Raw genomic sequence first — 72,089 nt, 5'->3', positions numbered from 1 at the left:
GCGATCGCGTAGCAATGTCAATATGTGAACTCATCATGTAGACATTTGATGAATGATCCCCTTCCTAATTTTCCCCTACGGGGGTAACATTATTAGAGTTCATGCCAGCAAGTAATTGTTTCCCTAGGGAAAAGGGTTAGTGATGACATCCTGGGAGTTAGAGGACCCCTGCTACACTAATAAGCGTTGATCGTCTTGGATCTTAGGGCAGAGATGAGTCAAATGATCTCCATTGAATAACTTGCAAGGAAATTTTACTTTTTTCTTGGATTCTTTCCTACCCCTCTAGCATCATTTCAGGGTTTGTTTTCATTACCCTTCCCATCCTGGCTCTTTTTACTACCTCGTCCTTTCTTATTCCCATCAGATTGTTAGTTTCCTTTGGGGTTAGAAGTTTGGATGGCGTTTATAGATGTAGGTTGGGAAGGTGTAGATATAGACGGTGCTACTTGCATAGAAGTAATTTGTAAAGACAATTGCTGCAATTGATTCAACGGTTAGCTGTGTTAGCATCAATAAATCCAACTAGACCGTCAGAATGGGGACCTAGCTTTAGTTTGGCTATATCCACCTTGGATCTAGTAGTGCTAGGTAGAATTTTTTTGAAGAACCCTAGACTGAGAATATATAAGTTCCAACTGATGGGCTCTGAAAATAGCCTGCTCTTCGGTGAAAACACCGAAGCGAGACACGTCGTTAGAGATCTTAGGTTGTAATGATTTAAGAAACCATTCAAGAAGGAATTCTTGTGGAATATCGGTTTTAATGAGCTTCTTCCTTATCCTCCATTCTTGGATATGATCCAAAATGTGAGTTGCTTGATCCTGATGGAAATTAGCCAGAAGCTTAGTTCCAGCATCATATCAGACAGGAAATTGAAAATGGTTCAAAAATATAGTATCCAAATCACCGAAAGAAGTGAGGGTGCCTCTTGGAAGTTCTATGTACCACTTAGCCACATTCCCAGTTAGGGTACATTGAAATAATCTCAACTTGATTGAATCGTCTATCAGGGAGTTTGTCGAACACCATAAGTGAAAAGTGGTTACGTAGTCACCTATATCTTCACTAGTTTTCCCTTCAAATTTAGGTATATATGAGGGAAGTTTAGTTGGGACTAGAATCCAAATCAGGTTATACCTAATCAGATCATTATTCAATTTAGAAAGATCTGACAAGTTTAACGTTGCCAGAAAAGGTAGTCGCGGAGGACCTTGAGGATTCCACTTGGTGTGGGCAGAACTCCCAATGTTTTGAAAAGAATGGCATGGATTTGTAAAGGCACCAAGTTTCCTAAAGTAACTCATCAACCCAACTAAACCATAAGGAGCTCCTTGTGGTCCAGAAAAAAATGGAATTTGACCAATTCCTGCTGAAAAACTTTCGTAACTAGTAAAGTTTCCCCCTAGAGAAGTGTTAAAAGGAGAAGAAATCCCTTGGTAAGGGTTCCATGCATTAGCATAGGGAGAAAAGTTATGTAATGAACTGAGAAAAGAATAAGCATATTCCCTTTTTGGCCAAAATAAGATTGATTCCCGGCTCCTAACCTACTAACCGCAGGGCTTGTCCAAAATTGAAATAGATTATAACTTTGACCCGTAGAGGAAAAAGGTATTGATCCCAAATATGGGTTGGAGTTTGGTATATGACCACCCCTAAACGGGAAACCCTGAAAAGAAGTTGATCCACTTGCAATGGATGTGGAGGCTGTTGATGGAATACTTAATGGAACTGAAGGAATCACACTGGTCAGCATTCTAAAAGGGAAAAAGCCAATGGCAGAGGTAATAGCTTGAGAACTTACACTCGAATATGGAATGGAAGTAGAACCAAATATAGCAGTGCTAGGAGTAATGGAAAGTATATAAATTGTTCCTCCTCCTTGTACGGATACCGGAGTTTGCATACGCGTAGCACTTGTCGTGGATGCCATGCTTCCAGTAGTGGTCATCAAAGGAAAAGATCGATATAAACATGGGCTCTAAGGCTTGTTGGTCGGAGTCTTGACGTATAATAAAACGTCTGAATGATCAGGAGGAAGAGGAGAATTAGGAGTCAAAATAGACTTAGGGAGCTCCTCGACTTTAATAACGTCTTCCGACTAGAAGAGGACTCAAGAAAGAATTGGAGTGTTTCTCTCCAACTCTCTACTTGTACCAGGTCTATCCTATGAATTAATAACTCCAACTGGAGGATCAATCTCTGATGTGCTTGCTGGCATTGATTGAAAACCACTGGCAGAATTGCTCCTACGCCTCCGAGGAGAAGGCTCAGGACTCGTAGGTGAAAGCCCACGAAGTCTCCTAGACCGACGAGTTGGTCGATCAAACACTTTGGATTATTTCTAAGAAATCTACTTAAAGACTCAAAAAAAGTTTTAAAGTTAGGCCAACTAGGAGCAAGGAACACTCTCTAAAATTCGCTAAAGATACAGACAATCAAACTACTTTCAAGTATTTCCACTCTGGGTGATTAGGACCAGACACCAAAATATAATAAAGCCAAAATCAAGGGCCTTCTGAAAATAGTCTGGGGTAATTACGCCCCAGACGTACTAGCCAAGATATAAGAAGCAGTTACGCGCACCTCCAGACAACAGCCTTTGCCGGTGCAAGCATGCAAGCTTCACAAGGGTACCCTATAGAAGTATTGCTAAGCGTGATGCAGATTTAGCCTTAGGTGCCACGAGATTCCCCTCCACAGTCACCTATGCAATCCCTAGGAAAGGAAACTATAGATACCAAATCGTATCAAAAGTCAGGCATAACAGTCATGAGGCGGGATCCAACAAGTAGGAGAGGTGGTATCTCTCTTCCTTGTCTTCACTCTCCCTCATGATTAACTCCCAGTCACAGAGCTTTTCCAGTCTTTCTAATGATATTGGATTTTGTTCATTATTCAACTTTTAAGTTTTATAATTTGAGCAGCGTTGGAGAGTTAACTTTCCACTTACCTATTCCAAGGCCCTAATGAACATAAAATTGTTGGTGTTTGTTAATGACAAAAATAAACTTTCTAGTTTATTTCATTAAATCGCTTGATTATATATAGTTTTTCTTTAAGTCAGGGGGAATTATGAGAGTGAAACTGATGATATTTTATGACACAAAAGAAACCAATAGAAAACTAACTATATGCATGCGGTTATTTCATCGATGAAGAGTTATTTCTACTTGGGTTCTACGAAAACCTATATGTAAGAAAAATATTTTTCTTTTCTTTTCTGAAACAATCCACACACACCCAAAATCTAAAAAGACTAAGAATTCTTAAGATGCAAACTAACCTAATGCAAGTTAAAATGACGATGCAAGATCCTAAACAACACTCGTAAGAAAATGTGGTTCTTTATAGAGTCAATTAAGTCAATATTGGTAATGAAGAGGGAAAAAATTAAAAACAAATCTCTCTCCAAAGCAAGCAAAACAAATTGCAAAAGAAACCAATTGCTTCACAACAACAAAACAAAAGAAACCGTAAACCAAAAGCTTGGAAAAAGAAAAACAAAAGCAATGTTTTTGTGTTTTTTCTTTTAAGGAAACAAAAGCAACTTTTTGAGGTCTCAAAAGCACTACTAAAATTCGAAAGATCAAGAAATAAGCACAAGGAGTCTTTAAATCTTGCAAGTTATAAAACTCATTAATAAATGAAACTTGAAACAAGAGAGACTACAAACTTGCACAAATTGATCCTGAATAGAAAAAGACTTCGGCAAACCGACAAAATGTCTAGAAAGAAAAACTTTCAAAATTACCAAAAACGACTCTAAAAAAAGCACAAAAAGCAACTAGGCCACTCAAACAAGGGAAAACGAAGCATGACAACTTGAAATCTGAGCTACAAACGAAATTGAAATCAATTTCTTGTTCTGGAAAACCAGAACATCCAAGAAATTCAAACAAAAGTCTTGAACCCAAGACACAAACCACAAACTTTCTTAAGAAGAAATCCTAGGCCAACTAAGCTTTTCAGTGAGAAGGAAATTTTGAAGGACACCTAACTGGGCAAAGAGATTTGAAAAAACAATTGAAAAAAATGTATACGCGACTGTGTAAAGACACAAAAGCGTGCACACACGTTTCTAATACAAGAAACTCGTGTATACGCGAGTCTACTTGAGGAAACTTGCATGTATACGTGACTGTATTCCAAGAAAACAACATATACAAAGCTCAATTAGGAAAAAGCAAAAATCAAGGTCTGATAAAAAATATCAAACTTGATTCCTGGGACACTATTGAATCAAACAACACTGTAAAAGAAAGCAATCAAGAAAATTAACCCTGATTGAGAATAAAAAACCCAAACCAAGAATAACAAGAATGTTATCCCTAGTAGAGTTTCCAATTCTGTTGTGGGGGAGATCACCCTAGGGTCTTGGGTTGAAAACCCAAACAGAGTGGATTTCAAACAACATTAAGAAATTCTCAAGAAATCAACCTAAATTCTTATTCTACTGAACTGTGCAAGAGTGTCCTTACCCAGAGGTCCGACATTTGAGTAGATCCTGCAGGGTGCAAACCCTCAACTTCTCTTGATGTCTTTGAAACCTGAAAATTATTCAAATGAAACATATACAACAATAGAAACATAAAGCATGTTCATGATATTAACTTTAGATCATATAAATGAATGAACAGTTACACATCAATATAAGATTCATAAACGAATTACAACATAAATCAATGCATAAACATGTTTAATATTGGGAACTGCACATCATTTCTTTATTGAAGTAAGATACAAGTAAGGTCAAGAAAAACAACCTGAGTCCTTCGCTGGCTCCAAGCGGAACCATCCTCTGGATCTATCCTTTCCCAGCCTCAACAATCTTCCTCCATCACCAACACAAGGATATCTCAAAAAATATGAAGGATATCTCCAACAAGGAAACAAGGGTTTCCTGGAACTTTGGGGAGTACAAGAGGCAGAGGGATTTTGTTAGACTCGATCAGGGATAATCTCACTATAGTATCAATATCTCCTATCTCCTCCCTTAAGGCCTTCCCATGGAGGTTTATTTATACTTCTCCAAATTAGTTTTTTCAGTTGAGAAAGAGTTGGGCCACAGGCTAGGAGGTGAGTAACAGGTAAAACCCGTGAACTTCGCCCGAAATTAAGGATTTTTTTAAGTGTTTTAACACATGTATGTGGGTTGGGTATATGCTGACCCGCTTGTACACACTTTTATCAGAGGGAAAAGTAGCATATAGAGAATAAAACATTGTTTTTAAAAATTTGGACCAAGTCTAGAAGGAAGGGTTGCCCTAGGCCATAATTAGAGCATCAGATCTATCAAGAGTGGTAAATGGTGCTATAACACTTGCTAATTAAGTCATTATCTTTCAATTTCATATATAAGTTGAAATTGGTATCTTATGATCTCTTAGGTTCTTCACTAATCTCATCTCATTTCCATATTGGTTTCAAGCAATTCCATGCATGAATTTAGCAAGTAAATGGTGACAACTCTTTTTTTTCCTCTATTTGAATAAATCCTTCTTTTCTTTGATGAGTTTATGTATGAATGTCAAGAATGATGTTTGTTGTTGCAAGAGTTTCTAAATTGTAGGGAGACCTCATCTCATCAGCCTCAACCAAGCCATATCCACCCATGATTGCCAAAAGTCACTAAGGTCTACATTCAAATTCTTGTCTTATAAGGAAAACTTGCCATCTCCATTGAGCAAATCCAACCATCTCAAAGCTTAGTTTGAGTTCTAAGTAAGTGCCTACCACTCCCATGCCTTATTCCCTCCTTATTCAACTTTTCCAAGCTCCATCCCACCTTCTAGACCACTCCCTAAGCCTTCAGCCTGTTCCTGTAGTAAAAGAGGGGATCTTGTAGGTGAATTATTACTTCCTATAGACATCCTATAGGAAAACCTGTAGTAGCCTGTTTTGAGCCCAAGCTGAGAAAAAGCATCACTAAAAGCCTAGATTAGATCCTGCTTTCCCTCCAAACCATATGAACCAGTGTACTCATTTTCCTCCACACTTCTCTCCCCTACCAAAGAACCAAGCAAGATTAGCATTTACATTTTTCAAGCAAAAAGATAAAAAGAAAAAGTTCTTTTATATTTATTCTTGCACACAAAAGTTAGCACTCTTCAGATCACATTTCATGCTTAGATTAGTTAAAACCTCACATGTGTTAAAATAGGGTCCTTTTGCAAGCAACGTATGTTAGCAAGTAGACATAGGACTTCATGTTGTTTTGCAAGAATTTCTTTTAGCCTTTCCTTCATACAATAGACAACATTTATTTTCTTCCAATTAGGGTAAATATCCCTTCTCAAAATCGGTAATCAAACTTCTTCTAGTAAATAGAAGGCTGGTTTGAGAAACCTTAGTGGTCTATCACCCCAGTTCAGCAGTGACAAAAAGTATACCAATTACATATATTTGTGTATACATCACTGTCACCTCCAAGTTTGTATGAACCCAAGGTTGATGAATTAAAGTCAGTAGTCGCAGGAGTTGTAGCATTCTTGCTGCTTTCTTTCTTCCTTTTCTTATCTCTTTCATTCTACAATTAGTTCCATCTAGTAAATAGTTGCAATTCAGTTTTGGTTTTATTTTAATTCTGCAAGTAGTTTAAAACTAAAAAAGAAAAAAAAAACTCCTTTCATGCCTTGTAGGAATAGGGATAACTTAGGAAAATTTCTACCAAATACCCCCACCACTTCAAACAACCAACCTTCCCTCTTCTTTGGTGGCTATGAGTTAGAGGACTCCTTAGGTGAACAACCAGAGATTTTTGAAGACCCTATAGTAGAAGAAGAAGAAACCATTCCAACTCACACAATGGATGGAAATAGAAATGAAAGCGGACATAGGGAAAGAATTGAGGGTGCTTTTCCCATCATAAAAACTAATGGGGATGCGAAGATGAAAAACATAAGCCCCTCTGATCTCCCTCACTTCCATGGCCTGACCTCAGAAGATCCAAATACCTTTTTGTTTGAATTTGTGGTCATATGTAGAACTTATGATTACACCTTTGATGACCAGAAGTTGAAATTATTCACATCCACTCTCAAGGATGCAACCATGCACTGGTTCATGGGTTTACCTGGGGGTACTATCACCACTTGGGCTCAAAGGCAACAAGATTTCAACAACAAGTATATGGACTACTACAGGTCTAAAGATAGCAAAGAGGAAATCTTTAGAATGACCTTGGGACATGATGAGTCCTTAGAGGATTATGAGGAAAGATTCCAGCTCAGCTATAAAAGGGCCAAGTTCACACTTGATCCTGAGTCACTTAAGTTATTCCCTCTCAAGGGGATCAGGGAAGAGCTTCTAGAAACTCTAAACCTGCTTCCAGGAAGGGACATTTACCAATTACCCTATGATGATGTCAAGACAGTTTTCAAGAACCATTCTAGGGAAGCTAAAAGAAAGGTAGGGCTAGTCAAACAGTGGCCAGTTCATCCTCTTTCAATACATCCATAAAAAGTGAAATTGGGAACACGTTGGAACAATTTAAGAGTGAAATTATTCAAACCCTTTCTCTGCAAATAGACACTATGAAAATCAAATGGAAGCAGGAGGAAGCAAAGAGAGAATTAGCCATATTTTGCCCCAAATGTAGAAGGAGGAACCCTAAGAATGAATGTCCATTGAACCTTATAGAAATATGCTTGATCTGTGAGGAAAACCACTCCACAAACAAGTGCCCTTATCTGCCTAGATTAAAAGTTGTGTATCAAGTAACTGAAGGGGTGACTTAACAACTCTGCTACATTAATCAAAGGAGGCCTCAAGGACCTTGACCATACTAGCAGGGCATGCAAGGGTCATCCTATTCATATTACAACCCTAATCAAAACACATCCATTCCCCCTTGGTTCCCCCCAACTCATATTTTCTGGTCTACACCTTCTCCCTAGTCTTTTGCACCTCAATACCATTCCCAATTGGCCAACCAACCATTTCAGCCATATAATCCTCCACAAATTCAGTCGAATACACCACCCTAGGGGTGGAGGTGCCCATACAACTAAGTTCCAGCTTTATGGCCTTCACCTTCATCCCAACCATAGCCCCTACACCCTACTCCACCTAAACAACCTCAGATGTCTGCCCAAACAAACCCAAACCTGAACAATAGACATGCACAACAGGTTTACAGTGGAGAAGCATCCTACCCTACCTATGTTGTGCAAATTCATGAAATTAACCTTAGGTATGGGAGATTTCTCCTGGATAACCAACTTCCATCTCCACCTAGGGAGAGTGAGGAGGAAATAAAGGAAAGTGTGTCTAGAATGAATCCACCCCCCTTTCCTGAAAGGTTAACCCATCTAGTCTAGCACACCCCAAAAGAAACTAAACTACTGGGTGAGTTGAAAAATCTGTGTTAAAATACCGCTTCTCCAAGCTATCAAATATGTCCTCATTTACAACAAAAAGAGCCACCCCTACCATTAATGTCATTGGATAGCTATCTGACTTAATGCTTGGGTGGGTAACTTTCCCAAAGTATTTAGATCCCGGGATCCCTGTCACAGATGTACACATCGATGGCACCATTGTCCCCCATACCTTGATTGATCTTGGGGCTGCCATTAATGTAATGACTAAGGACACTATGCTCAAGTTGAATCTTCGGGGATCATTAAGGAAGACCATGACAGTCTTGTAGCTTATATACTGGTCCATAGTAGCCCTTAAGGGGATTGTTGAGGATGTGATGGTCTCCATTGATTCTTGGGAATACCCTGTGGACTTCTTAGTTCTCTAGCCTAAGACCAAATTCAATGGTTATCCTCTCATCCTTGGGAGGCCTTGGTTAGCCACTGTTGATGCCTACATAAGTTGCAGGGCGGAAATGTGAATATAAAAAATGGGCATCTATCCAAACAGTTGGTTTTGTACCCTCCTCCTCATCCATCCCTAGAACATGACTTACCTTTATGGCTAGAAGAGGAGGAAGAAGTTGAATTCTACTCCTCCCAAATCTAGACCCTAGAAACTACCATAGGAGGAGGACAACCTGATGAAGATGATTTGATTAAACACATCCTCCAAAATCAAACTCTCAACACCATGTCTCTGGAGGAAGTAGTGAAGGAAACCAAGGACAACCATCGGATTGATCTATTCTTAGCTGACTCAAACCCTACTCATGTCAAGAAAATAGAATTCGGCTCTTAAAGAGCATTGAAAATCAACCCCTCTCTCTATGTACACCAAGAAGAGGAGTTATGTAACATGCTAAGAGAGCATTTGGATGCCTTTGCTTGGAGTTACAAGGAAATGAATGGAATTCACCCCTTGGTGTGTACTCGCCACATTTACATCAAGGAAGGGTGCAAGCCAGTCCCCCAACCCCAAAGGAGAATGAATCCAGCTCTTAAGGATATAGTCAAAGAAGAACTACGAAAGTTGTTGGATGCGGGATTCATTTACCCTATCTCTGACAGTGAGTGGGTGTCTCCTCTGGTGCTGGTTAAGTGGAGGATTTTTTTGCATTACTGAGAGCTAAAAAAAGCCACAAATAAGGACCATTTTCCTCTGCCTTTCATTGACCAAGTGTTAGATGGTTTGGTAGGAAAGAAGTTCTTCTCTTTCCTGGATGGATTCATCGAGTAAAATCAAATCCAGATCAGCCCAGAGGATGAGGATGAAACCACCTTCACCTATCCTTGGGGTACTTTCACTTATAGGGCCTTCCTTTTGGTCTATGCAATGTCCCTACCACTTTCCAGAGAGCAGTCCCGAGTATCTTTGCAGAGCTAGTCTATGATGCGGTAGAAAATTATATGGATGATTTCACACCTTATGGGTGTGATTTCCAGGAGGCTCTCTCTAACCTGGGAAAGATGTTTAACAAATGCATTGAAATGAACTTATCCCTTAGTCCCAAAAAATGTGAGTTCTTGATGACTGCAGGGACTATTCTAGGTCACTCAATATCCTAGGAAGGACTGCAAGTAGACTGAAATAAGATAGCCATCATCAAAATGGTCCCAACTCCACAGAAGTAGAGGGATGTCAGAATTTTCTTAGGGTTAGCCAGATACTATAGGAGATTTATAAAAGATTTCGGCAAGTTATCTTCTCCCTTATTCTTATGGTCAGAAAGCTGCCAAGAAGCCTTGGACACCCTGAAGGACAAGTTGACTATTGCACCTATTGTTCAAAGCCCAAATTGGGCTCTTCCTTTTCATATTCATGTCGATGCCTCTCATAAAGCTATAAGAGCAACTCTAGGCCAGATAGATGACAAGCTACCTTATGCCATTTACTTCATCAGTACGAATCTGTCGAAAGCTGAGTTAAATGACACATTAACTGAAAAAGAGCTCCTAGATGTTGTACATTCATTGAATAAATTTAGAAATTACATTATTGGTTACCAGACATTTGTACATACTGAACATGCTACAATTAAGTACTTGATGAAAAAACCTGATGAAAATTCCTGTATTAGTAGATGGTTACTTTTATTGCAACAATTTGATTTAACTATTATTGATAAGCCTGGAAAAGAGAATGTAGTTGCAGATTTTTTATCCATATTGACTTTACCTGTAGGGGAGGAAGGAGTGGTTGATGATCAGCTACCAGATGAACATTTATTCGCCATTTCAGTTCTCTCTCCATGGTTTTCGAACATATAAAACTACTTGGTATTTCCCTTCAAATTTGTCCTCCAAGGAAAAGAGAAGAATCATAAGAAAAAGTGCCCCATTCACTTGGATTGGGGGAAATCTCTTCAAGCTAGGTCCAAATCAAAATTTGAGAAGATGTGTCAGGGAGGAGGAAGTATTTGACATCCTTATGGCTTGTCATGATGGGCCTTGTGGAGGTCACTTTGCAGGCAAAAGAACAACATTCAAGGTACTAGAAGCTGGCTATTACTAGCCCACTCTCCACCAAGATGCAAAAAGGTATACCAACCAGTGTGATTGGTGCCAAAGGATGGGGAAGCCTACCCACAGTGATGAAATGCCTCTACAACCTCAAGTGAACTTCGAGCCATTTGACAAGTGGGGCATGGATTTCATCGGGCCCATTGACCCTCCATCCAGACAGAAGAAGTACATCATTGTGCACACCGACTAATTAACAAAATGGGTTGAAGCCAAAGCTATCAAGGTAGAAACAGGAGAAAATTTGGTTGAATTATTGAGGAAGAATGTATTCTATAAGTTTGGATACCCTAGAGAGATGGTCACTGATCAAGGTAGTCAATTAACATCTCACATGATTGAAAATCTGTTAAGCCATCAGAAGATCAAGCATAGAAAATCCACCCCTTACCACCCACAGGCTAATGGGCAAGTGGAAGTCACCAACCGAGCATTGGAAACCATTCTGACCAAGGTGATTAGCAACAACAAAAAGGATTTGGCAGACAAATTAGTTGAGGCCACCTAGGCTTACAATACTAATTGGAAAATTACCACTGGCTTCAATCCTTATGAGCTGACCTATGGGAAGAAAGCCATGTTGTCCATTGAATTGAATACAACACCTTAAGGATGGAAGCACAACTAGATCTAGATATCACAAGGGCACAATAGGAAAGATTGATCTAGCTAAATGGGTTAGATTAATTTAGTATGCAGGCCCTCCTGCACATAGAAGTGACTCAAGTACAAAGGAAACTCTGGCATGACAGAAATATCAAGGAAAAAGTGTTTCAAGAAGGCGATTGGGCCTTGTTGTATGACTCCCCATACAAATATTTCAAAGGCAGGTTAATGACCAGATGGTTGGCTTCATATGTGATATAAAAGTGCCATGACAATGGTGTTGTTTAGATAAGAACCATCGATGCAGAAGGTATCCCTTTTCTTGACAATGAGTATATGTTAAAGGTTTACAAGAAGCCCATATCAAAGCAAGAATTCATGAGTAGCATCAAAAAGGCAGTGATTTTGATTGGGGAAGTCTCATCTTCCACCTCACCAAGTTCTTAGAAAAGAGAAAGAAAAAATAAAGGGACTCAGGTGAAAACCTCCATGAGGCACCTGAGAACAACTTTTGGGTTGAAAACTTCTTGAGGCAGCCCAAGAGTATTAAAAAAAAAGAGAGAAAAAATAAAAATATCTGGGTGAAAACCTCTTGTGAGGTGCCTAGGGCAAGAAACAAGGATGAAAACCTCCTTTAAGGCAGCATAGTTGTCTTTTCAAAAAATAAAGGAAGAAAAAGAAAAAGTGAAAAAAAGAGAAAACCATACAAAAAATAAAAATTCTATTTTTGCAGGTTTGTAAGAAGATGGTGTGCACAGGCTATAGAGGACAACATGCCCTACCACAAACCATGTTTTCCTTCATACATCTCATCTCCTCCATACTCCCCATGTTCTTCCATTCATACTCCACTCCATATGCCAATTCCAAGAAATTTTGTGTTTTCTAAAGGATTCCCTGTAATACTACATGAGTTTCATGTAGGTTTTACAGGAGGCCTTGAAAAAGTTCAGGAAGGGAAGTTTAGTGGAAAAGTGGTGACATAAGCCTATTTTGAGTTATGAAAAGAGCCATTGACCTCATCATACCTCAACCAACACCCTCCATGACCATGTCACCACTGTATCCATCAAAGAAATCAAATTCAAAAAAAAAAAAAAAAAACATAAAAAAGATACATGCCACAACAACATACCTCATCTTCCACTCCATAACCACATCATCCACTCATTCCAATACCCATTCAACTTCAGAAGCAAAGAAGAGATTCAAAAGTCTAAGAAAAATGCAGTTACAGGACATCCTGTATGAATTTCTGCAGCAGCCTATTCCATAAAAATGACCACAACAACTCTAATCCACCTTCAGAACAAGGATCACAATGATGAGGAATCTCCTCTAGAACTTAGCAGAAAGAAAAGATAGTACCTGTACATCATCAAGGGAGAAACTCATCAACAAAATAAGAAAAACAACACAGTTGAAGAATATGCAACAAGCTCAAAGAACAACGAATTAGCACCACTCTCCAGCATGCATCGGCGAAGAAAAGGACCAATAGGTATGTCATCACACCAATACTCCCTCATATGTGCGAGTATGATTAAAATGCAGGAATGAGATAGGAAGTTGATTTTATAAGATAAGGTGGCCAGTTAACTTGTCCACCCTCGGTTAGATAACGAGAAGAAAGAGGGTTAGTCAACTCCACATGTGGCAAAGTCACATCAAAAAAAGGGGGAATGAATCAAAAAATGGTTAAGTTATGGACAATGAAAGTGAGAGATGATTATTAGGAAAGGTGATGTGATGAATTGGTAGTGGGACCAATAGTCCGAAAGTAGGTATTTGTACTCAGCCAGCCAGCACATCACCCAACGAAATCATCCACAAATAGAAATAATCACTAACTCCCGTGCGAACTATTAGTATTTCGAAAAGCTGAAGGCAGAGGAAAATTCGAGGAGTCATTGAAAGAAAATTTACTCTTGGCATCCCTACATGTTGGAAATAATACTGGGGGGGGGGGGGGTGAATCAATATTTACAAATCAATAACTTTTTCTTTTCATACTCAAATTTATATACGCTACTTCAATGAAGGCAACTCATGTGTACACACAACTGTCTTTAAAGCAATCAACATATATCCAACAAAATTATGATTCAGTTAATTCATCATATGTTTATCTTTAATCAGTGCATCAGTACTTCATTAACCATATAGACAGTAACCATGTGCAGTAATAACATAATAAACCATCACACATAAGCAACACACATTAACACCAAGATTTAAGGTGGAAACCCAATGCGGGACAAAAGCCACCTGTTGCTGTCTTCTTTTAATATAAGGAAAACCTGTTTACAATCTTGTACTGGTACATACTCATACAAGTATGCAGGCACCCACCGATAGAATGGAGATCCAACACCCTAGCTATTATACTAGCCGATCCATTAGTAGTACATAGGCGTCGGCCTACAGAAGGCTCAAACCTTCACTTGTTCTCCAGCTGCTACTGGAAGGGAGCTCCAACCGCCTCGCTGTTGTACTATCAGATCCATTTACTAGTACATAGGTGTGCACCTATAGAAGGCTCCAACCTTCACTCGTTTTCCAGCTACTACTAGAAGGGAGCTCCAATCCCTTGGCTCTTTTACTAGCCGATATGTTTACCAGTACATAGGCGTTGGCCTACAGAAGGCTACAAATTTCTCTCTTCCTCCAGGGACCATGTTTCATAAAATTTTAGACTTGATACTCCTAGAACAAAACACCACAATCTGAAGGCCTTCTTTCATCAAATTTTCATACTGGACCCATTAGCAACATTGAAGCTCATACTGCAATACAACCAATCACTAAAAACCCATCATCACTGAAGCAAATCACAATCAATCAATCTGAACATTCAAAACACTGTCACCAGAACATGGCCACTAGAATCCAGAACTCTTCAACAACAACTAGAACCAATTGCAACTTCAAACATCATATTTCATAATGTATATGCTACTTCAATGTGTTGAACCAGAATGTATACGCGCTTTTATCAAATCTAACCAGCATACAGATCTGCAAATACTAACTCAAAACATCACAACTATTCCAGACTTCAGTCATGCCTAGATCCAAACATTTACAGTGTAAATCATGCGTTAGCTTTCAGATCTAGACTATCCATGATCAGACCACATAATGATAATTCATTTCAGGTCTTATGATCTTGATCCATCATTAGATCTCATCCCTCATTAACCACTAAGGTTCATCCATAGTTCAGATCAAGCAAAGCACCAGAAACCCATAACACGCATATTTTCTCTTCATCTCACTGTTCACAAGATATTCATTGCTTGAACACCTATCCCTTTGATCCTCTCCTCCTTATATAGTTTTTAGGACTTTCTCAATACCTTGGACCAAAACCACTTAGGACCAATACCTCAAACCAAAACCACTAAGGACTAATAGCTTAGACCAAATACCTCAGAACAAAACTTTGATTTTCCATCCCATACGTGCTTTTCCTTCTGTGAAAGTGTGTGCATACGTATATGCTCCTTTTGTTTTGTTAACCCGCATGTATACGCTACTTGGACAAAGTGAAACATCGTATACTTCTTAAACCACTCTCTTTCTTCAATCTCTGGAGTCTGATCTATAATCCTTTGTTGTTAACATGTTGCACTGTGAACTGTCATCTATGTTAGTTGCCATCAAGGACAACACCTATATCATAATGCCAACAATCTCCCCCTTTGGACTTGATGGAAACCACAACACCAAGATACTATCCCCTTTTGACATAAAGGACAAAGGGCGGACCAAGATATTCTCCCTCTTTGATATTCATTATGTTGTCCATGCTCCCTTGAGTACATGCAAAGTTCAAAAGAGTAAAATGACTCTATAACTCAACTAAGTGAGTATAACATCCCTAAGACCAATGACTCATACATACATCAACCACCCAACCAAGTGGGGATACACTAAATTTGACTCATCCACCCAACCAAGTGGGGATATACCAAATGTTTATACATGACTTAAATAGAAATTATTACATCATCCTTCCCATGCATAGTGGGGTTACAAATTAGGCATTTTCATGACCTTTACATCAAATGATATACATGACATTTATAACAAGGACCAAAAATCTAAACAAGACCATGATAGTCATCAACAACTATCATACACCATATATGATCTACACCATCATCATCTATCAGCAGCATCAATATCAACAACCTGTATATTTCCATCATCAAAAGAGTCACCTAAATCAAACAACTATGTAGATCAAGCAATATAATTATTGTCATGTACCAAGGTCTTCTAATATAATGCCAACAATGCATTATTAGAAACATATGCTCCCCCTGAACCTGTGCCAACTGTTCACTATCAGATCTGATCATTGCATTTCAAGGCATCATCAAACAGTTATTCATCAACTTATTAACAACATATGAGGGACAAAAACACTTCCACATATCATCAACAAACTGTAATTTTTGGGTGCAGGAATTGCACTTGGGCAAACTCCTCAACAATTAATTGTCAACCCGAGGGTTTCATAAACTTAGTGATGAAGCACAGGCAATGCCAGAAATGGTACAAAATTTTCCTATCTCTAATCCTACTTCTTAAAGGAAATGTTTTGAAGAATCAGACAGAAAACAATTGGAAAGGTAATTAACACCAAAGCAACTCTAGTGCTGGAATGTAAAATACATTTTTCATGTAAATCAAGTAAAGAAATTTCACACAATGAAAACAATCTTAAATGCTGAAATGAAATGCTATGTTCATCTTTAGATGGATGGTTAATAGTCTGACAAGTGGGCCCTTGTAGATTTTTGTCTTCCTTCTGATCTTCCTTCCACACAAAAAACTTGTCCTTACACTGTTACAATATGCTTTCACTAGTGCAAGTACAGTATCTCTGTGTAAAAGTATATGTGACCTCCCTTACTGAAGACTTATGTCTTAGTGAAGGTGCTCTAAGCCTAAGGGCTTAGAGCACTCTATTTTTGTGACAAGAGACTAGCTCTTGCACCAAAGCAGAGCTTCCTTCACCTAGTTTCCAAATTACTTTCGAAAATACTGAAAGATGTGCTGGAAATGAATTGCAACTATAAATGAAATTCAGAAGTAAATTATTTGTGAAAAAGGAAATGCATCAATTCATTAAACCTTGTAAAGGAAATAAACGTCATGAAATAAAAGCATTTCAAAAGAATCAAATAGTAGTCTAAGTGTTTTGCATGTGTTATCTGACTTTATTAATCCATTCAAAGATGCTTATGTTCTTTTCAAGTATAATATGTTTATGATGATTTTTATGCAATTGCTTCTAGATCCTCTTAAATATGTACTTTTAATACCGAAGACAGTTACTAAATTAATGATTCATTCACTTGTGTAATAATTGGAAACAATATGTAGAGAAGTGATTCACTATTCGCTGCAAAAGAATGATTAAACCAAAGTGCAGGCAATAGCATGGAATGGTGCAGGAAAGAATCGTTTGCACGATCCGATCAAAAACAAGTTAAAATAGAGATTAAGAATAAAAGAAATGCAAGAAAGATATCTCATAAACAAAGTAAACACAACTAACTTTCAAACCATGGATCCATTTCACATGTTAGCTACAAAAGATATTTTAAATCAGAACTTGAAAGATAAAGATTAAAACTATAACATCACACAGTTGCAAACGAAATATCCACACCTTCTTTCTGAATAATGAAAGCAAGAGGGGTAAATGAGCTGGGTTGGTTGGGACCTAGCCAACCAACTCATTCCCCTTCTAAGGAATGGAAAATCTCAGCACTTCGAAAGATACATCAAAGATAAACTAGATGCTGTGTATGCAAATCATGACAATTCCTCTTGTAATATTACTTGATTTGACAAATGTACATGATAGAGCAGTCCAGCCCCAGAGCTGAGGCGATAACTGGAATACATAAACAAAATTACAATCGATGGTTCTCTACTAGCCTCCTCTTAAATATATCTATATTATATATATCCTTTCGGCTTTAGCCGTTTTCACTAATTACAGACATTTCTTGTTCAGGCCTTTCGGCCGAATAGACTTAGAAACCAAAATTACAAACTTGGCCAGCGGTTATAATACACATGAATCTCGCTTGGCCGTAACTTAACTTTGGAAAATATTCCCTGATTGTGCACCACATATTATCCTGCTTCAGTTCATCAACAGCTAAACTCGGGGTCAAGTATCGAGACCCATCCTCGTGGAATATTTGGCTTCTCGGAAATCTTGGATAGTCCTCGTGGCGGTGCAGGAATCTACCTGCACTAGTCATACTCTTTCATAATTAATACTGAGTTCCATGATTACTCTAAGAAATTAATATGAGTTACAAGAGATATGTAAATATGCATGAAATCCATAAAAAATGATTAATAAAGTGTTGAAATAAATATTAATATAAAATATGAGCATGTGCAGGAATGGGTAACTATCTTGTACTAGTGTAGGAAGGAAGGGTCTTTTATTGAGATAAAACAAAGGTTGATTTTGATGGAAATAGGGTAGAAAATAGGGAAATTTAGGATACCAACATCCTCCCATCCCTAATATGTTGTGTGTCCTCACACAACGTTTTACCTCTGCAAGAAACCTTCAAAAATGAATTCCCATCTCCTCAGTCCTAAACTTCAATGTTTATTCCTGTCGTTATTATCTTTGGCTTCTTGTCTCGGGCTTTTCACAGCTGCTTAGTCACCTTGTTGAGGAATCTATAGAATTTGGAATCCTGATACTTCCATACCTTTGCTTGTTGCTGGTGCCTCTTTACTTCTACAAATAACTCCACCTCGCTCTGTTTTTGCCAACTTTTCTCTTTCATGACCTATTTCAAAGCCTCCAGGTCATGGACTTGTTGCTCCAGATCTACCATTCTACTATTGAGGAAAAGAGTGGAGGGTGTTGTGCTAAGATCTTCGGGTGTGAACGTCTTTTCTGCCATGGACTCGAAACAAGTGCCATCATCATCAAGGTCAAGGTTTTCGAAAGCATGCTTTATAACATCGTCGAGGGTTTCTATACTGGGGGTTTTCTCATTATTGAGGGTTTTGATGCCCTCACCAATCTTTGTGCCTTATGCACTCAATTCCCTGGGGCTCTTAACACCTTGTTCTCCCAGCTTCTCAGGGGATTCAACACGCTGTCTTTCCAAATTAGTAGGAGTATTGGTTCCTTTCTCCTCTACAACTGCAGGGACTTCAATACTTGGTCCTTCGAACACTGTAGGGTCTTCAATACCCTGACCTTCAAAAATCATAGGGTCTTTAGTACCCTGACCTTCTAAAATTGTAGGGTTTTCAATACCTTGACCCTCAAAATAATTAAGGGTTTCTACGTCTGGTTCACTGAAATTACAAGACCCTCTACATGTTGTTGCTCCTCGTTCTCTTTTGCTTGCACTTCACCAGTAAAGTATTTCTACTGTTTAGCTTGCTGACAAATGTTGACAATAGGACTTTGTCTTCTGCATTCTCCTCATCTTCCAGAGTGTATGCCACTGCGTCTGCAAGCACCAAGAGATTATGAACTATGGGGGAACTTTGGGGTGTTTCATCGATTACGATTCAAGAACTCGATTGGTTCATCCCTTGGGTGACATTTTTCCTCCTCATCGAGGCTCTAGTCTTCCTCTTCTTTGCCGCGGCTGGAGTGTTCTCAATGGTCCTCTTCTCTACTTACACTGGTGAATTTTTTCCTTCCTGCTTGGCAGGAGATAATGCCCCCACCTTTCTCTTCCTACCTATACTGGTGCTATCAGAATCTTCTGCACCCCTTGCTTGGAATTCTTTCAAAAACACTCCCCACGTTATCCCCTTTTCTTCTAACTTTTTCTTGACCAGAATTGTAATAAGCCCGTGATGGCAGAGCTTGTTTGCAACCTGGCTTGCACTGCTACTCTGCACGTTTTTCACCATCTTCTCAAGGCTTTTGAGCAAGAAGTGAGGAAAATTAATCAATTTTCCTGCCTTGAAATGTAAAAGCAATTACAGATGGTATAAAAATGCCAAGGTATAGTGTCCTTCTCTGGTTACAAACTTCTGCAATAGAAACAGTAAATCTCACCACTTCCTGACCATGGCAATCTGTCGAAGTCCCTTTCTCTAATCGACCTTAATTTTCTTATCGACCAGAAAGCAGTGCCAACGCTTCTTCACGAGCCGCTCTTTTTTAAACCAGCACTCCCCTGTAAGTACAAAGCCTGTGGCTTGTCCGATGAAATCCTCTATAATTTTTAATTTTAAGGACCCAACCATGACTCGGCCTTCTTTGAACGTCCTTGCAAACTCTAATGCCACCACCATGTTGAACCCATCAAACTTATGCAAAAATGGCAGGAACCCAGATTCTTGCAATAGTGCAAGACTATTCCTGTACTCAGTGGTTTGTGCAATTTCTAGAAAAGAAAGTTGTTCATTCCTCATAGGCACCATTACGAACCACACTCCACTTCACTCTATTCACACCTGTGAAGGTATTTTTGAGTGACTCCAACGTTCACTGAGATTTTTATGCTGGAGGTCCATCGTCGTCCATATTTTCAGACCCACTCACCCAGCTATGATGGAACAGCCCCCCCACATCACGTATTGATTCGTGTCATCCCGCTATGGGCGAATCGTGATGATTGGATGCAATGGCAGTATAGGCGGTAGTGTCGCAACGGCTAGGATGATCAGAGTGCAGGTAAGCTAATAATGGTTAGGCAATGCGGAATAATTTCAAGGAGGGTGTACAGGTTATTAGATAGTAGTACCATCCTGCAGTCGATGTCATAATTCAATCAGACATACTTTAGCATTTATTAAGAAGATTAGATTCCAAACCTTACACACCTTGCACTTTAAAGATTTGTTCCTAGATTAGTAAATAATGAAACAAATCATCAATTAGAACATGGAATGAGATAAAATATTAACACATGTGTAGGGAAGTATAGGCCCATAAATATCCCTGATAAACCACTCCAGGACTATGTAAATTTTTTTCACAGTCAACTGTGTTTCTGCACCAAACCTGCGTGTACTGTTGTGTTTGCACTGCGTTGTGTGTTGAAAATAATACTGAGAGGGGGGGTGAATCAGTATTATCAGAACTATAAAACTTTTTCAATGCTCAGAAACATATACGCTACTTTCGTTAAGTGAACCAGCGTGTACACGCAACTGTGTCTAAAGAAAACAACGTATAACCAGAAATCTTATAATTCAGTTAGTTTATCTTCAGTTAAGTGCATAAGGACATTATTCACCATATTAAGAGTAAACAGATGCAGTAGAACAGATCACACAAAAACCACACACATGAACACCATGATATAAGGTGGAAACCCAATGTGGGTGAAAACCACCTGCTGCAAGTCGTCTCTATCTTTCTTTAATATGAAACTTCAGTTTACAATCTTTTTGTACTGGTGCAGCCTTATACCAGTACGCAGGCTACAACCTGCAGAAGGCTACAACCTTCTCTCGTTCTCCAAACTTCCTTGGAAGGGAGCTCCAACCCCCTTTGCTCTTGTACTAGCCAAGATACTAGTACGTAGGTGCTGGCCTACAATCTTCTTTCTTTCAGGTACCACCTTTCATACATTTTCAGACTGGATATTCCTGAAGCACAACATTACAATCTGAAGACCACAATTCATTCAACTTTCACAACAGATCATTGAAGCACAAAACAACCAATACTAGCATCATCAATCTTTGAATCACTGAACCACTGAAACCCTGTCAATCACCAATTACCAGAACACAGAGCAGACAACAGAACTCTGCAATAACAGTCAGACCCAACTGCAAACCCAAAAATCAAGCTTCAAAAGATATACGCTACTTCAATGAGAGCAACCCGCGTATACACGCGCTTTTACCGAAGACCACCTGCGTACAGATCTAAAAATAAATTCTCTCAACTTGCAGCTGTATCAGACATCAGTTAGACCCAGAACATAACATTGCGTCAGTATGCAGATCTAGAAATACGCATAATCAACCATATCATAATAGTGCATTTCAAATCATTAGATCTCGATCTATCCTTAGATCTAGTCTTCCATCAACCGAAGTGATCTCTCCTTAGCTTAGATCAAGCAACCCAGAACCTGCATACCAGATCTCTTTTTTTTTTCAGATATTCAAGCCTTTTCAAAAAAGATGATTTTCCCTAATGATCTTCTTCTCCTTATATAGCCTTAGGCCTTGCTCAATACCAAGAGCCAAAACCATAGAGATCCAATACCATCAACTTAAAAACTAGGGATCAACACGTCTGTCGAGATACTTTGGTCCAAAGACATAGGCTCAAGTACCGAGGACTAACTACCACGGACCAAAAGGAAGCTTCCCGACATATACGCCCTTTTCTGTTCATGCATCTGCGTGTATACGCGCCTTCGTATATAGATCTCCTGCGTATACGCGACTTAGTATGCAGATTACCAGCGTGTATACGCAACTTGGACTTAATTAACCTGCGTATATGAGATTTCTCTTCATTCTGTAGTCTGAACGGAGATTTGTCATCAAAGAGAGTTGCCATCAAGGACAACACCTGTATCATAGCGCCACCCCTGTGCCAAAATGCCAACAATCTCCCCCTTTGGACTTGATGGCAACCTCAAGCTCCTTAGAATCATTCTCCCCCTTTGTCATCAAGGGCAAAGGGTTGTGCTCCCCCTGAGAACATGCTGATACCTCTGCTTGGCTGTGCTGAATCATGCTCCCCCTGACTGTAGGCAAGATCTGCAAACGATGTTCTTCAAAGAGAACCAAGACTTATATACCATAAGGGACCTTCCTATCACCAAAAGACTCAATACATACATCCATACTCCCTACCAAGAGGGGACACATCAGAAACAACCAATTATATTACATCATTCATCCCAGGCATAGTGGGGAAACCAACATAGGCCGTTACATGACCTTGACACCATAAAAGAGATATCACAAAAGAGACATAGAGACAACAGATCTAGACCAAGACTTATGAAAGTCACCAGTAGCATCTGATAAACATCTTTTAGATCAGCAACCAGGATTTCTTTCTGAGCTCCTTCTCCTGAAACCAACAACCTAAAACATCTAAATGCCAACAATGCTTTATGAGAATTTTAAGCTGCTCCCCCTGAACCTGTGCCTGCTGCACCCCCTGAAACTGTGCCTGAAGAATTCTGACATACCCATCTCAGACCTTTTCAAACCAGAGTTTGCCCTTGCTGTTCAGAACTCCATATACGCGATTTCTCCTGCATAAACCAGCGTATGTACGCGGATATACTTTCTGCAACAAGCATACAACATGCACGCGAATTACCCCACATAAATCAGCGTATATACGCGGATATCCCTTACGTGACTTGCGTATACCAACTTTTCTGTAGAACAGACAAGCTTTAATAGCAGGATGAAGCATCAACTACTCCCAGCTTTTGTCTGAGATATTCAAAAGTTTCCCTGGGCAATGGTTTTGTGAGAATATCAGCAACTTGTTCCTTAGAAGGAACATACTCCAACTTGACCTTCTGCTCAAGCACTTGTTCCCGAAGAAAATGGTACTTGATTGGTATGTGCTTGGTCTTTGAGTGCATGACTGGATTCTTTGAAATGCTGATTGCACTTGTATTATCACATAAGATAGAGACTGGTGGAGGGCAAGTGATTTGAAAGTCCTGCAAGGTCTGCATCATCCAAAGAAGTTGTGTGCAACAAGATGCCGCAGCCACATATTCTGCTTCAGCTGTAGATAAGGCAATCAAACTCTGTTTCTTGTTGAACCAAGATACTAATCTGGAACCCATGAAGAAAGCACCACCACTTGTGCTTTTCCTATCATCCACACTTCCAGCCCAATCTGCATCTGTGTAAGCATGAAGTGAGATCTGTATTTCTAGGATACCATAAGCCATAGTTTTGGGTCCCTTGAAGATACTTGAAGATTCTTTTGACTGCCTGAAGATGAGTTTCCTTTGGGTTGGCTTGAAATCTTCCAACAATTCCTACTGCATGTGTAATATCTGGTCGGGTAGCTGTCAAATAAAGCAAACTCCCAATCATGGATCTATAAGTGGGTTGGTGAACTGCTGCTGATTCATCACTTGCACTGAGGCTGCATCCTATAACCATGGGTGTACATACTGGCTTTGACTCTTCCATGCCATACTTCTTCAAGATCTGCTTGAGGTATTTGGTTTGAGACAAGAAGATACCTCCTTCATTTTGTTGGATTTGCAATCCAAGAAAATATGTCAATTCTCCAAGTAGTGACATTTCGAATTCTTTCTGCATAACCAAGGCAAAGTTTTGACTCATAGTCTCTTCATTGCTGCCAAAGATAATATCATCTACATAAACAACAAGAATTAGCAATTTGTTATTTTCAACTTTTATATAGAGATTGCTATCTGCTGATCCTTTTGAAAAGCCTTGTTGGTGAAGATATTTGTCCAACCGATAGTACCAAGCCCTTGGAGCTTGTTTGAGTCCATAGAGAGCCTTTTTCAATCTGCATACAAGGTTTGGATCATTCCCAAGAATAAAACCATCTGGCTGCTCAATATATACTTCTTCTTCTAAGTCTCCATTCAGAAAGGCTGATTTCACGTCCATTTGAAATACCTTGAAGTTTTGAAAGCTTGAGAGAGCAAGGAACATTCGGATGGCCTCAAGTCTTGCCACAAGAGCAAAGGTCTCTTCAAAATCTATTCCTTCTTGCTGCGCATACCCTTTACAAACAAGTCTGGCCTTGTTTCTAATTACTTCTCCATTTTCATTCAATTTATTCTTGAAGACCCATTTTGTTCCTATTACATTCTTATCTTTTGGTCTAGGAACTAATTCCCAAGTGTTGTTCTTTTCGATCTGCTCAAGTTCTTCATCCATTGCTTTGACCCAACATTCATCTTTGCATGCCTCTTTCACGTTTTGTGGTTCCGTGGAGGAGAGTAATGCCAAATAGCTTGAAGCTTCTGCAAGTGTCCTTCTTGTTTGTACTCCTGCTTCTTTTTGCCCCACAATCTGAGATTCTGGATGATTCTTTTGAACATATATGGATGGAGTCTTCTCTTCTATTCTTGTCTGCTCCTCTGGTTCTTCTTGAGGTTCTTCTTCTTCATCATTCCGCCTTTGAGGGTAGCCTTCTTCTTCTTCAACGTCTTCATGATGAACTTGCCTAGGAATATATCCCTTCTCATCAACCACTACATCAATGCTGTCAACAATTCTGCCAAGTCTTTTATTGTAGCACTTGTATGCTTTGCTATGTGGAGAATAACCAAGAAGAATGCCCTCATCTGCTCTTGGTTCAAGTTTGCCAAGTTTCTCATCAGTATTCTTAATATAACATTTGCTCCCAAAGATTTTGAAGTGCTTCACCGAAGGAGTCTCACCACTCCAGAGCTCATGAGGTGTTTGAGTGCTGTTTACTTGGACATTTGTTTTGTTAAGAATAATAACCGCAGCATGTGCAGCTTCACCCCAGAAGGTTGCGGGAGTACCTGATTCATCAAGCATAGCACGAGCCATTTGTTGGATTGTTCTGTTCATTCTTTCCACAACCCCATTTTGCTGAGGAGTTCTAGCTGTAGAGAATTCTCTTCTTATCCCATGTTCTTCACAGAAATCGAAAAATTCGTTTGAGGTAAACTCCCCACCTCTGTCAGATCTGAGGCACTTAATTTTGTGTCCTGATTCATTTTCAACCAAGGCTTTGAAGGATTTGAATTTTTCGAATGCTTCATCTTTGTGCTTCATGAGCCCTAACCAAACAAATCTGGAGAAATCATCAATGAATAATATCAGATATTCTTCTCCTCGAGGTGTCCTCTTCCTAAATGGACCACATACATCTGTATGGACTAGCTCGAGAGGCATGCTAGTTGATCCTTCCTTCTCTGGAAAGTTAGTTCTGGTTTGCTTTCCAAACTGACAAGATTTGCATATGGTATTGTCTAGAATTTTGATATCTGGAAGACCACGAACTGCCTGATATTTGCATGCTTTCCTTATTTGTGAAAAGCTTAGATGCCCCAACCTCCGATGCCATAGCCAATGTTCATCATCCTTGCTTAAGTAGCATTGTTGTCTTTCCTCAAAGATATATAGATTATTTGGAGTCCTTCTTCCTTTGATCATTGTTTTACCTGTATCAAGATCGCGAACACAGCATCCATTTGATCTAAATATTACCTCGGTTCCTTGATCACACATCTGACTGACACTCAGAAGATTATGCTTCAATCCATCAACATATAAAACATTTCCTGCTTTGACCTTCTCTTTTAACGGAGCAACACCTTTTCCTTTTATGGCTGCAGAGATATTGTTCCCAAAAGAAACTTTCTTCCCCTTTTCTAATGCGGTATATGACTCAAGCTTTTCTTTGTCCCCTGTCATATGCTTCGAACATCCGCTGTCAATGTACCATAGACTTTCTTGACCTTCTGCATAAAAGGCTATCCCACATCTTTCTGGTTGTGATTCTTTTATTCTCCATGTTCTAACATTTGAGGTTTGTTCCTTCTGAGTTGTCTTCCGGAACCTGCTCCTGCATTCAGAGTCTTCATGACCAAAGTTATTACAAATAGAGCATTCAACTTCATTTTCAAGAACCGAAAAATTGTTATAAGTCCTTTTCATGGTTCCAGTCATTCTCCCTTGCTTTTGAGCTTCTCTAGTCATGATTGTTTTGTAGGCAACACATTGAGCTGCTTTGTGACCGAAGTTATGGCAAGAAAAGCATTGGCCATTAAAGAAACTTCTGCGATAATCAGATCTATCATCCAACCGATTGTAACTTCCATTCATTCTTGGAGCAAATTGGGAAGATTTTACCTGTGGCTGATTGTAGCTTCTGTTTGTCCTTAAGGCAGTTTGTCCCCGAATTTCTTGATGGTCTTTATTTGTTCTTGAGATAAACTGTCCCTGATTCACCTGATGACTTTTATTTGGCCTTTGCTCGCTTCTCCTTGCTGCATCAAGATAACTTTTAGAGGTAGAGGCTTGAGATGTTTCTCCATTATATCCAAGACCTATCTTGATCAGAGGAGATCGCTGCACATTGATAATCTGATCCAAGGTTTCAGATCCTTTAACAAACTTAAGATTAATTGCTTTGGTTTTCTCAATCTCCTTTCTAAGACAAACAATCTCACATTCCAATTTTTCAAGATGTTTTTCCTTTTCAGCTAGTTGACATTGTAGAGAATCAATAATAGCACTCTTCTCTTCTAAACAAACTTTGAGATCTTTCATTTCTTCATAAAAGCCTTCTACATCTATAGCATCCATGTAGTCATCATCTTCAAAAGCCATTAAAAATTTATATCTATTACCTTGTTCATCTTCATCACTATTTGAAAGTCCATCACTATCTTCATGAGTGTAATAGCTTTTCTTCTTTTCATATTGTTTCTTGTTCCATTTAACAGGTTCCTTTCCCTTGTCATTCTTATCTTTGTGAGGACATTTGGCAGCATAATGACCTACTCTTCCACAAGCAAAGCATTTAAAAGGTAACTTACCTCTGAACCTTCCAGAACCCCTTTGAAGATTTCTGACAAAATTTGATTCCTCTTCTTCATCTTCTGGCAGGTGACTTGCTTCATAGTAATCTTCTTTGCCTGAAGCCTTGAAGGCAGCTTCTCTTCTGTCTGATGGACCTCCCTTTCTCATTTCATAAGCGGTTAGAATTCCGTGAAGCTGAGACATAGTAAGAATTTGCAAATTTTCCTTTTCTTCTATGGCAGACACTTTAGATTCAAACTTGGGGGACAAAGATCTTAGAACCTTTTCAACCACAATAGCCTCTTTTATTTCTTCACCCAAGTTTTGCATGCAATTGACAATCTCATCTACCCTAAGGAAGTAGTTAGCCACACTTTCATCATTATACATTCTGAGAGTCTCATACTTAATCCTGAGAGTTTGAAGTTTAGCACGCTTTACCTGATCGTCTCCTTCATAGCTCGTGACCATTTTATCCCATATTTCTTTTGCAGATTTATAGTGCATTACCTTCATGAATTCTGATTGAGAGATGCATCCCAATAGAGTATTGACTGCTTTCGCATTTGTTTCATATTTCTTTTTCTCGGCTGCATCTGTAGGAGTAGCTGAAGGAAAAGTGTAGCCTGTCTCTACGATGTTCCAAACTTCTGTACCAAGAGATTGAAGATAGGCAGTAACTCTTACCTTCCAATAATTGAAGTTTGTCCCATCAAAAACCGGTGGCCTGATTGATGCTTCTTTCTCGTAGTTGCTCATGATGAACGATCTACCTTCAAGCCGTCAAGCTTCTCTGAAGGACCTGCTCCGATACCAATTGTTGAAAATAATACTGAGAGGGGGGGTGAATCAGTATTATCAGAACTATAAAAAATTTTCAATTCTCAGAAACATATACGCTACTTTCGTTAAGTGAACCAACGTGTACACGCAACTGTGTCTAAAGAAAACAGCGTATAACCAGAAATCTTATAATTCAGTTAGTTTATCTTCAGTTAAGTGCATAAGGACATTATTCACCATATTAAGAGTAAACAGATGCAGTAGAACAGATCACACAAAAACCACACACATGAACACCATGATATAAGGTGGAAACCCAATGTGGGTGAAAACCACCTGCTGCAAGTCGTCTCTATCTTTCTTTAATATGAAACTTCAGTTTACAATCTTTTTGTACTGGTGCAGCCTTATACCAGTACGCAGGCTACAACCTGCAGAAGGCTACAACCTTCTCTCGTTCTCCAAACTTCCTTGGAAGGGAGCTCCAACCCCCTTTGCTCTTGTACTAGCCAAGATACTAGTACGTAGGTGCTAGCCTACAATCTTCTTTCTTTCAGGTACCACCTTTCATACATTTTCAGACTGGATATTCCTGAAGCACAACATTACAATCTGAAGACCACAATTCATTCAACTTTCACAACAGATCATTGAAGCACAAAACAACCAATACTAGCATCATCAATCTTTGAATCACTGAACCACTGAAACCCTGTCAATCACCAATTACTAGAACACAAAGCAGACAACAGAACTCTGCAATAACAGTTAGACCCAACTGCAAACCCAAAAATCAAGCTTCAAAAGATATACGCTACTTCAATGAGAGCAACCCGCGTATACACGCGCTTTTACCGAAGACAACCTGCGTACAGATCTAAAAATAAATTCTCTCAACTTGCAGCTGTACCAGACATCAGTTAGACCCAGAACATAACATTGCGTCAGTATGCAGATCTAGAAATACGCATAATCAACCATATCATAATAGTGCATTTCAAATCATTAGATCCCGATCTATCCTTAGATCTAGTCTTCCATCAACCGAAGTGATCTCTCCTTAGCTTAGATCAAGCAACCCAGAACCTGCATACCAGATCTCCTTTTTTTTTCAAATATTCAAGCCTTTTCAAAAAGATGATTTTCCCTAATGATCTTCTTCTCCTTATATAGCCTTAGGCCTTGCTCAATACCAAGAGCCAAAACCATAGAGATCCAATACCATCAACTTAAAAACTAGGGATCAATACGTCTGTCGAGATACTTTGGTCCAAAGACATAGGCTCAAGTACCGAGGACTAACTACCACGGACCAAAAGGAAGCTTCCCGACATATACGCCCTTTTCTGTTCATGTATCTGCGTGTATACGCGCCTTCGTATATAGATCTCCTGCGTATACGCGACTTAGTATGCAGATTACCAGCGTGTATACGCAACTTGGACTTAATTAACCTGCATATATGAGATTTCTCTTCATTCTGTAGTCTGAACGGAGATCTGTCATCAAAGAGAGTTGCCATCAAGGACAACACCTGTATCATAGCGCCACCCCTATGCCAAAATGCCAACATTGTGCTTGCACCAGATATTTTTACCAAACAGAGAATCTGATAGGACATACTTCTGTAGCTGGACGTAAAACATTTACCTCATTATACAAGAAAAAATTATTCGCCATCCTTTGGTGTTTCTTGAACATGCCGTCTGGATTGACTGCATCAAATTCTGCAATCAATTTATGAGGAAATAAAGAAGAGGGAAAGGGGTAAAAATTTTAGAATGGGAAGGAATATTACAATAGGGATTTCAAAAACAATATCACCAAGAGGGATAAACGAAATGGTATGTGGGAACAAATTTAAGGGAAAAGAGGGACTTTACAAAATCGGTTAAGGGTAATTTATTAGAAGAAAGAGGAAGGTAATTCATTGGGGAATTTAGAAAATAAATAGTGGGAAATTTCGAAATGGGAAATAGAAGAAAGACAATCTTTTTACCTTGAAATCTTCCTGCACTGGTGCAGGAAAAATAACTGCAGTGGGAAGTAAGCGTTTACTTGGATAAAAATGTCCATGCTAGTTACCCCAAACTTGGGTAAGTGTTCGGTTTCATGAACCTGCTTCTTCTTGGTGGTAGCCAACATATCTAAAAATCAAGTAACATTTCCTTTTTATTAGAATTTTGATCTTCTTGCCAACATGCTATTTTTCCGGTCGATCCTTCTGCAATCATGTCAGTCAACTGATTTTCATAATTACAATAATTTTTTTCTTTTTATAATTTTATTTTTGTCATTTTTTTCTTTTTTTTTCTTTGATTATTTTTTTTTAATAAGGACAAGAAGGAATCAATTCTTTAACAGATTGGTGTTACCACCTACAAATTCCTTTTCAAATGGTTGTTGGACTTGCTGCATAAAATCTCCTTTAGTAAGGGGCTGAAAATATACCTTCAGTCTATGCCCATTTACCAGGAACACAAAATTCCATCCATCAATATTTTTGATTTCTACCGCTCCATTTTCGAACACTTTGACCACCTCATAGGGTCCCATCCAGCGTGTATGGAATTTTCCTTTAAAATGTTTGAATCTTGAATCATAAAGGAGTACCCTATCACTTGGTTGCAACTGCTTCTTCTGACTGGACTTGTCATGCCACTTCTTGTGCTACTTTTGAACCAAGATGTTTTGCTGAACAACATCCCTTAGGATTTCATCTAACTCGTTTAATTGTAGAAGGTGATGCTACTGTGCTTCAGAGAGATCTAGTCCCAATTGGACTGTAGTCCTGAAAGTCTTGATCTGGAATTCTATCGGCAAAAGGACTTGTTTCCCATACACCAGCTCATATGGTGTGTGTCCTGTGCTATTTCTCCAAGTGGTTCAGTAGGCCCATAATACTTTTGGTAATTTGTCAGCCCATTTCTTTCTATGCATGTTTACCATCTTTGTGAGGATGGACTTGATCACCTTATTCGTGGACTCCACCAGACCATTTTCTTGCGGATGATACGGTGTAGATTTTCTGTGCCGTATTTTGTACTGCTCCATCACACCCTGTACCAGATTAGAAACAAACTACAATCCATTGTTAGAAACAATTTTTCTAGGCACACCAAATCTAGTAAAGATTTCAGTAAAAAGAAAATCAACAACAACTATTTCGGTAGCAAAAGAAATAGCTTTAGTTTCTACCCATTTTGTAACAAAATCTGTACAAACCAAAATATGCTTTTTATTTGATGATGCAAGATTTATTGGTCCTATGATATTAATGGCCCATTTTTCAAAAGGCTCAATCATAACCTGAGGACATAAAGGCATTTCATTGATTTGATTAGGCTGGCCAATTCGCTGACAGCTATCACACCGCTTGACATACTGTTTGAGATCCTTGAACAAGGAAGACCAAAAATAGCCAGCTCGTAATACTTTGTATGCAGTCCGCTTATCAGCGAAGTGACCTCCACAAGGTTCATCATGGGAAGATTTTAAGATATCAAACACCTCTTCCTCTCTTACACATCTACGAATAATGAGATATGCTCTGGTGTAAAAGAGGTCTCCTTGGATCTAGGAATATGAAACACTTTTTTGAATGATATTCTGCTTTTCACGAGTGGATAAGTGAGGTGGTAATTTTCTAGTGACTAAATAGTTAGCTATGTCAGCAAACCATGGATATTTTGTTGACACAGCGAAAAGGTGTTCGTCAGGAAAATCATCATCAACATGAATTTCTTCACTAGGATTATTTAATCTTCAAATATAATCTGCAACTACATTTGACTTTCCCGGTCTATCAACAATGGTAATATTAAATTCTTATAATAATAGCAAACACCTAGTCACTCTACTGCTAGTTAATGGTTTATTCATTACATATATTATAACGGAATGGTCAGTATGTACAAAAACTTCATATCCTGTAATATAATGTCTCAATTTATTAATGGAAAAAATCATAGCTAAAAACTCTTTCTCAGTAACTGTATAATTGACTTCAACGGTTGACAAGTTTTTACTATTGAAATAAATAACATAAGATTGTTTGTCTTCTTCCTGTGCTAAAGCTGCGCCTATAGCAGTATCTGAGGCATTAGAGGAAATATGAAATGGCAGCGACCAATTTGGCCCTCTCAACGTTGGTCCCTGAACTAATTTTTCCTTTAATGTCTCAAAGCACTGTTGGCAAGCTGTAGACCAAGAAAACTCACTATCTTTAGCCAAAAGTCAGAAAAGGGGGGTAGCTATCCTTGAGAAATTATCAATGAATCTCCTATAGTAGCCTGCATGTCCTAGAAAACCTCTCACTTCCCTTTGAGTTTTGGGTATAGGAGGCCTCGAAATGACTTCTATTTTTGCAGGGTCAACCTGGATACCTTTGTCGGAAATAAGATGGCCAAGAACCACTCCTGCCTTGTACATCAATCTTCATTTCTTGTCACTCAAGGAAAGATGAGCTTCTTGGAAGTGAAGAAGAACTTTTTCTAGATTCTTGAGGGCTTCCTGAAATGAATCACCAAACACAGAGAAATCATCCATATAGATTTTTACGCATTCAAGGTCAACAAAATTAGCCAAGACTTCCCTTTGAAAGGCAGCTGGGGCATTACATAGCCCAAAGGGAAGCACTCGATAAGCAAATTTACCCCATGGACATGTAAAAGTGGTTTTGTCTTGATCCTCGGGTGCTATCTATATTTGGTTATATCCGCTAAAGCTGTTTAGAAAAGAAAAGTACTCCTTACCAGCGAGGGTATCTAGTACCTGATCAATGAAAGGAAGGGGGAAATAATCTTTGAGAGTGGCTTTATTCAATTCTCTGTAGTCAATACAAATGCACCACCTCCCACCTTTCTTTGGGATTAATACTAATGGAGAGACCCACTGGCTGTCAGAAATGGGATAGATAAAATCGCCATCTAAGAGTTTTTACAATTATTCTCTTACAATGTCTCTTAGAGTTGGGTTCATTCACCTTTAGGGTTTTCGGACAGGTCGGGCTCCATCTTGAACATAGATATGGTGTGTACATGTTTCTGGAGGGATGCCTTTCATATCTTCATAACCCCATGCAAAGGCATCAAGATGGTTTTGCAACAAATTCACAAGCTGCTCTCGCTGAGAAGTATCCAAGTCTGAACTGAAATACAAGGATTTACCTGGACTAATCTCAACAAGAGTAGTATTAGGCTCCAGAGTACATAAGGGTGTTGCTAGAGATGGTGACGATGGGGGTAGAGAGTCATATCCTTCCTAAAAATCTAGACTAAAAATTTGACTCAATGACTCAAAATTAGGCATGGTGTCTAGATTGTTTAGGAAGTCTTGAATCTCTCCCTCCTGCGAGGACTCAACATTCTGATGTATCAAGGAAATAGGCTAAGTCTCCTCATCACTACTGTAGTCTAACCATAAAGTGTCTTGGAGCTCCTAAATAGATCTAGCGGGTGGATATAGGGTGACTTTCTTTCTGGAATCTCCATGGGAAATATACATATCACTAGAACGAAATCCGATATAAGAATCTGCCGTAGCAAGCCATGGTCATCCCAAGATCAAGAGATGCCCTCCCATAGTGTTCTTTGGCTGAACCGCAATGAAATCTATGGGATATTATCAAGAATCTAAGGAGATGACTACATCATCCAATACTCCTTCTGGCTTGATTTTAGATCTATCTGCCAGTTCAAGCATAGTGGGAGTAGGACGAATATGGACCAATTCAAGTTGATCCATGGTTTCCTTGGTCATAACATTAATGGCTTCCCCTAGGTCTATAAGTACATTGGAGACAAGAACATCACCTATCTAAATGGAGACAATAGGGTTTCCAGGGTTGGTATATTTTTCCATGTGCATACATCCAGTCATTAACTCTTCTACTCTACCAACAAATTGAATGGTTTGGGGTTCCAATCTTCTCCTTCCTGTCTTCTTGAGACAGAGTTCCCTAATGATTTTTGTACAAATGGGGATCTATTTGATAGTTTGGAGCAAAGGTACCCTTATGAAAAGGTTCCTAAGCTTGGAAGCCAGGCTAGCCTCAGGAATGGGGCCTTTATTCTCAACCACTAACCTCTCTGGATAGGGAGGTTGGTTGGAAGAAGATGACAAGGGATTAGAATGTACAAGGATAGGCTAAATTGTGTCAACTTTTTTGGACTTGTTAGAAGTTTCCTACTCTCCTTTCTCATCGATAATAACCATGGGCTGCTTTTGATTCTTTGAGGTTACTACCTTCCCTGATCTCAATTGGAGATCATTGACTCAAACTGGCATAGTCTGAAATCCGGATGAAGAAAGCGGGGTCATAGAATGTATCATTTGTACCACTTTATTATTGGGGTTGGGTAAAGGTTGAGTAGGAAGCTAAGAACATCAAAATAGTGGAGGTAATGGTAACGGTGGCATAGGTTGACTCAGTTGAGGAAATGATGGTTGAGGAATTGGTTAAGGTGCATATGTAGGAGGTTATGATTGCATAGGTGCACGATAGGAATTATGTGAATGATGTGAATGGTTTGGCCCTCTCCATTCTTGTTGCCAAGATTAGGGGGGTTGTCCATATTTGTTAGGTGTGGAATCCCCCCCAAGGCATGTTTTGGAGCTTAAAGCCCAATTTTTGACCAAGTCGATTGTAAGGACTTCGCAATTTGTGGGCGCGGAGTGGGAAGTCATAATAGAGTCATTGGGTTGTCCACCCTTGTTTTTGTAATGTAATGTCGGCTTGATAGATCTACCCATGGTTCGCGAACTATGGGATTGTATAAATAGAGAGAGGCTCCAAGTGTAGAAAATATAAGAAAAGCGAATAAGATAAAAGCATGAAGAATCTAAGGGATTGAGTCAAAGTGTAAAGTGTGTCTTTGGGTCATAGAGTAGGGGAAGGCTCTGCAGCTGAGTGTGAAGAGGCCTAGTAGTTCGCAGCTGAGTGCACAGACCCTTGCAGCTGAGTCCGCAGGGTAGGTCGAGTCTATAACCATGGGAAGAATTAATAAAGAGAAGTTTTACCATATTTCTATGTATCTTTTTCTATTTTGTGTATTATTGGGTATGAATTGCAAGGTCACTATTTATTTATTGCGTGAACTCATATAAAGGTCCTGTATAAATAAATATAACATAAGGCATCCATTTACGTGCAGATAAATAACTGGTGTAAGAAGATAAGTAAGATCTCTGGGGTGACTTAGGGAAATAGTGTAGAGTGCTTCTCCAATAGCGTGGAAGCCCCACAGCCCCAGTTAGGGTTTTGCGAAGGCGAATATATTAGGGCACGAAGGCCAGGGAAGTGCATGAAGTAACTTGCACACAAGGATAGCAGTTGGACCAAATCAAACCTCTCAGATATCTCAAGGGTGCGGAAACCTGGTTCCAGCACCCCCCCATACTACCTCGGGTGAGACTTCAGTCTGCACTCCACGGACTGTTGCCAAAAGGGCTAGTAGTATAGGGATTTGTTTGGCTAATTAACTCTGAACCTGGGTCAGGCCCCAACAAACCAACAAATGGTTCCGTTGTCGAGACTGGGATCTGCATAGAGATGTCTAATTTTGTATCACTGGAATCCAACTAAGAAAGGAATTGAAGATTAGTTGGACAGGAATATTCACGAGTTCACGGCGTAGGAGAACAGGAATCTACAACTATCAAAAGAAGAGTGGTTAGACTGCTACCTGTACACAGATATCCATGAAATTTTCTTCACATCTTTCCGTACTGAGCTATACGAGTGGATCGCGAAGCTAGTAGATAGCCAAGGAAGGTGCAAGCTTGACAGACCTATTATGTGGACTCCATAATTGGTGCGCATATTGGAAGCATCAGAGGATAAGATCGTGCACACTGTGGATCACTGGCTCGATCGAATTATAGGAGGATTCATCACTGGGTTCGCGGTAGATACTTTAGTTAGCTATAGCGAGGCAGAATGGTGCTTCCTCAAAGGACGAGAGGTAATTACGTTAAGTATTTGAAGACTTGGATTAAGATGCTACTGTGTGAAAAGCAGGTTATGCAAATAAATTAATGTTTGGGGCTATGCAAAGTGGGAGAATCTAAAGAAATGAAGGTAGTGCAGAACTAGAAACTAGCCACTTGATTTCACCTCCGCGAGGGGACAAGGAAGAGCTCACGAAGGTCTCACCAAGAAGTGTGATCAATTTGATAAGGAGAAGGATTCCGCGCATACCACCCCCACCCAACCATCACCAGTTTCACCGTCTTCACCCCCATCTTCGCCCATACCACCTCTGCCACCACCGTGAGTCAATATTGCAAGCACGATAAAGTTTCCAGTGCTCAAGGGAGTAGGAAATGAAGATCTAGACTAGTTTTGGTTCATGATAAAGGCTGTATGGGAAGAGTAGGGAGTCACGGATGAAAATATAAAGAAGGAAACATTGGTTAGCGCTCTGCAGGACTGCACGCTGACCTGGTACATTAAGCATTCCAATGAAAATCTGAATGCGAGGATTGCGGATATCCAAACTACGCTAAAGAAAGAATTTAGCAGGCTAAAGTCATAGGTGAAGTCGATCATTGGGTTCAAGGAAATCACAATGCTACCAGGTGAGATCCCTTGGGAGTTGGATCAGAGGCTAAAGTGCATAATTCGCAAAGCTAACATGACAGTGATGGATGGCCAACACCGCGAATGGTTTGTAGCATCGTTAATGTCTCATTTAAGAAACGCGTTGTCACAACAGAGGATAACAACTCAGTCCGATGCCTTGGAGATTGTGATGACACTGCATGAGACTCTGATATAGGATCCCAACCTGGGAGTTTAGTAGATTCACGCACAGTTGAAAAAATTGTGCCTTGAGATGAAAAGTTTGAAACAAGATAGGACAACTTGCCCAGAAGTGCGCGACGAGGTATGGTGCATAGAGTGCAACGGTCATGGACATGATAAGGACCACTGCCCGGTGTTCGAAAATTAACTTGCAGGAGGAGGACCAATGGCATTGAGACCAGAGGCACAAGTAGGACCTAGCGCAACTCCTACATTGTTGTGTGCGATTTATCAAATAGGGGGAAAGCATGCTACGAAAAACTGCCATCTATTGCAGGAGTACACACAGAATTCACAACAGTTGTTCTGTAATTTTTGTAGATCAGTGGGACATGATGAGTGCACCTGTAGAAGTTATGAGCCGATGATGGATAGGACTCCTACCTATAGAGTTTAGGTCAAAATGTGGCCCCTTGACCAAAACACCGGGATGGCACGAACCGGATTTCAAGGGTGCGGGTGAGGCCGAGGTGGAGGAGGACCTGGAAGAGGTCTCGGATAGCTGATATATTACAATTGCGAAGGGCCGGGAAATTATGCCCATGATTGTATGAATCTAATGCGTCAATCATGCTTGTATTGTACATTGTTTGATCATGAAACCAAGGATTTCCCCCCACACTGATAGCAAGGTTGCACGACAAGGGAGCACTCCAACCTCCCCCAACTTAGAACCTACAAATGATGAGGTCTGAGCTGCGCGAGGAAGACCCTAATGTGAATATTGTGCTCCGAAGTGGAATTACGGCAGGGGATGACAAAGGAAAGTAGCCTAAAGAGAGTACTTGGGTTCGCAAGGCTCCAATGAAATAACTAGAGTTTGATTTGGAGCGCGCTAAGGAAACCTTCATGGAAGCCAGGAAGATCTTCACTGATGCCTCCACTTCAGGAAGCAAAGACAGACTAGAGCTAGAAATGGACCCATCAACGCTCATGACGTTCCTAGAAACATGCATGAAGCTGTTGTGTGACAGCAAGGTTGTAAAGGGATTGCAGGAACATATAAATAGATGCGTTGGGACCGCGCTAGGACAACAACGCGTAGTCCAGAAGATCAGAAAGCACGTGATGAGGATAGTAAGGGAGATGATATTGACTGCGTACATTGGAGAATATGAGATGGAACAAGTGATTCTGGACCTAGGATCAGACAAGAATGTTCTACTGAAGCAAAAATGGGAGTGCATGGGAAGGCCTACGCTACAATGGTCTCCTATCCAACTATGAATGGCAAACTAGCAAAAGATCCTACCTATGGGAAGATTGCAAGGAATCACAGTGGATATTGAAGGAGTAATCGTGCTAGTAGATTTTGAAGTGGTAGAGATTTTTTATGACAACAATCCCTACCTTGCGCTATTAGGGATAGATTGGGCCACTGACATGAATGGGGTGATAAATATGAAGAAGCGTAAGATGATTTTTTAGAAAATGTCTTTGCGCATAGTAGTACCTTTGGACCCTGCAGAAGGATCGCACTACACAGAGCTAGTGCGCGACTCTGAAAGTGACGACAACTTGGACTGCATCTACAAGATAACTACATGAGAGAAAGGCTGGGTAAATCCAACCGTGGATGGATGAATTTCATGGAAGTGAGAAAGCTCTTTCACATCAGATTCCGACGAAGAGATAGAACGATGGCAGAACCAGTTACACGAGGTAACCACACTGAACTGTAACATGTTGATGAGATCACTGCACTGCATATCAACGGAGGTAAAGGATCTACCTATGTATGATGAGTTAAGTGAGGTAGATGACTTCCTGAACAGATTTTAAAAAGAGGTGTTGGAACAACAACGTTTCAAAGCTTTGAAATGGGTACTGTGTGCTACGCCCGTGAGGTGGTGGGATGCACACCAAGGAAGCATTGAGGACTGGGGTGAATGCAGGAGGATGATGTGCATAAAGTTTGGGAAGCCTCAGATGTGATTAACGAACAAGTATGACGGATGGGATGATCTGTGCACGCACCTCGCCAAATGGACAAAGGTTTATGGGGAAAAGCCACAACCTAAGTGGGTGCACCTGTTCTGTCATACCTTGGATATTATACCCATGAACTGGTATATAGAGATGGAGCTCCGTCATGCAACGAGTGAATGGGATATCTTACACAAAGGATTCCTATTAACCTTCATGTTTGAGGATCATTGGTGGGATACTGTTGATGATGCACTACAAGCAGTAAAAGAAGTTATCTTTAAAATACCCTAGGAGCCAATAGAAGTGATTCAGCCTGAATGGGCGACCCAGCTGAGCTGCGCGTTGGAGTGTTACAATGTGAATACTAAAGAAGATGGCGAAGATTTGTGAAAACTTAACATTCCAGAAACTGAAGGCTATCGTGAGGTTCAAGGGTCATTGATTGAAGATCCTGACATAACCACGCCAGTAAAGACAAAGCAGGTGAACATTGGTACAGAAGTCGAACCTAAGTATGTAATGCTCGACGACTACTGGGATGACACGATGATGGATAAGGTCGTTGAGTTACTCCATGAGTACCAGGAATTATTCCCAACCAAGGTCACGGACTTAAAGGGAACCATTGGTGATTTAGGGATGATGAATATTACCTTAAAACCCGATGCGAAGCCAATTAAGCAAAGGCCTTATTGCTTGAATATGAAGTACAAGGAAAAGGCCCACGTAGAACTAGACAAAATTCTCACAGCTGGAATCATTGAGCCAGTGGAAGAATCTGATTGGGTAAGCACTATGGTAGTACAAGAAAATAAGCAAAAGGGTAAGATAAGAATATGCGTGGACCTCAGGAAATTGAATGAAACATGTGTGCATGACCCATTCCCAACCTCATTTGCAAATGAAGTATTGGAAAATGTCGGCGGGCAAGAAGCATATTCTTTTACTGATGGGTTCTCAAGGTACCACCGGATCAAAATCACGCTAGAAGACAGGAAAAAGACCACCTTCATGAATGAGTGGGGCTTCCTTCAATACACCGTTATGTCGTTTGGGTTGAAGAATGAGCCGACCATATTTTCACGCGTAGTTGTTGCAGCAATCAAAGAATATATCCACAAATTTCTGGAGGTCTATCTGGATGATTGGACTATATTTGGATTGGTTAAGCACCATGTAGCAAGCTTATGCTTGATGTTGGATACTTGCCGATGACACCAAATTGCGTTGAACCTCAAGAAGTGTACGTTTCTCGTTCCCTTTTGGAACCTGTTGGGACATGTTGTCTACAAACAGGGACTGATGGTATACCCCACGAAGATTGCAGTAATTCTGAATTTGGAAGCATCGTGAAGTGTCAAATAGCTGTGCGCTACCCTGGGACATACGGGGTACTACAGGAAGTTCATCAAAAGCTATGCTCAGATCACCATGCCAATGGAGAAATTGTTGAAAAAGGAGGTCACGTTCTACTGGAATGATGATTGCATGAAGAGCCTGGATGTACTAAAATATAAATTTCCCTCCGCGCCAATATTGGTCTTCCCAAAATGGGATGTGGAGTTTCATATCCATGTTGACGCGTCATGTATAGCGCTGGGAGCGGTACTAACATAGGAGGGTGGAGAGGGCTTGGGTCACCCTATCGCATTCATGAGTCGCAAGTTGTCTAAAATTAAAAAGAACTATTCCACAACTGAACACGAGGGATTGGATATGGTGTACATGCTCCAAAAATATTGGCACTATTTGCTAGGGGGACACTTCAAGATGTATACAAACCATTTTGCGCTAAAATACTTTGTCAATAAGCCTGTGTTGGGGGGGCACATATGCAGGTGGCTCTTATATTTCCAAGAGTATGATTTTGAGATCGTTGTGAAGCTTGGACACCTGAATGTGGGACCGGATCACTTGTCACGAATTGAGATGGGAGAGGAACCTACTAGTTTGGAGGAAGGATTACGTAACGCACAACTCTTTTCTGTGGGTGTAGCGGATGGAAAATTTGAAGACATAATCCACTTTCTCATGACTGGAACTGCGCTGAAAGAATACTCCATCAAGCAGAAGAAGGAACTATTGGTGCGCATGGTAGATTTTTCTGTCATCGTAGGGCACCTATATAAGATGGGCAATGATGAGATAATGCGCAGGTATGTACCTAAATTTGAACGTAGTCATATCCTTGTGGACGCGCATGGGGGTGCTATAGGAGGACACTATGTAGGAATAGCAACCGCGCAAAAGATCCTCTGCACAGGGTTGTGGTGGCCAACCCTTCATCAGGATTCAAAAGCACACTGCAAGGCCTATGATGTATGTCAAAGAATGGGTAAACCATCACGGAGGGACGAGATGCCTTTGAATCTGCAAATGACACTGCAACCCTTTGAAAAGTGGGCAATCAACTTTGTATGTCCTATCAAACCTCAAGGAAAGACGAGCACGAGATAAATTATCACTGCGACAGAGTACTTGACATGGTGGGCAGAAGCGCAGCCAATAAAAGATTGCATGGACGCCACAGCTATGAAGTTTCTGTTCGAACACGTATTAGCTCTATTTGGATGTCCAAAGATCTTGATGAGTGATTGTGGTACACATTTCCTGAATGAAACAATCAGTGCGCTAATAGAAGAATTTCAGGTGTATTATTAGAAAAGCACACCATATCACCCACAAGCCAATGGGACAATAGAATAATTCAACAAAATACTAGAGACTGAGCTGACCAAAGTCTGCAACGTGGAGTGGAGTGATTGGGACCTGCATGTTCCTACAATATTATGGGTTTATAGGACAACGTGCAAGAAACTGACAAGATAGACACCTTTCTGGTTGGTCTATGGTGTGGAAGTCGTCATGCCAATGGAGTATATTGTGCCTAGTATATGCATCGTAGCGCTCACAGGTATGACAAACCGTGGAGCCCTGGAAGAGAGGCTCGTGCATTTGGAACAACGGGAAGAGGAATAGTTTCTAGCTGGCTTCCATCAGCAGGTACAAAAGCAACGCGAAAAGGCCTAGCACGATCGACATATTAGGTTGTGCACCTTCAAAGTAAATGATTTAGTGTTATTATATGATAGTAAGTTTGATAAATTCCCAGCGAAATTCCAGATGCATTGGATGGGTCCGTAGATTGTTAAGGAAGTCACAGACGGAGGCGTGGTTCAGCTGGTTAAGCTAAATGGAGAACGTTTCCTAGGCAAAGTGAATGGAAGTCGATTGAGGGCATACACGGGTGGCCCGGTTATCTGACTAACCGACAGAAGCATAGTATCCGTGCTCTAAGTATCCGGAAGAAGGCGTGAGATTATAAGCAAATGTAGGGGACGTCGGAATAGATCCAAGGAAGCAGTTTCGACACCGTGGTCTCGGAAAAACGGGTATAGGAGATTCAACAGGTAACTGCTCAGTGCACTGTCGACCTTGTAGCGGTTCGAGCAAAGTTGGAGGGAATCTGCGTGAAAATTTTTGTGCCGATAGAGTGAATCGAGGGTGAGTCACGATGTTTGTGTTGGGGGCCTATTGGGTGTGGAATCCTCCCCAAGGCATGTTTTGGGGCTTAAAGCCCAAGTTTTGACCAAGTCCATTGTAAAGACTTCACGATTTGTGGGCGTGGAGCGCGATGCCATAATAGAATCATAGGGTTGTCTGCCCTTCTTTTTGTAATGTAATGTGGCCTTGATAGATCTACCCATGGTCCTCGGACCATGGGATTGTATAAATAGAGTGAGGCTCTAAGTGTAGAAAATATAAGAAAAGTGAATAAGATAGAAGCATAATGAATCTAAGGGATTGAGTTGAAGTGTAAAGTGTGTCTTCGGGTCGTAGAGTAGGAGAAGGCTCTACAGCTGAGTGTGCAGAGGCCTAGTAGTCCACAGCTGAGTGCGTAGACCCCTGTAGCTAAGTGCGCAGGGCAGGTCGAGTCTGTAAGTATGGGAAGAATTAATAAAGAGAAGTTTTACCATATTTCTGTCTATCTTTTCCTATTTTATGTATTATTGGGTATGAATTGCAAGGTTATTGTTTATTTACTGTGCGAACTCATACGAATGTGATGTATAAATAAATATAACATAAGGCATCCATTTACGCGAAGATAAGTAAGATCTCGGGTGTGACTTAGGGAAATAGTGCAGAGCGCTACTCCAGGAAGCCCCACAACACCGGTTAGGGCTGCGCGAAGGCGAATATATCAGGGCGTGAAGGCCAGGGAAGTGCGCAAAGTAACCTGCATACAAGGACTAGCAGTTGGACCAAATCAAACCTCTCAGACATCTCAAGGGTGTGGAAACTTGGTTCCAGCACCCCCCCTACTAATTCAGGTGAGACCGCAGTCCGCGCTCCACGGATTGTTGCCAAAAAGGCCAGTAGTACAGGGATTTGTTTGGCTAATTAACTCCGAACCAGGGTCAGGCCCCAACAAGCCAACAATATTGATATTGATTCCCCTGCTGCCAATGCTGAGAGTGACCAGTGTTAGGATAGGAATATGAATGTGCATTATAACCAAAAAAATGTGGTGGAGATTCAAGAACCATACTCGCACTTACGTGAGGCCAATTCCTTCTTGATCCCATAGCATGCAATGATTCAACTTCAGGTTGTACCCCTTCCAATATAGCTTTCAGCCCAGGTATAGAGGGACATTTATCCATAGCATGGTTATCTTCACAAATTGCACATTTATTAGTTTCTTTAATATTGATCTAGGTCCGAGTGTGACGAAGGACCCTTCCAAGACCTTTTACTTACGTGATGTATTAAATTGAATTTTTTAAAAGAAAATTAATGAATACATCTGCATGCTGTAAAGAAGAGGAACATGACAATCTTTAGCACATGAAATAACAAGACATTGATAACGAAGTTTGTCCAAGAGGGACTGTCTCCGAGCCCCGATGTCAAGATGGTGTAGGCTGCTGCACTAAGTGCTGTCAATAGTGATGATGTACATAGAGGTGATGTCACTATCATATAAGGAAAAATCCCTCACGGAGGAGTGGCACCAAGTGATGTTCCGCTACAGGAACTCTCAATCAAAAGACTCCTATCAATATGACACAACTCATGCTTGATGAGCATCTTGCCAACATGGCATAAAATGGATCTCAATGCAAACATCCATGACGACAACATGAGTATCCCATCAACATACAATGAAGGGATCTCAAAACATAACATGACGAGTCATGACAACAAGTACATCACAAAGACGATTCCGCATCTCATCAAGCAGGAATCATGAAAACAAGTAATAAACAAGATCCCACATCAAACATCAAACAAGGATCTGTGCAGCACAATGCATAGCAAAATAAGTACATGAATACATTACATATACCTCACAACCAGGGCCATCTGAAGAAGCGGATGTCAAACTGTTGAAGCTGCTCAGACCATCGATCTCACGGTATCACTCGCATGGAAATGGTTGCTCACACATGAATGTTGACACCTGCATTCCACTTAGAAAAGTGGCTGAAGAATAAAATGATCAAATGAAAAATTTGAATGCACCATCAGATTTGTGACATCGAATAGTGCAAAATCGACTGTCTGATTTTTGAATTCTGAGAAGTTGAGAATCTGGGGCTCAAGGAATCTTTTAGATTCCCCTTAGATTCCTCAAAGATTTTGCTCCATGGGTGGACAGGAAATCTGCAACTCCAAAGGCAAATCTGACCTCGCCATTGCGATCCTTGTGGAAAACCATGAAAAATGACTGTAAACTTAACTGTATTCTGACATGGAGAAAAATTACCTCCTCAGGAAAATTTCAAGGATCATGGTTTTTCTCCCTGTTTTTGTAGCAATCATGGTTCCGCCCTCATACTGAAAATGGATCAAAAATGTAGAACTCTGATGGAGACATGGACAATGCCATTGCGTTCGTGGCGTTGAGAAGTGCTGAAACCATATAAAATTTGCCAAAATCTGACAAAGTGAAATTTCACCCCTCCTATAAAATGTTACCTCGAATTGCGTGCTAAGATTCTGCCTCCTCTGTCTCGAAATCCGTACCTGCTCCTGGTTCCTCCATCTGCCTGGGCACACTGAAGAAAACTAAGTTTATGTAAATTTTTGGGCAGAGGTATCAATAAGGACCCTCATGGGTCATTGGTATGGTTGGCGGATTATGTGGAGGTGGGTCGAGTTCAAACCCCGCCCAGTCCAAAATAACACGCAACATTTTTGTTTGCTTTTAACATAAAATGACTTTTGAATGGGGGTCAAGTGGGCATTGGGCAGCCCCCATAACTCCACAGCATCTATGTTGTTGACCGTGGCAGATATATTAATGGGTGATACGGTTTGGTGTTAGTGACATGCATTAATGGTGGTTGTATCATATGGGGCTGCCTATTTGGGGGCTGGGTGGGTTCGACCCTCACCGGCACCTTTACCCAATCTTCCCATGTCAGTTTGGAGTGTTAATTCTTTTGGGGGTGTGGGCCGAGTCCACCGGAGGTGGCCCGTGCCCACCCCATATTACATTTGGTTAATATATATGTGGTGTGTGGTTGGAGGGTCCGACGGGGTCATGGCCGTCGGCCCATAATTAAATATTGATTTGGTTTTATGGTTGGGGTTTGGTTGACAGGGTTCATGGCCTGTCGGCCTTTTAATAAAAAAATTTGTTATGTAATTTTTGGGGTGCGACGGCAGTGGGGGGGGGATCATGGCCCAACACCAACTTTTTTGTATTTTTCATATTTAAAAAAAAATTAGTCAATTTTTAATTCTTTTCAAAAATAAGGGATATTGGGCATTTTAACGAGGCCACAATTTTGACCAATTTCGGGAGCTAGGTTTCATGCCTTGGGGTCAGTCAAATTGTAGGACACTTAAACCTAGCCCGCAGCGTAACTTTGACTAAAACCTTGACTTGCTCGTTCTCCCTCATACGAGCTCGGATTGACGAACCGTTTACACCTCCGTGATTAGGACGATGAGATCTACGCTTTGGTCCTAGGTCGAAGTCATTCTGAACACTTTGATTTTTGAGCGTTCATAAGCCCTCTTTTTCCTGTGTGTCTTTGGAGTCACCTGGATCAATCCTCCCCACTGAGGAGCTTTTGATCCTCCAAAAGCATGAAAAAATAATCTACAACTTCTCTGTACCTTGTTTGCATCACAAGCATCCTAAAAAGGTCTCACTTCCATCTCCTTGACCTTTGTTCTTTGGAGCCTTAAGAGATGAGCTGACACCTGCAACCTTTGCAATCTGTAGTACATTGTTTTTCCAAATTACGAGCTTGACTTCCATGACTAACTAATGACCCAAACGTCCCACACTTGCCATGAGTTTATAACTCATACTCAGTGGTCAAGTTTACATCAAGATGGACGCAAGACCCCAGCTACGAAAACAATGCCAACATATCATTGTTGCTTCAACAAGTGATGGAAAACACATCATCACTGCAACACATGATTTACAAAAATAAGGCAAAACACTATTTGCTTTGACAAGTGATGGAAACATGACATCGCTTTAAGAGTTTAAAATGCAACTCAAAATAAGACCAGACATCATTGTTGTTGAACAAGTGATGGAAAACATATCATCACTTTTACATTTTAAAATGCAACAAATGATTTACAAAAGCACGACCATGAAATGACAACATGTCTAGAAACCATTTTTCACTTATCAAGGTGAATGGTGGCCTCCTTGTGGTGTATTTTCTTGTAGAACAACTGCTTCACCTAGTTCACGCACCGATGCTTTGTCTTTAAGGCGTTTCTCTTGATGGAGCCTCCAACAAGTGGCTCTTTGATGGCCATTTCTATCACAATGACTGCAATAGGTCTTCTTCCTCCATATCTGTTTAACATGTTTCTTTATCTGTTGTCAGGAGGGTCTTTCACGCCTCATCCTTTTGTGTGCTGCCATTCTTTTCCAACACTTAGAAAATGTATGGTTATGTAATCCACAAAAGGTACATGTTTTTCAATGCCATGTTTTACATTCATCTCTAACAACATGAGTATAATTGAAATGAACATTTGCATGTCGAAAGTGGTTATACCTTTCCTTGTTGTCTCTAGTGTAACTATGGCGATGAGAGCTTGCCTCAGCTTTCTCCCTGCACTGGGCACTGCAATGGGATGATGGGGATGTGTTCCCATCATTATCTTTCCTTGACAATTTCGATGTTGTCTCGGAAGAACCTGAAACCTTTGAGCATTCTCCTTTGGTGTATCTTGAGCCTGCAAATGGAGGTCTCTCCACAACCTCCAATGGTTGAGTTATGTATTGGTTATTAACACCAAGTTCTTTTTCCTCCTCGTGCCTCGTCCTAGTAAGAAGCCTCATGTTTGTCCCTGTAATTGGGATCTCCACATCTCCAACAGAAATCATACTATGTGACAACGAAACCAAAAGGAAATCAACATCTTTTACCTCCTCCGTTGATTTGGAAAGAATTGATGAGGGCTTCTCATCATCTGTTGTTGGTGTTTCGCTAGCTATCTTGGTGCATTCCCCAACTTCCCTTTTGACATACCCAAGTCCTGCCTGACGGGGTAATTCTTCTACTTTGATGAGGTTGAAACTGCCTTGGCCATTAACGCCCAAGCCTTTTCCTTCATACCCCATTTTCTTCAATAGTTTGGAGCCAATTCCTATGGTATGATTTTCAAAAACAGTGAAATCATCATCAGGAAACATACATGAATATGGAGAACTACTTTTTACCTCACAAGGGTCACACTGCAGTTTTTTCAAGGCCTCGTCCTTAGCTTGCAGCTGTCGTAGCAAACTTTGTTTCTCTAGGCCAGGTTTAAGTGGGCCAAGTTTAAGTGTCCTACAATTTGACCAACCCTGAGGTATGAAACCTAGCTCCCGAAATCGGTCGAAATTGTGGCCTCGTTAAAATGTCCAATATCCCTTATTTTTGAAAAATTTTAAAAATGACTATTTTTTTTAAATAAAATAAATATAAAAAAATTGGTGGAGGGCCATGACCCCGATCACCGCCGTCGCACCCCAAAAATTACATAGCAAATTTTTTTATTAAAAGGTTGACAGGTCATGAACCCTACCAGCCTAACCCCAACCATAAAACCAAATCAATATTTAATTATGGGTCGGCGGCCATGACCCCGCCGGACCCTCCAACCACACACCACATATATATTAACCAAATGTAATATGGGGTGGGCACGAGCCACCTCCGGTGGACTCGGCCCACACCCCCAAAATAATTAAAACTCCAAATTGACACGGGAAGATTGGGTAAGGGTGCCGGCAGGGGTCGAACCCACCCGGTCCACGTGGCTGGCCCCATACAACCACTATTAATGCATGTCACTAACACCAAACCGTATCACCCATTAATATATCTGCCACGGTCAACATCATAGATGGATGCATAGTTATGGGGGTGGGCTGCCCAATGCAGACCCGACCCCCATTCAAAAGTCATTTTATGTTAAATCAAAAAAAAATGTTGCGTGTTATTTTGGAGTGGGTGTGGTTTGAACCTGACCCACCTCCACACAATTCGCCAACCATACCAACGACCCATGAGGGTCCTCATTGGTACCTCCGCCCGAAAATTTACATAAACTCAGTTTTCTTCAGTGTGTTTGGGAAGGTGGAGGAACCAGGAGCGGCCACGAATTTCGAGACAGAGGAGGCATAATCTTGGCATGCAATTCGAGGTAACATTTTGCAAGAGGGGTGAAATTTCACTTTGTCAGATTTTGACAAATTTTATATGGTTTCAACACTTCTCAATGCCACGAATGCAATGGTGTTGTTCGTGTCTCCATCAGAGTTCTGCATTTTTAGGCCATTTTCAGTATGAGGGTGGAACCATGATTACTGCAAAAACATGGAGCAAAACCATGATCCTTGAAATTTTCCTGAGGAGGTAATTTTTCTCCATGTCGAAATAGAGTCAAGTTTACAGTCATTTTTCATGGTTTTCCATAAGGATCAAAATGGAAAGGTCAAATTCGCCTTTGGAGTTGCAGATTTCCTGTCCACCCATGAAGCAGAATCTTTGAGGAATCTAGGGGGAATCTAAAAGATTCCTTGAGCCCCAGATTCTCAACTTCTTAGAATTCAGAAATCGGACAGTCGATTTTGCACTATTCAACGTCACAAATCTGATGGTGTGTTCAAATTTCTCATTTGCTCATTATATTCTTTAGCCACTTTTCTAAGTGGAATGCAGGTGTCAGCATTCATGTGCGAGCAACCATTTCCATGCGATTGATGCCATGAGATCGATGGTATGAGCAGCTTTAGTAGTTTGACATCTGCTTCTTCAGATGGCCCTAGTTGTGAGGTATATGCAATATGTTCATGTACTTCTTTTGCTATGCATTGTGCTACATAGATCCATGTTTGATGTTTGATGTGGGATCTTGTTTATTAGTTGTTTTCATGATTCCTGCTTGATGAGATGCGGAATCGTCTATGTGATGTACTTGTTGTCATGACTTGTCATGTTATGTTTTGAGATCCCTTGATTGTATGTTGATGGGATACTCATGTTGTCATCATGTATGTTTTCATTTAGATACCTTTCATGCCATGTTGGCGGGATGATCATCATGCATGAGCTTGTGTCATACTAATAGGAGTCTTTTGACTGAGAGTTCCTGTTGCAGAACATCTCTTGGCACCACTCCTGCGTGAGGGAATTTTCCTTGTATGATAGAGACATCACCTCAATGTACATCATCACTATTGACAGCACTTAATGCAGTGGCCTACACCATCTTGACATCAGGGACCAGAGACGTAGTCCCTCCTGGACGAACTTCATTATCAATGTCTTGTTATTTCATGTGCTGACGATTGTCATGTTCCTCTTCTTTACAGCATACAGATGTATTCATTAATGTTCTTTTAAAAAATTCAATTTAATACATCACAAAAGTAAAAGGTCTTGGAAGGGTCCTTCGTCACACTCGGACCTGGATCAAATATCTAGAGGATATTCTCTCAAAGGATGCTTTCTTCTACATTTAAGACAGAAAATAAACAATATCTCTTGCTCTTCTACAAGTTTCTGCTAAAACTTCAAAGAGTCTATTTGTTTACTAACAGTATTCATTATTTCAATTTTCATATTGTCCATTTTTTTTTCTAATCCAATAATCATAGCATCAGTAGATTTGGTTTTTCTGTTTTTATTTCAAATTCCTTTACCGGATCTGTATTGATTCCTCGAGAATTTCCTGCACAAGTCGCAGATCTGATCAAAAGTCTTTTGAGAAATATCCCTTGTCCTAACATATTTAAATTATTTCTAGCATCATCAGTGAGCCCACGTAAGAACAAGGTTCTAATGGTACTTAGATCAAATTTGTGCTTTGACCTTTGAAGGATATACATGAATCTCTCCAAGTACTCATCTAAAGTCTCATCGTCATTTTTCACAATAGTAAATATTTCATCTTGAATATCTCTAGTTTTACAATATTCCTGATATTTTAACAAGAACACTCTCTTCATTTTCTCCCAAGAAGATATAGTGTTTCATCCTATTCCCATGAATCAACGGAGTGCTATTTCCTTGAGGGTTGCAGGAAACAAATTTAACTTCTGGGTATCAGATGAATAATCATAGCTCCTACACAAAATATCAAACTCAAATAAGAAGGATTCTAGATCTTCATGTACCTTACCATAAAAATGAGGAAGAGTTGATGGTGAAATGTTTTTCATTTGTACTTGTGTATCAGGATCCACAATCAGGAATCCGAAAGTGGATTGTTCCTCATTTACCTGATTTTCACCACTTCCTTCTGCATGGTCTTCCATATCTCCCATTGTTGTTCTTTCACCCAAACCGCTCTTAACAGGCTAAGAAGGCTGACTATGGATTCCAACAGTCCCCCTCTTCTCCTTTATGGGCTATGTCACACCTGAACCACTGCTACTAGGGCCTAGGTAGACTGTTCCTACGTGATGAGTCTAAGTTTGTTTGGACTTTCTGCCTACAAAAGAAGGCCCAATGTGAGTTTTGGTTTCAGATTTGTCAGTATTTCTTTGGCCCCTAAAGGGCTTCAAACCCCTACCTCTTGTAGGCATTCATTTCAAAAAAATGACAAAATGAAATTCAAATAAAAACTGCAAGTTTCAAAAAAATAAATCAGAACCTATAAATTCCTTCAAACAATAGAAGCACACTGCAAAAAAAATAATAGCAGACTTACCCTTATTGCAAAAAAATGGAAAATTCTTACCAATTCAAATTGCCTCCGTGGCAACGGTGCCAAAATGTTGGGTGCAGGAATTGCGCTCTTGCAAACTCCTCAACACTTAATTGTCAACCCGAGGGTTTTGTAAACTTAGAGACAAAGCATAAGAAATGATAAAAATGGTATGAAATTGTCCTATCTCTAATCCTACTTCTTAAAGGAAATGCTTTGCAGAATCAGACAAAACAATCGAAAGGTAATTAATACCAAAGAAACTCTAGTGCTAGAATCTAAAAGACAATTTGCTTGTAATCAAGTAAAGAAATTCCACACAGCAGAAACAATCTTAAATGATGAAATGAAATGCTATTTTCATCTTCAGATGGATGGCTAACAGTATGAAAAGTGGGCCCTTTTAGAATTTTGTCTTCCTTCTGATCTTCCTTCCACACAAACAACCTGTCCTTGCACTGTTACAATATGCTTTCACTAGTGCAGGTACAGTATCTATGTGCAAAAGTATATGTGACCTCCCTTACTAAAGACTTATGTCTTAGTGAAGGCTCTATAAGCCTAAGGGCTTAGAGCAATTTGTTTCTGTGACAGGAGACCAGCTCTTGCACCAAAGCAGAGCTTCCTTCACCTAGTTTCCAAATTACTTTCGAAAAGATTGAAAGATGTGCTGGAAAATAATTGCAACTGTAAATGAAATTCTGAAGTAAATTATCTGTGAAAAAGGAAATTCTTCAATTCATTAAAACTTGCAAAGGAAATAAACTTCATGAAATAAAAGCATTTAAAAAGAATCAAACAATAGTCTAAGTGTTTTGCATGTGTTATCTAACTTTATTAATCCATTCGAAGATGCTTATGTTATTTTCAAGTATAATATGTTTATGATGATTTTATTGAAACTACTTCCAGATCCTGTTAAAGATGTACTTTTAATACTGAAGACAATTACTAAATTAATGATTCATTCACTTGAATAATAACTGGGAATGATATGCAGAGAAGTGATTCACTATTCACTGCAAAAGAATGAATAAACCAAAGTGCAGGCAACAACATGCACTGGTGTAGGAAAGATTCCTTTGCACAATCCGATAAAAAACGAGTTAAAACAGAGACTGAGAATAAAAGAAATGCAAGAAATATATCTCATAAACAAAGTAAACACAACTAACTCTCAAACCACGGATCCGTTTCACACGTTAGCTACAAAAGATATTTTAAATTAGAAATTGAAAGATAAAAATTAAAACTATAACATCACACAGCTGCAAACGAAATATACACACCTTCTTTCTGAATAACGAAAGCAAAACGGGTAAATGAGCTAGGTTGGCTGGGACCTAGCTAACCAGCTTGTTCCCCTTCTAAGGAACAAAAAATCTCAGCACTTTGAAAGATACATCAAAGATAAACTAGACGTTGTGTATGCAAATCATGACAATTCTCTTGTATTACTTGATTCGGAAAATGTACATGACAGAGCAGTCCAGCCCCAGAGCTGAGGCGATAACCGGATTACATAAAAAAATTACAATCGATGTTTCTCTACTAGCCTCCTCCTACCTATATCTATATTATATATATCCTTTCGTCTCTAGTTGTTTTCACTAATTGCAAACATTTATTGTTCAGGCCTTTTGGCCAAACAAACTTAGAAATCGAAATTACAAACTTGGCCAGCAGTTATAATACAAATGAATCTCGCTTGGCCATAAACTAACTTTGGAAAATATTCCCTGATTGTGTGCCACATGTTATCCTACTTCAGTTCATCAACAACTAAACTCGAAGTCAAGGATTGAGATCCGTCCTTATGGAAGATTTGGCTTCTCGAAAATCTCAGACAGTCCTCGTGGCGGTGTAGGAATCTACCTGCACTAGTCATACTCATTCAAAAATAATACTGAGTTCCATGATTACTCTAGGAAATTAATATGAGTTACAAGAGATATGTAAATAGGCATGAAATCCATATAAAATGATTAATAAAGTGCTGAAATAAATCTTAATGTAAAATATGAGCATGTGCAGGAATGGGTAACTATCTTGTACTGGTGCAGGAAGGAAGGGTCTTTTATTGAGATAAAAAAAAGGTTGATTTTGATGGAAATGAGGTAGAAAATAGGGTAATTTAGGATACCAACAATAACCATCATCAATCAAAACAGAAAAGATAATTGATAATTGACTGAACCATATCAGACCCCTTTTCCTGAGTATGTCCCACTACTTCTTCAACAAAACAAGATATACGTGACTATGCAACTTCTAACTCGTGTATATACGTGACTTCTCTTCATAATAACTGCATATGAGAATTTAAATACTGAAGTTTCACACTTTCGTCTCCCCCTGAGTTTGTTATGTCTGTATACTGTGCTATGCCACATCTTTCTGACTGTCGTTCCTTCTTCTTCCATATCTTCGAGTGTGATGATGTTTTTTTCTTTTGGTATGGTGGCCGAAATTTTCTCCTACATTCCTTCGCTAGATGTCCAAACTTGTTACATGCATAACATCTTACATGTTTCATATTCCTTCTGTAGCAGTCAATGGCTTTGTGACCAAACATATTGCAAGAAAAACAATATCCCTTAAAGTACCTGGAAGTTGATGATGTTTCTGTGTGATGGTCTTGAACCATTCTACTTCTACATCTCACTGCAACATGTCCAAAGTTATGACATATAAAACATTCAATAACTGACTATCACTTCCATAGTTAGGAGTAAAATATTTTCTTTAAAGACTTTCTTTCCTTGGTTGTTGATGGGGTTGACTTCTCATCTCCTTGTTTAGAATTTCATATTTGCATTAAAGTTCCTTGCCTCATCTTGAGAGCTAGATTCACCTTCAATAGATTCATGAAAACCAAGACTAGTTTTGATGGTAGGAGACCTTTGAATACTAAGAATATTATCCAAAATCTTAGTACTATCTTGAAATCGTAACAGTTTATCCTTTTCTTCTTATTTACCTTTTAAGATATTTACCTCAACCTGATATTGTTCTTCCTTTTCAAGATATTGCTTCTACATAATTTCTTTATCCTTTCTTCCTTCTTCCACTTGTTGCCTTAATTTGAGAATCTCATTTTCTTGTTCTTCATTTGCTTGAGATAGTTCTTCATTCTGCTTATTTGATTTTTCAAGATCTTCTTTTAGAGAGAGGATCTTAGCTTCAAGACTTTCATAGTAACTGGATCTATCTTTAAGTATATTGATTGTTGTGCTCCTTTAATTTACTTCAATTCTTAATGATGTCACTTCATCTTGCAGGTTTTCATTTCTTAACTTCTTCCTCTATATTTCTTTCACTATCACTTTCAATATCTTCAACATTGCATGAATAGAGAAAAGTATCACCAAAAGACCAAAAATTTCTACCTGATACTTCTTTTGTTTGTTTATCTTCAATATGAGGTGATTCTGAATATGAATACTTGCTTCCACCTAATGGCCAATTGTCTCTCCTGTTGTCACTGTTTCTTTGAGTTGTCTTCTTCTTTCGAGGCACTTTCTTCTTTAGCTTCTTTCCCATTGTTTCTATGGATCTGCTTCAAGCAATCAAGCTTCTACCAAAGGACTTACTCTCATACCAATTGTTGGAAATAATCCTGAGAGGGGGCGAGAGGTGAATGTTGGGCATGGAATCCCCTCCAAGGCATGTTTTGGGGCTCAAAGCCTAGGTTTTGACCCAATATTGTTGTAAAGACTCCGCGAATATGTATGTTAGAGTCACAGGGTTGTCTACCCTAGTTTTGTAATGTAATGTTGGTTGGATAGACCTACCTATGGTCCACGGACCATGGGATTGTATAAATAGAGTGAGGCTCTAAGTGTAAAGGGACATGGAATAGTAGAAGACATCTAAGGGATTGAGTGGCAAGGGAAAAGTGTGTTTTTGGGTGGTAGAGTAAGAGAAGGCTCTATAGCTAAGTGCGTAGAGGCCTAGTAGTGCGCAGCTGAGTGCACGGACTCTTGCAACTGAGTGCACAGGGTGGAGTCAAGTCTGTAACCAAAGAAGGGATTAATAAAGAGCTTTATGTTATCAATTTGTGTATTTGTTCTTGGGTTAATGCATGTTTGATATAAATTGAAAATATATTGTTTACTTACTGCGTGCACCTGTATGAATGGGTTATGTTGCTAAGTATAACTTAAAGCACGCAAGTAGGATAAAATAATCAACTAACATTGGAATATCAATAAGGTCTTGGGTAATAACATAGAAGCGCAACATTCAGCCGTCGAGTAGGGTTGCGCGAAGGTAGTATCTCAGGCTGCGGGGTACAGGAAAGTGCGCGTAGCGACGTGTGCGCATGGTCGAACCGCAGACCACTTGAACTCATCATACATCTCCAGGGTGTGGAAACCTAGTTCTAGCACCCTCCCTTACTACCGCAGGTGAGACCTCAGTCCGTGCTCCACGGAATGTTGTCAAAAGGGCCAGTAGTATCGGGATTTGTTTGGCTAAATCAAATCTGAACTTGGGTCAGGCCCCAACAAGCCAACAAATGGTTCCATTGTCGGGACAGGGATCTGCATAAGAGATGTCTGATGTCATTTCACTGGAATCTGAAAAAGAAAGAAATTGAAGAGTGGTTGGACAGGAAGATTCATGAGTTCGTGGTGCAGCAAGACAGGAATTCATGAGTATCGAAGGAAGAGTGCTTAGAGCGCTACTTATATACGAAAATCCACAAAATTTTCATTGCATCCTTCCCCTCTAAGTTGTACGAGTGGATCGCGAAGCTCGCAGATAATCAAGGAGGGTGTAGGGGTGATAAACCTATTGTGTGGACTCCAGAGTTTGTGTGTAGACTAGAATAATCGGAAGATAATATCGCATGCATTGTGGATCATTGGCTCAATTAGATTATAGGAGGGTTTATCACCGAGTTCGTGGTAGATACTTCAGTCAGCTACAGCAAGGCGAAACGATGCTTCCTCAAAGGACTGCGAGGTAAGTACATTAAGTCTTTGAACACTTGGATTAAGATGCTACTGTGTGAAAAGTGGGTTATGCGAATAAATTGATGTTTGGGGCTACGTGAATTAGGAGGAATTATAGAAATGAAGGTAGCGCAGAACTAGAAACTAGCCCTTTGATTTCACCTCTGCAAGAAAGCGAGGAAGAGCTTGCGAAGGTTTCACCAAGAAGTGCGATCAGTTTAATAAGGCAGCAAATTCTGCGCATACCACCCCCACCTACACCACCACCAGTTTCACCATCTTCACCCCCATCTTCGTCCACACCACCTCCGCCACCACCACAGTTCAATATGGCAAGCGCAATAAAATTTCCAGTGTTCAAAGGATTAGGGAATGAAGATATTGACCAATTTTGGTGCGTGGTAAAGGTTGTATGGGAAGCGCAACGAGTCATGAACGAAAATATAAAGAAAGAAACACTGGTTAGCACCCTGTAAGATCGTGCACTGACATGGTGCATTAAGCATTCCAATGACAATCCAAATGCGGGAATCACAGATATCTAAGCTGCGCTAAATAGGGAATTTAACAAGCCAAAATCAAAGATGCAGTCGATTAGTGCAATTAATGAGATCACGATGCTTCCAGGTGAGACCCCCTGGGAGCTAGATCAGAGATTGAAGGGTATGATTCGTGAAGCCAACATGACCTTGACAGATGGATAACATCGTGCATGGTTTGTAGCGTCACTAACGCCACATCTAATGACTGCGCTGTCACAACAGAAGCTATCCACTCAGGCTGAGGCCTTGGAGATTACAATGAGACTGCACAAGACCCTGATACAATATCCTAACCTGAGAGTCCAACAGATCCACACGCAGTTGAAAAACTTGTGTCTTGAGATGCAAAGCTTGAACAAGACAGGAAAGCTCACCCAGAAGTGCACGAGGAGGTAGGGTGCATAAAGTGCAAAGGCTAGGGACATGACAAGGACCATTGTCCAGTCTTCGTGAACTACCTTATGGGAGGAGGGCCAATTCCATTGAGACTAGAGGTAGAAGCAAGGCCGACCACGACACTTGCATTATGGTGTGTGTTTTGTTAGATAGGAGGGAAGCATACTATAGATAACTGCCATCCATTACAGAAGTATACACAGACATCTCAGCAGTTGTTTTGTAATTTCTGTAGGTCAGTAGGCCAACATGAGTGTACATGAAGAAGTTATGAACTGATGATGGATCAGACTCCTACCTACAGAGTTCAGACTGAAACGTGAGCCCACGTTCAAAATGCAGGGATGGCACGCACTGAATTTTAGGGGCACAGATGAGATTGAGGTGGAATTGGGCCAAGAAGGGGTCACGGCCAGCTGATTTGTTACAATTGCAGAGGACCAATGCATTATGCCCGTGATTGCACAAATCCGACAAGAGCATCATGTTTATATTGTACCCAGTTTGATCGTGAGACAGAGGACTGCCCCACGCTGATAGCGAGGTTGCGCGATAAAGTAACACTCCCACCTCCCCCAACTCAGAACCTGCAAATGATGAGGTCTGAGCCATGCGAGGAGGACCTGAATGTAAACATCGTGCTCCAAAGCGGTATCACGATAGGACATGCAAAAGGCAAGCAGCCCAAAGAGAGTGCCTGGGTTCGCAAGGCTCCAACAAAGGAACCAGAATTTGATTTGGAGCGCGCTAAGGAGACATTCATGGTAGCTAAGAAGAGCTTCACAGAGGCCTCCACTTCAGGTAGTAAAGACAAACTGGAATCGGAGATGGACCCATCAATGCTCACTACCTTTTTGGAGAAATGCATGAAGCTGCTGTAGAGCTATAAAAAGGGTCTCTTTCACCTCTAGTTACCTCACATTAATATGTCAATCCAGGATCGTCTGGTTATTTCAAAGGGTGTCTCAGTCTGAGGCTAGCATTTGCCAGAGTAATGCTTGTAGTACAGCTATTTACAACTACGAAAGTAAACTAATGCAAGTCTACAACTTAACTACTTCAAAGGACTAAATCACACCAAGTATTGCATCAGCCAAAGGTTCGGTAGCAATAACCCATCCTTTTCATAACTGATGAGAATAGATCAGAGGTCTGGGAGCCAAATAGCAGATGCTGGGCTCGCTACAGCCTAGGATCGTTCTTAATGATTAGAAATGAAACAGCAGATAAAAGAAGTGATAATGAAATGGAACAGCACATCAGCCAAGGGCTTGGTAGCAATAACACATCCCTTTCATAGCTGATGGGAGCAGATCAGAGGTCTGGGGACCAAGTAGCAGATGCTGGGGTCCTCTACAGCCTAAGTTCGTCCTCAAGAAATAGCAAATTAGCAATCTGGAAATGGAACAGCAAATTGAAATGGAACAGCAAATAAATGGAACAACAAATAAATGGAACAACAAGTAAATGGAACAACAATTCAAGAATAGAACAGTAATCGAAATAAGTAATAACTGAGTTCTTTAAGCTGCAACTCTATTTAACCATGCCAATCAAAACACCAATCCCTCAATCTTATAGGATGGAACAATACTATAGAACCTTAGAAACACACCATACTTAATCTGCTTCTGTTAAAACACATACGACTGTATCTCATAATAAAGAATAGTCACATTCGATACCCATGTAAAACAGATCTTTCCAGATGACTTGTTATAATGCAAAACACAATCGTGAAGAATTCTGTAATAAAGTAACAATGTCCTGTAGGGATTAATCAATGGTTAAAGAATTGGTAAAATAACATAGCATCGATATAAATTTCAAGAACACGAAATGACTTAATCACAACAGAGCATGTAATAGAATATTCTCAAAACACAGCAGATTACCAGATTACATCTATGAACAAACCACATGGAAACCACGCGTAATAATACAAGAGCAAGTGTCCTCCAGGGCCGGGCCCTTAGCCTCCAGGGGTACACCGCTTAAGATAGATCCAGGCTCAAAGATAAAAGAGTGAACAAGTCTGTATTAAAGCATGCAATAAAATTACAGGAACTCAAGTCTTCAACCGAACATAAAGATCATAGTCCTGATCTTCCTTAAAAGAAATTACACCCCCCAAAAAGATCCTCCCTGAAGCCAACAGTGCTACCCCTTTTATAGGGAAGATGGCGGAGATATCTAGGTACAGAAAATAGGTAAAATAGCGATCCCTCAGGATCTCAGATCCTGAGGGATTCGCAGAATCATTAATACTGCGTTACTTCTTCCCTTTTCTGTTTCGTGCTGGTATCTCCGCGTCCTTTCTTGGGTTGATTCGTTGTGATCTGGTTCGTTTCCGGTCTTCCGTCAAAGGGACAGCAGTTAGCTCATCCTTGTCTTTACTTTTGGAATGGCCACCTCCCATATTTCCTCCCTCCTGCACATAGAAATGACGACTATCAGTGCTTTTCATTAATCTCTCGTGTTTCGTTATAAATTCTTATCATTATCTAGATTTCTCATGCAAAAGGCTTTTGAGTTCTGATGAAAAGATACCAAAATGACCATTGAAACATACCTTCCTTGGTATTCCACAGCTGCTACTCGATAGCAAAGCGATGAAGGGGCTACAAGAAATCATCACTAGATGTGTTGGACTAGGAGAACTGTGCGTAGTTCAGAAGCTTAGAAAGCACACAACGTGAACAGGAAGGGAGATGAGATTGACTACGCAAATCGGGGAATATGAGATGGATCAAGTGATTTTGGACCGATGATCAGACGTGAACGTCCTGCCAAAGCAGACATGGGAGCACATGGGCAGGCCCGCGTTGCAATGGCAAATGAGTAAAAGATCCTACCTATGGGAATATTGCAAGGAATAATGGTAGATATCGAAGGTGCAAGTGCGCTTGCAGAGTTCGAAGTGATAGATATTGTTGATGACAACAATCCCTATCCCACACTACTGGGAATAGACTGGGCCACTGACAAGAATGGAGTGATAAATCTAGAGAAGCGCAAGATAATTTTTTGAGAAAAAGTCATTGCGCGTAGTGGTACCTTTAGAACCTGTGGAAGGATCGTGCTACATAGAGCCGGTGTGTGACTGTGACAACGATGACGATCTAGACTATATCTACAAGATAACCACGTGGGAGAAGGACTGGGTAAATCCAACAGTGGATGGCAAGATTTCGTCGGAGCCCAAAATATCCTGCACTTCAGATTTGAATGAAGAGATAGAATGATGGCAGAACCGGTTACACGAGGTAACCATGCTCAACTACAACATGATGATAAGGTCACTACACTGTGTAGCAACGGGAACAAGAGATCTGCCTATGTATGATGGGTTGACAGTGGTGGATGATTTCCTGAACAAATTTGAAAGCGAAGTACCGAAACAGCAGTGTTTCGACGCTCTGAAATGGGCACTACATGTTACGCCCGCAAGATGGTAGGGTACGCATCAAAGAGTTTTGAGGACTGGCACAACTACAGAAGAATCATGTGCATGCGGTTTGGAAAGCCTCAAATATGGCTAACAGACAAGTATGACGAACGGGACGATCCACGTGCACATCTCACGAAATAGACCAAGGTTTATGGGGAAGAACAACAACCTGAGTGGCTGCACTTGTTCTGTTGTACCTTGGATATCATACCCATGAATTGGTATACTGAGAGAGAGCTCCGCCATGGCACTAGCGAATGGAATATCTTATGCGAAGGATTCTTGTTAACCTTTAAGTTCTAGGATCGTTGGTGGGATAATGTTGATGATGTGCTACAAGTAGTAAAAGCATCTATCTTCAAAATACCCCAAGAGCCAATGGAAGTGCTTTAGCCAGAATGGGTGACCCAGCTGAGCTGTGCACTGGAGTGTTACAATGTAAACATTGAGGAGGATGATGAGGATCCATGGAAAATTTACATTCCAGAAACTGAAGGCTATCTCAAGGTTCAAGGACCATTGATTAAAGATCCTGACATCACCGCGCCGCTAAAAATGAAGCAGGTAAAAATTAGGACGGAGGTCGAACCGAAGTATTGAATGCTCAGTGACTATTGGGATGATGCCACGGTAGATAAGGTCACTGAGCTACTCCGCAAATAATAGGACTTATTTCCGACCAAGATTATAGACTTAAAGGGGATCATTGGTGATTTAGGGATGATGAAGATCACCCTAAAACTCGACGTGAAGCTGGTTAAGAAGAGGTCTTACCACTTGAATCCGAAGTACAAGGAAAAGGTCCGCATAGAACTAGACAAAATGCTCGCAGCCGGAATTATTGAGTTGGTGGAAGCATCCGATTGGGTGAGCCCTATGGTAGTGCAGGAGAAAAAGTAGAAGGGAAAGATAATAATATGTGTGGACCTTAGAAAGTTGAATGACGCCTATGTACATGACCCATTCACAACCCCATTCACAGATGAAATATTAGAAATTTTTGGCGAGCAAGAAACATATTCTTTCACTGATGGGTTCTCAGGATACCACCAGATCAAAATCGCGCCAGAAGATAGGAGCAAGACCACCTTCGCTACTGAATGGGGCTGCTTTCAATACACGGTCATTTTGTTTGGGTTAAAAAATGTGCCAGCCATCTTCTCGTGCATAGTTGTTGTCGCCTTCAAAGAATATATCCACAAATTCCTGGAGGTCTATCTGGATGATTGGACTGCCTTTGGATTGGTTAAGCACCACGTAGCAAGCTTACGGTTGATGCTGGATACTTTCTGATGACACCAAATTCTGCTGAACCTTAAGAAATTCATGTTCCTCATTCCCTCTGAGAACCTATTGGGACATGTAGTCTGCAAACAGGGACTATGGTAGACCCCACGAAGATTGCAGTAATTCTGAATTTGGAAGCATCGTGAAGTGTTAAACATTTGCACAATGCTATTAGGCTCCTATACTACTAGTGTAACCCCTTATTATTATTAGTAAAACCCCCTTATTATATTGATGTACCCATGTAGTGCCCATATTGTTACTATTGTGCCCCATAGAAGCACACTATTGTTATTATTGTGCCCTTACATTATTATTGTTATGTCGGCTCTGATTATATTATGACCCCTTAGACTCCTATATATATAAAAGAGGTCATTTCATTTGTATCATCCAAGAATTTTTCATTTATGTAATGTAAAGGAGGTTTCCCCCTCGAATAGGCTAAATTCTAAGGTGTTGATATATCTTTTTGTGCGTTGGTTTCATAACATTTGGTATTAGAGCTTTGGATTCTAGGGTTTCTCTACTCCAAATAGGTCATCATGGCATTTTCACTATAACTTTTTTTCTGCGATGTTTCAAAAGCTAAGAACAAAACCCATTTGAGATGAAATTGCATTGAACCTCAGGTCCGAATTTTAGAGATTTTTGCACTATATTTGCAGAGATATAGTCTGAGGAAGTTAGGGTTTTTGCAAACCCCTGAATTACATTCCAAACAGGTGACTTGGGGAAAATTGTTATAACCTTCTCTCTGAGCATCAGATTGAAATTTCGTAAGAAGTTATAGAACAAGGACAGACTTTAATTTCTTGTATACATTGTTTAGATCCAAAGGTTGAAACAATGACATGTGGCATGTCGCACAAGTTCGCTGTACTGAACTAGTTTATAATCAGGTCACTGTGGGAGATTTGGCATAACTCTTCCTTGGAGAGTCCAATTTGGATTAGACTGGTGGCATTGGAAAGAGGACACAGAGGGCTACTGCAGGTTGTAATTTCAAAACTAGAAGAACCGAAATGACAAATTTATATTCATTTCAAGATTGAGATCCTAAAATCAAGAAAAGGCGATATGAAGAAGTTTGATGGAAAGGATCCGGTAAGTTGGATACTTCAGATGGAGAAATATTTTGATCTACATGGTGTACCACTATTACAAAAGGTATGTATTGCATCTTCATATTTAGAACCAGATCAATTTTTATGGTATAAAGGGCTTTATTCTCATAAACAACTTGTTACGTGGTCAATTTTCATGGAGGAAATGATAGCACATTATGAGGATACAAAGAGAAACACCTTCTTTAGAGCAACACCACAACAATCGGAAAGAGTAAAAGAGCTTTGTTACATAGTGGAAAGTAAAATTATGGAAACAAGGAAGTCTACCCCTCACAACTATAATAATGGAAGTGTTGTTTCTCCTAGCCTTCCACAACCTACAAGGGTTACACCACAACAATTGGAAGATAAAAGAGAAAAAAGGCTTTGTTACAATTGTGATAGCGAATGCACTAAAGGTCATAAGTGTGCTGAGAAGAAATTATTTTACATAGATTATGAAGAGGAGGAAGAAAATGATCAAGAAACATCAAAAGAAGAGTATATACACCAGGAACCAACCCCAGAGAAAGAAGAAATGAATCCGACCATATCTTGTAAAGGATTGGAAGAAATTACCACTCCTCAAACTCTAAAGATAGAAGGACATATCAAGAAGAAAAAGGTTCAAGCAGTGAAATATCACATCGAGCATCAACAAGAAGTTTTCCAACTTTTAAAGGATAACGCCACTTTGGTGCAAAATCGAATGAAACAACAAGTAGATCAACATCATAGTGAAAAATGTTTTGATGTAGGTGATTGGGTATTTTTACTGCTACATCGCAAGCAAGCTATTTATGAGAAGGAAATGTTGGCAATACTACATGCACTTAAAAAATGGCGACCTTACCGAAGGGGAAGACACTTCAAGGTAAAAATGGATCATGATAGTCTTAAATACTTTTTAGAACAGCTATTATCTTTAGAAGAATAGAAAAAATGTGTCACAAATATGTTGGGTTATGACTTTGACATCATCTATAGAAAATGGAAGCAAAATTTTGTTGCAGATGCACTCTTAAGAAAGGATGAGGATGTGGAAGCATTGTTTTGTGCTATTTCTATTATCTAACCAGATTGGATAAATGAAGCAAGGGATGAATGGAAGAAGGACGAAGAAGTATGGCCACTTATTCAAAAGTTGCAAAAGATCCCAATTCAAACAATATTGCCAGAAATTGAAGAGTAAGGAAAAATCATATTGGAACCTAGAGTAGTCACAGTAACAAGAACTTGACAGCTATGAAATCGACCAATTTCACAGTATCCCATCAAGTGGAGGAACTTACCCACTGAAGATTCCACATGTGAGGACAAGAATTTTATATAGAAGCATCAAGAACTACTTAAGCATTGAGGACAACACTTTTTGAAGGAGAGGGGCATGTTAGGCCCCTCTACTACTAGTGTAACCCCTTATTGTTATTAGTACAACCCCCTTATTATATTGATGTACCCATGTAGTGCCCATATTGCTACTATTGTGCCCCATAGAAGCGCACTATTGTTATTATTTTTCCGTTACATTATTATTGTTATGTCGGCTCTGATTATATTATGACTCCTTAGAATCCTATATATAGAAAGGAGGTCTTTTCATTTGTATCATCCAAGAATTGTTCATTTATGTAATGTAAAGGAGGTTTCCCCCTCGAAGAGGCTGAATTCTAAGGTGTTGATCTATCTTTTCTATCTTTTGGTGAGCTGGTTTCATAACAGCTACCTTGGGACGCACGAGATACTATAGGAAGTTCATCAAAAGCTATGCCCAAATCACTGCGCCGATGGAGAAACTATTGAAAAATGATGTCACATTTTGCTAGAATGATGATTGCATGAAGAGCTTGGATGTCCTAAAGGGGAAATTGGCCTCCGCTCCAATCCTGGTCTTCCAAAAATGGGATGTGGAGTTCCATGTCCATGTTGACGAGTCGTGTATAGCGCTGAGAGCGGTACTAACACAGGATGGTGGAGAGGGCTTGGATCACCCTATCACGTTCGAGAGTCGCAAATTGTCTAAAGCAGAAAAGAACTATTCCACAACTGAATGCGAGGGGTTGGCTATGGTGTACACGCTCCAAAAATACCGGCACTATTTAGTGAGAGGACATTTCAAGATGTATACAGATCATTCCGCGCTAAAATACTTGGTTAATAATCCTATGTTGGGGGACGCATTTGTAGGTGGCTCTTATTGTTCTAAGAATATGACTTTGAGGTCGAGGTAAAACCTGGACACCTGAACGCAGGACCGGATCACTTGTCGCATTTTGAGAAGGGCGAGGAACCTACTAGTTTGGAGGAAGGATTACTTGATGCACAGCTCTTTTCTGTGCGCGTCGCGGATGGACACGTTGAAGATCTAATCCACTTCCTGACAACAGGGACTGTGCCGAAGGAATACTTCATCTAACAGAAGAAGGAATTGGTGGTGCGCATGACAGAATTTTCTGTCATCGCGGGGCACCTATATAAAATGGGAAATGATGAGATATTGCGAAGGTATGTACTTGAATTGGAACAAAGTTAGATCCTCGTAGAAGCACATGGGAGCACTGCAGGAGGACACTATGCGGGATGAGCGACTGCACAAAAGATTCTTCGCGGAGGGTTGTGGTGGCCAACCCTTCACCAGGATTCAAAAGCACACTGTAAGGCCTGCGATACATGTCAAAGGACCGGAAAACCATCACAGAGGGACGAGATGTCGTTGAATCCACAAATGACACTGCAACCCTTCAAAAAGTGGGAAATAGACTTTGTGGGATGTATCAAACCCCAGGGAAAAATGGGCACGCACTACATCATCACCGCGACAGAGTACCTGACACGCTGGGTGGAAGCGCAGCCAGTCAAAGACTGCATGGCCGCTACGACTGCGAAGTTTTTGTTTGAACACGTGTTGACCCGATTTGGCTATCCAAAGATCTTAATGAGTGATCGCAGTACAAATTTCTTGAATGAAACCATCAGCACACTCCTACAAGAGTTCTAGGTGTATCATCAGAAAAGCACACCATATCACCCACAAGCTAATGGGATAGTAGAAGCATTCAACAAAATATTGGAGACTACGCTAACCAAAGTGTGCAATGCACAGTGAAATGATTGGGACCTATGCGTACCTATAGTACTATGGGCTTATAGGACAACGTGCAAGAAACTGATGAGACAAACACCTTTCTGGTTAGTTTATGGCATGGAACCTATCATGCCGATGGAGTATATTGTACCTAGTGTATGAATAGCCACACTCATAGGTATGACAGACCGCAAAGCTCTGGAAGAAAAGCTCACACAATTGGAAGAAATTGAGGAGGAACAGTTCCTGGTTGGTTTTCATTAGCAAGTACAAAAGCAACATGAAAAGGCCTGGCACGATCACCATATTAAGTTGCGTAGCTTCAAGGTAAATGACTTAATTTTTTTGTATGACACTAAGTTTGAAAAATTCCTGGGAAAGTTCAGAATGCATTGGCTAGGACCATACGTGGTTAAGGAGGTCACAGACAGAGGGGTGTAGTACAGCTGGTCAAACTAAATGGAGAACCTTTCCCAAGCAAGGTGAATTAAAGCCACTTGAAGCCCTACACAGGTGGCCCGATTATCTGACTAACTGGCAGAAGCACAGTCTTCACGCTCCAAGAATCCAAACACAGGGGCGGGACTATAAAAATATGCAACAGATACCAGTACAGATGTAGAGAAGCACCCCAGACATAGAGGTCTCGGAACAACGCATACAATAGATCCATCAAACAACATCTCAGTGCGCTGCATGGTTCAAGACCAGTTGGAGGGACTTTGTGCAAAGATCGCTGTGCCGATAGAGTGACTCGAGGGTGATTCACAATGTTTGTGTTGGGGGCCTGTTGGGCATGGAAACCCCTCCAAGGCATGTTTTGGGGATCAAAGCCTAGGTTTTGACCCAATATTGTTGTAAAGACTCCACGAATTGTGGGCGCGAAGCGCGAAATGTATGATAGAGTCACAGGGTTGTTCGCCCTAGTTTTGTAATGTAATGTTGGTTGGATAGACCTACCTATGATCCGCAGACAATGGGATTGCATAAATAGAGCGAGGCTGTAAGTGTAAAGGGACATGGAATAGTAGAATATGTCTAAGGGATTGAGTGGCAAGGGAAAAGTGTGTTTTTGGGTCGTAGAGTAGGAGAAGGCTCTGCAGCTGAGTGCACAGAGGCCCAATAGTCCACAGCTAAGTGCGCAGACCCCTGTAACTGAGTGCGCAGGGCAGAGTCGATTCTGTAACCAAATAAGGGATTAATAAAGATAAGTTTGTTATCAATTTTTGTATTTGTTCTTGGGTTAATGCATGTTTGATATAAATTGCAAATATATTGTTTATTTACTGCATGCACCTATATTAATGAGTTATGTTGTTAAGTATAACTCAAAGTACGCAAGTAGGCTAAAATAATCAACTAACATTGGAATATCAGTAAGGTCTTGGGTAATAACGCAGAAGTGCAACGTTCAACCCTCGAGTAACTCACGCATACACGCTACTTCAATGAATAAATCAATAAATTTTTCTTTTCATACACAAATTCATATATGCTACTTCAATGAAGGTAACTCACGTGTACACACAACTGTCTTTAAAGCAACCAATGTATATCCAACAAACTTATGATTCAGTTAATTCATCATATGTTGATCTTTAATCAGTGCATCAATACTTCATTAACCATATAGATAGTAACCATGTGCACTAATAAAATAATAAACCATCAAACATAGTAAACACACATGAACACCAAGATTTAAGGTGGAAACACAATGCGGGACAAAAACCACCTGCTGTTGTCTTCTTTAATATAAGGAAAACCTATTTACAATCTTGTACTGTTGCAGACTCATACCAGTACATAGGCACCCACCTGCAAAAGGCTACAACCTTCTCTTGTTTTCCAGCTGCTACTGGAAGGGAGCTCCAACACCCTATATCTTGTACTAGCTGATTTGTTTACTAGTACGTAGGCGCCGACCTACAGAAGGCTCCAACCTTCACTCATTTTCCAGCTTCTACTAGAAGGGAGCTCCAACCCCCTGGCTCTTGTACTAGCCGATCCATTTACTAGTACGTAGGCACTGGCCTACAGAAGGTTCCAACCTTCACTCGTTTTCCAACTGCTACTGGAAGGGAGCTCCGACCCCCTAGCTCTTGTACTAGCCGATATGTTTACCAGTACGTAAGTGCTGTCCTATAGAAGGCTACAACCTTCTCTCTTCCTCTAGGGACCACATTTCATAAATTTTCAGACTAGATACTCCTGGAACACAACACCATAATCTGAAGGCCTCGTTTCATCAAGTTTTCATACTAGACCCATCAGCAAAATTGAAGCTCATACTTCAATACAAAAAATCACTGAAAACCCATCATCACTGAAGAAAATCACAATCAATCAATCTAAACATTCAGAACACTGTCACCAGAACACGGTCACCAGAACATAGAGCAGAACCCAAAACTCTCCAACAACAACTAGAACCAACTGCAACTTCAAACATCATATTTCATAATATATACGCTACTTCGATGTGCCAAACCAGCGTGTATATGCGCTTTTATCAAAGAAAACTAGTGTACAGGTCTGCAAATACTAACTTAAAACATCACAACTATTCCAGACTTCAGTCATACCCGGATCAAAACATTTACAAAGTAAATCATGCATGAGCATTCATATCTAGACTATCCATGATCAGACCACATAATGATAATTCATTTAAGGTCTTATGATCATGATCCATAATTAGATCTCACCCCTCATCAACCACTAAGGTTCATCCTTAATTCAGATCAAGCAAAGCACCAGAAACCCATAACATGCATATTTTCTTTTGATCTCACTCTTCATAAGATATTCATTGCTTTCACACCTATCCCTTTGATCCTCACCTCCTTATATAGGTTTTAGGCCTTTCTGAATACCTCGGACCAAAACCACTTAGGACCAATATCTCGGACTAAAACCACTTAGGACCAATACCTTAGACCAAAACCTTGATTTTCTATCACATGCGTGCTTTTCCTTTTGTGAAAGTGTGTGCACATGTATACGCTCCTTTTGTCCTTTTAACCCGCATCTATACACTACTTGGACAAATTGAAACAACATATACTTCTTAAACCACTGTCTTTCATCAATCTCTGGAGTCTGATCTGTAATCCTTTGCTGCTAACCTGTTGCACTGTGAACTGTAATCTATGTGAGTTGCCGTCAAGAACAACACCTGTATCATAATTCCAATACTACAGTGGAAACCTACAGGAAACAGTCAACATCTACAACAAACCAGAGCACCTACAAGAAACTACAGGAAGGCTACATGATACAGAGAGAATTACCAAACAATTTTGCAAGAGGTCACCGAGGGAAATCAATTCAAGAGTTCTCATCACCAGAGCATAGGAAAGGGAGGTAGGTGCCATACCTTCTGTGTTTTTTTATCTAAAATGAAGAAATCTTCCTTTCTTTTGAGTAATTTCTATATGCATAAAGGTAGAGAGAATTTTGTGAAGGTTAGTGAAGGATACAGTCTGAAACATCATCACCTACCAAATTTCTTAACCTATAGCCATCCAAACCTCACTCAAACAAGAATTTCCAGAAAATATGACATGAGGTTTCAACAAAAGGGAGGCAACCAACACAACTAGAATACACCAACATCCTACTGTGGTAGAAATCTTCTCAAGGCATCAATGGATGGGGTTCTTTGAGCTACTAAGGGGATACAATGATGATGTGGCTAGATAATTTGCAATGTCACTCATACCTCTCACTAGAGCTAGTGCCACTACTGTAGTGAAGGGTTTGTTAGTGGAAATTACCCCTGAGAGTATTAGCATGATAACTACACTCCCCCTAGGGTTGAAATTGATAAAAGAGGATAGGACTAACAACACTCTTGCAAACAAAAGTTTTTTCTTGGAGGGAGAAGAAGCAATTGAAGACAAAAATGGGGTTATAAGGGAAAGCATTCCATATCCCTAGAATGAGGTTTGTTACCACATCATCAAGGATATTTCTTGTGAAGGTAGATAGAGTGTAGTATATGGATACCACTTTAGACTCCTCCATGAGCTAAGATTTGGAGAAGAGACACCTCCTCATAAGAGACTTAGTATACCTTATTTTCTCTTACAATCAATGATAGACATGAGCATCAAGATACAAGAGGGAAAACATTAGTAGCTAGCACATCATGGGTTGATCAAACTCATCCTCGAAGATGCTCTACATAATTTAAGAATCCTTATTGCATGGTCAATATTTGCAGACTTGCTAGAAGAAGGAGAAATTCGAGCCATTGAGTATGACAGAAGCCCTACTGCCAGTGAGGGAGAAGAAGAAACAAAGGATGACAAAGAGGAAGAAACAAAGGATGAAAAAAAAGAAGAAAGAGGGGATGACAAAGAAGAAGAAATAGAGGATGAATAAGAAGATGAAAAAGAGGATGAAGTACAAAAGGATGAACAAAATTCTAAAACACAGAGAAGGGAAGAAGAAGAATCTCCAAGGATGTCTCCAAAGCCTATAGAGAAGGAGGAAGCAATTTCTCTAACTTACCTAAGTACACCTGCAAAATCAAAGGGGAAGAGAAAAAGGCAAACTCCACTTTACTTCAGGACAAGGAAGAGCAATAGGATTAGACAAGGGAGACCTTGTTGGGTGTGGAGCCCGATTATCTTTTGTATTCAAAGGTATTGCCGCATTGGACCCCAATTCGTAATGGGGTGGCAACACCACCCGTAAAATTTCCTTGTAAAAAGTTGTAATTCATAGTCAATATGGGTTGTTCATTAGGCGGAGATCTAACGGTAGAAGTTATGTTTAATTTAGGGATTTTTTTTCCCTAGAAGGCAACCGCTTGCTATATATGAGGGAATTGTATTGTGTCTATGTAGATCTATATTCTGAGTGAGGAAGAGAAAGGAGATTGAGAGCGAAGAGGTAATTACAACGGATCTACTGTAGGTTGTATCTCTTCAATTTGCTGGATAATGTAAAAGGAAGGACTAGCTGTTTCTCCGTGGATGTAGCCTAAACTGGGTGAACCACGTATATCTGTGTCTCTCTTGTTTTATGCATTTTTGTATTTATATTTCTGCAATATTTTATGTGTTCCATTGCTCTATAATATATAATTTTCTAACAACTAGTATCAGAGCCAAAGGTCTATTTGGCTGATAAACTTGCAGGAGAGAAGGGTTCCTGGTTCGAGTGGGAGCAATGGCAGAAGATGGTAGGTTTAGAGACGAAAAATTTAATGGGAAAAACTACCAGTTGTGGAAGATACAGATGGAAGATTATCTATATCAAAGAGATTTGTACCAACCATTGATCGAAAAGGAAAATAAGTCGACAAGTATGACATACAAAAAATGGGATATTCTCGACAAAAATGCACTTGGAACAATACGGCTGTGCCTAGCGGTGTCGGTAGCGTTTAATATTCCAAAGGAAACGAAAACAGAGGGTTTAATGTCAACATTGGCCGAACTATATGAAAAACCCTCGGCCTCAAATAATTTATTTCTTATGAAGCATTTATTTAATATGAAAATGTCATAAGGTGGAACTGTTGCTAATAATTTAAATGAATTTAATATAGTTACCAGTCAGTTAAGTTCTATAGTGGTAACTTTTGATGATGAAGTTAGGCCTCTGTTATTTCTGTGCTTATTTCCAGAAAGTTGGAATGGTTTAGTTATGGCCATTAGTAACTATGTCTATGGATCTAATACTTTGAAGTTTGATGATGTTGTCGGTGCAATCCTTAGCGAGGAAATGCGATGGAAAAGCTCCAGTGAGACATCAGGTAATGCTTTGACTGCAGAGACTAGGGGAAGAAAAATGGAAAGAGGAAAGAGCCCTGGATATCGCAGTAAATCAAGAAAAGGCAGATCCAATTCCAGATCGGGGATAGTGTGTTGGAAATGCGGGAAGAAAGGACACCTGAAGAAATATTGCGAGTCTCGGAAGGGAAAAGAACGAGACACGCAACAAGTAAATAATCATGAAGCGAATGTAATAGGTGATATGTTGCAATATGCTTTGATTCTTTCTTTAGACAATATTATTGATGCCTAGGTGGTAGATTCAGGGGCCTCATTCCATGCCACACTTGATAGGAAACATTTTCATGATTATGTTCAAGAAGATTTTGGACAGGTTCGATTGGATGATGATAAACCTTGTAAAATCATTAGAATGGGTACAGTTTTCATAAAACAGCAGAATGGAAATAAATGGCTATTGAAGGAGGCAAGGCATGTTCCAGATCTAAAGAAAAATCTTATTTCAACAGGGCAGTTGGGAGGTGAAGGCCGTGTGACTACTTTTACAGATAAAACCCGAAAGGTCACTAAAGGATCCTTGGTAATAGAAAAAAGGAGAAAACGTTGGTACATTGTATTTATGCAATGTTATTTCTAATTTTTTTAATGCGTTAACCTCTATAGGAGAAGATATGATGTTATGGCATCATGGGCTTGGGCACATGAGTGAGAAGGGGATGTAGATCCTTCACTCAAGAAATTTGTTGCCAGGTTTGAAGCATGTTGATTTAAAATTTTGTGAGAATTGTGTTTATGGAAA

The sequence above is a fragment of the Pinus tabuliformis genome, chromosome Q (assembly GCF_031772625.1).
Source record: "Pinus tabuliformis cultivar Carrire ecotype Pingquan chromosome Q, CPIR1, whole genome shotgun sequence".
NCBI classification, from domain to species: Eukaryota; Viridiplantae; Streptophyta; class Pinopsida; order Pinales; family Pinaceae; genus Pinus; species Pinus tabuliformis.
Note: the sequence above shows the minus strand (reverse complement) of the source record.